Genomic DNA, 72,089 nt, shown 5'->3' on the forward strand with positions numbered 1-72,089 from the left:
ATAAGATTGTACCTTAGTGGCCTTAGCCATGAAGCATGATAAAGATTCAAAGAGAGAAGGCTTCTCATTGATTGCAATGCTTGCAAGAACCTTCTTCTTGGTGGTTTTGTGATCATCACTATCATTATCATCATCACTTGAGGAAGCATCACTATCCCAAGTGACTATATATGAACCACCCTTCTTCTTCTTGAAAGCCATCTTGTCCTTCTTCTCTTTCTTTTCCTTCTTGTCCTTCTTCTTGTTCTTCTTGTTGTCATCATCATTGTCGCTATTGTATGGGCATTGAGTAACAAGATGATCTTTGCTTCCACACTTGAAGCACCTTCTTGACTCTTCTTTGTTCTTGGATGAAGACTTCTTCCTTCTAGCATGGTAGCCCTTCTTCACCATGAACTTGCCAAATCTCTTGACAAAGAGAGCCATCTTCTCATCATCATCATCATCCCATGAATCATCATCTTCACTTGATGTTTCTTGCTTAGCTTTGCCCTTGGATGATGTGGCCTTGAATGCCACACTCTTCTTCTTCTCATCCTTCTTCTCATCTTTCTTCTCCTTCTTTTCTTCCTTCTCATCTTCATCTCTATATGTATCATCGGTCATGATGTCTCCCAACACTTGGTTTAGTGTCATGGTGTCCAAACCACTCCTCACTAGAATTGTGACCAATGTGCCTTGTCCTTCACCTCTTCTCCAAGTGCTTTGAGATCATTGATAAGCACTTGAAGCCTATGAAACATCTCCGGCACACTCTCATCCTCCTTCATCTTGAAGCTTGTAAACTTCTCTTTGAGAATGTAAGCCTTTGCACCCTTCACGGCTTGAGTGCCCTTAAATGATTCTTTCAACTTCTTCCATACCTCATGAGCCATCCCAATATTCTTGATTTGCTCAAATGTTCTCTCATCAATTGCATCATGAATAGCACTTAGAGCAATACCATTGTTTTGGAGAAGCACTTCTTCGACGGCGGTGGGATTCTTCGGATCACCAATCTCAATTTTGGTTTCTACCATCTTCCACACCTTTCTATTGATTGATTTGATGTGTGTGGTCATATTTGACTTCCAATAAGGATAATTTGTACAATCAAATTGGGGTGGCTTCTTAGTGTTGTTGATTTGAGCCATTTTTATACTGAAGGTTGTTAAGCCTCAAATAACGGTGACCTCGGCTCTAATACCACTTGTAAGGTCCTAATAGCTAGAGGGAGGGGTGAATAGCTTAATAAAAATTTCTACAACAACACTTAACAAAATAGTTAGATAATTATGAGGCGAAGCAAGTGTTGCGTTAGCCTACTCAAAATGCAAGCCACCTATCATAATTCTTGTTTAGATAGTCTCTTTTCACACAATTGCTATAACACTACTCTATGCTAGTGTGCTCTCAAAGGCTAACTAAAGAGCCACACTAACCAAGCAAGCAAGCTCTCACAACTAACTACACTAAAGAGCTTGTCAACTAGTTTGCGGTAAAGTAAAGAGAGTGATCAAGAAGGTTATACCGCCGTATAGATGAATAAACCAATCAATCACAAGGATGAATAACAATGAAGACTAATCACCTCGGAATCAATGATGAATACAATGATTTTTACCGAGGTTCACTTGCTTGTCGGTAAGCTAGTCCTCGTTATGGCGATTCACTCACTTAGAGGTTCACGCGCTAATTGGCTTCACACGCCAAACCCTCAATAGGGTGCCGCACAACCAACACAAGATGAGGATCACACAAGCCACGAGCAATCCACTAGAGTACCTTTTGGTGCTCTATCGGGGAAAGGTCAAGAACCCCTCACAATCACCATGATCGGAGCCGGAGACAATCACCACCCTCCGCTCAACGATCCTCGCTGCTCCAAGCCATCTAGGTGGCGGCAACCACTAAGAGTAACAAGTGAAATCCATAGCGAAACACGAACACCAAGTGCCTCTAGATGCAATCACTCAAGCAATGCACTTGGATTACTCCTAATCTCACTATGATGATGAATCAATGATGGTGATGAGTGGGAGGGCTTTGGCTAAGCTCATAAGGTTGCTATGTCAATGAAAATGGCTAAAGATATGAGCCATAGCTGGCTATGGGGCTTAAATAGAAGCCCCCATGAAATAGAGCCATTATACCCCTTCACTGGGCATAACACGGGCCGACCGGACGCTCCGGTCCAACTGATCGGACACTGCTCCTCAGCGTCCGGTCGCCTGATGGCGTCCACATGTCCCCTGCGTTCAAGAGTGAACGTTTGATCTCAACGATCGAGAAGTTGACCGGACGCTCCGACAGAGCTGACCGGACGTTAGACTCTCAGCGTCCGGTCATTTACAGTAAGGGTGCAAAACAAGTTTTTGCCAACCAGACTTGTCCGGTCATGCTTGACCAGACATAGCCCAGCGTTCGGTGCTTAACCCTAATTGTTGTGTCGACCGACAACATGACCGGACGTAGCCCTTCAGCGTCCGGCAGCAAAGCGACCTAGCGTCCGGTCAGTTGACCGACGCCAGCGTCATTGCGACCAACTCTATTTCACTTCTAACTTCTCCACCCTTGCTCAAAAGTGCCAACCATCAAGTGTATCACCTTATGCACATGTGTTAGCATATTTTTACAAACATTTTCAAGGGTGTTAGCATTCCACTAGATCCTAAATGCATATGCAATGAGTTAGAGCATCTAGTGGCACTTTGATAACCGTATTCTGATATGAGTTTCACCCCTCTTAATAGTACGGCTATCAAACCTAAATGTGATCACACTATCTAAGTGTCTTGATCACCAAAACAAAATAGCTCCTACAAATTATACCTTTGCCTTGAGCTTTTTGTTTTTCTCTTTTTTCTTTTCAAGTTTAAGCCCTTGATCATCGCCATGCCATCACCATTGTCATGTTATGATCTTCATTAGCTTCTCCACTTGAAGTGTGCTACCTATCTCATGATCACTTGATAAACTAGGTTAGCACTTAGGGTTTCATCAATTCACCAAAACCAAACAAGAGCTTTTAGGTGGCGCAGATGAGACCAGCGGCGGCGCAGGGCGGGCACAGCCGGCGCAGTCGAGGCATAGCTGAGTGGGGCGGGCGCAGCCGATGGGCGAGCGCGGCGTGGCTAGAAACCAGTGGTTTCTTCCCAATGGTGTTTTCATCAATTCTTCCTACATTGGGTGAAGAGAAGACGTCCTAGGGCAGCCTCGCACAGTGGCACAACACAGCCGGGGAAGAAGGTCGCATGATATGGGATTCTGGGGCCTCAGCCAAATTTTAGTCTTCTGTATCTACCAGAGGGGTACATTGGACATAGGGAGAAAAAACTGACACAGTCAAACCAGTCAACTAACAGATAATCAATGAAAATAGACGGCAGTGCCATTTAAGAAAGAAAATTTTAACTTGATGCCAAATAGGAAAGTTCAAATTTTCGAGTACCAAATACAAAACACTGATTTATTTCAGTGTCAAATAGATAATTCTCCCTAGAATATATGAAGGAAATATCAAAGACAAAGAGGACGTGGAAAAACTCATCATCGTGGGAGGTTGGTTAGGGGGGAATGTGTTGTATATGAGCTCAAAATCAAGATGATGAAGTTATCTAAAAAATCAAGATAAAAAAAATCGACCGGATGCAGAAAATGTCAACTGGATTTTGATTCGGCGGCAAGAGAATTATGCTAGCTTTTTTTCTTCATTGATTGATTATTTTATATAAACAGACTCTACAACCTTTTCCTCGAGAGAAAGACATATAGTACTAATTTCTTCAACGATTCGATTGCTTGGATTTGGAAACAGAAATGCTCTTCTCATAATGTCCGTCCGTCCGGACGCAACCTTTCTAGACCTGAGGACCAGCCCAATATGCCTGTTGCGAGCAGCTAGTCGTAGGCGTAGTTATTTTAAGGCGGCTGTCGCCACTAGGAACTCGTGAAAAGCTTCACCTCTTTTGAGAAGCTCCTGCACCACACCTTGCCCCGCCCGCCCTTCCCTCTCAAGGCCTCCAGACTTCCTTCTAGTCTCCCACTCTCTCGTTCCGCTTGTTGCTGCTACTGTTGGGCTACTGCTAGTGATAGGGGTCCCAGGGCCCTTCAAGTTTCTGGGTGGGCGACAAGCATATGGTGGGCATTGGGTGGGGGAAGGAGGAGGAAGAGGAGCAGCTGTAGATTTGGAAGCGTAGAGGCAGAGGCAAAGGCTGAAGCAAGATGTCCTATGGGCCTGGACGAAAGGAGGTGGAGGAGGATGGCAACGACCGTGTGGGTGCTAATCATGGCGGCCTGCTCTGCAGTGATGCACTGGACCCTACGCTAGGAGAGTACGGACCGCACCAAGGAGCCACCTCCACCGTAGGGGTGCGTCACCGTGGGGGACCGTACCCGCCCACCCTGTCACCAGGAGTCGTGCAGCCGCTCGGGGGGCCATCGCTGCCCACCCGCTGGCATCCCCTCACTGCGCCACTCCATAGCGTCGAGCTCCATGTCTACGAGTCTTCATTTGTCCGAGCAACAAGTATATGTTGTACTTGAAACGCATGTTGTAAACTTATGTTTCTGTGTTTCAAATATTTTAGAGGTATGCTGCAATTGTTTCACGCGAATATTGCAAAAGTAGACTGGGATGTTGAATATATTGCAATGGTTGTACACTTATGTTGCAAGCGTTTGTTCCAAATGTTTCATTCGTTTTTTCAGACATGTTGCAAGTGTGTTTGTTTGGATGCTGCATATGTTCACACATATGTTGCAAGTATTTTATCTGAATGTTGTCTATGTTTTACAATGGTTTTTAAGTGTTTTTCAGGTGTTTTTGCGAGTGTTTCAGATGCATGTTTTAAGTGCTTTTATCTGTACGTATGTTGTATGTGTTGCATCTGGATATTTTTAAAATAGATCGGGTGTTGCATCTTTCTCCTTGCTTTCTACTGTCTCGCTTCGGTGTCTTCTCCCGGTGTTGGCTAGGCATCCGCCACGCACCTCTCTCTCTTCTCGATGCTGCTGGTAACGTTGGGCCCCGCGTGGACATATGAAACGGCGCGAGAACAACCATGGGCCTATGAGGCTGATGCACGGAGGTGACATAAGACGACGTGTACTGGTCTACAATAATAATTTATCGGAAGAGGTCGTGCGGACATGAAAGGTCGTGCGAGTCGTGCGCACTATCAGGTGACGGAGTCGTTTGGCCTAGCAAGGTGGTGTTTGGTTCGTGCGCACTATCAGGTGACGGAGTCGTTTGGCCTAGCAAGGTGGTGTTTGGTTCTTTAGTCGCTCCTAAAATTCATATCACATCGAATATTTAGATACTAATAAAGAGCATTAAATATAGATTAATTACAAAACCAATTACATAGATAGAGGCTAATTTGCGAGATGATTTTTAAAGCCTAATTAATCTGTAATTAGCACATAGTTACTGTAGCACCACGTTGTCAAATCATAAACTAATTAGGCTTAAAAGATTCGTCTCGTAAATTAGTCGTAAGTTGTGTAATTAGTTTCGTAATTAGTCTATATTTAATACTCTATATATGTGTCTAAACATTCAATGTGACAGAAATTTTAGATGACCGATAGAAACCAAACACCCCCTAGCTGCCACTCAGGAAGTATCAGTATCATTTTCTACCTAAAATCCTATATAAAAAAAAGGAGAATAAAGAACGGACACGATCTGGTTGCAAGTGCACGCAACACAACTGGTACATCTTTGTCTCTTTGCAGTCTGCCGCTCCACCGTGGCTGGAGAATGGACCCCACACGACAGCGAGAGGAGCCGGGAACAGCCAAACGGCTCAAGAGCCGGGAGCAGGGTTTTTGGCTGGGAGACCCGGACGGACGGACCCAAGAAGTCCCCAACCGGCAACCGCACCAGGACCAGAGAGGAAGGTCAGCCAAACGCCACCGCCGCCGGGCTCGTGCCGCACGCAGCTCTCAACTCTCTGACGCCTCCTCCTCCGTCGACTCCGGCGAGAGAGACGCAAACCAAGGAGTGAGGCGGGAGCGCGAAGATGGGCGCGGGGGACGGCGAGGTCGCTGCGAGCAAAGAGAAGGGCAGCGGCGGCGTCGAGCGGACGTCGCTGGACGGCGTGCGGGATAAGAACGTGATGCAGCTCAAGAAGCTTAATACGGCGCTCTTCCCTGTCCGCTACAACGAAAAATACTACCAGGACGCCATCGCCTCCAAGGATTTCTCCAAACTAGGTGCGCCATCCACTCCTCTATCCGACCTCCGTCTCCCTCCTCTGTTCTCTGCTCTATGCCACGATTGCACCCCTTGAGTCATTGGATCTATGATTGGCGTCCAAAAGGACGAGCTGTTGCGGCGAGATTGAGAAGACGCCGTTAGGATTCAGACGAATGTGATGTGTAAAAAGGGATGATTTGTTTGGTTAGGCCCGATCTTGGACGGTCATGGTAGCTGTGTTGTTTACGCTGGGTAATGAAGTGTGATTGCCCTGCACGGATGCATTTGGGGGCAGATGTGATTATATTGATTCATCTATTGGGTCAGCTGATTATGTGTGAAATTGGTTGCTGCCCCACTTGATGAGTGATGCCAGACAGCTGAACTGTTGTTTTCCTGCATTTGTCTGCAGCTTACTACAGCGATATTTGTGTTGGCGCGATAGCTTGTCGCTTGGAGAAGAAGGAAGGAGGGGCAGTCCGAGTTTACATCATGACCTTGGGTGTACTGGCACCTTATCGCGGTCTTGGTATTGGTGAGTTTTCCCTCTTCTGATTCACTTTTTGCAGTTATTTGAAGAGACCGACCAACCTGTTTGCCATGATGTTTGCAATGTCTCGGAAGTCAGATACGTGTGCATCATCATTGATTTCAATAGATGTGCTGTGATTATATCTTGAGTCTGCACACATCTATTCCTGATAATTGCGTCAAACTAATATCAATTTTATTGTTGTTGTATATGTATTGCAATGCCCCATTCTCATTTTTTTTACAACCTAACTTCAACTGTATTCACAATGCTCTAACATTATCTTCTTTCAACACAACCTAAAATGGTAGTATGTGCTTACCAACTTCACAAACAGTGCTGATGTGTTGTAGGTCATCGTATAAGCTGTTTAGTTGGCACTATTATTGTTAAAGTGATACCTTCTGTAAGACTATGTGAAAAATTGAACTGCTATTTATTTGCTAGAGCTGTTCCAAATTGATGATGCAATTTATGTTACTAGCAGTGTCTTCTCAGCTTGCTTGCATTTAGCTACTAGGCTTTCATCTCCTAGTAGAGTTGGTGCGTATTGCTGCTGCTTTTCCCAAGTGTCAATGCTTAAGCAATGATCTGCAAGTGTCACTACATAGAAGTTAAAATTAGTTTGCTTATCTTTGGGAGCATTTTTTAGCACAGAAACCTCATGCTAGATAATCGGTGTTATTACTTGTAGATTTTCCATATCAAGGTAAAGGTAACATACATTTTAACTTCACAGGAAAGGTTAAATAATCATTATGAAATAACTGTGTAGCATGATAATAACTTTTTGTAGATTTTGCCAGTAATCGTGTACTTTCTTTTTAAGCCCTGAGTCTGGAGCCCATAAGGTCAGCCTTTACGGCTAGTCTCTTTCCCTAAACATAGTCATTTTTACTCACTTGATTGTTCTAGACTCCACTAAATACTAAGGTACACCACTATTGACCCTGCTATTTATTTTCTTGCTGTCGAGTTTCATAGATTCCAGATGGACTTTTAGGGGCTATGATCAAATCTAACACTACATGGGACCTAATGCGGCAATTTTTGCTGTTTACACTTTTGAGTCAATTGTAGAAGCTAAAAAGTTCAACTTGATGTGTTCTTAGAAATCCTTAATGTGCACAAGAAAACATCAGGAAATCTTGAATCTGGTATTCCTTGGGCAACTTCTGTTAGCTACCTGTACTGTACTTGCTCCTGAAGACGGATGCTAGTTGAAAAAGAATATGAATATTGTGTTTTTTTTGGGTTGACTTCCCATGGCTGAGCTACAAATCACAAAAAAGAAAACACCACTCTGAATTATTTTTGCACTATGTGCATAAAGTTGTACTACATAATAAGATCTATGCCATCTTATATTTGGCCGATTTTATGTTGACAGGGACAAAGCTGTTGAATCATGTGTTCGATCTCTCAGCAAAGCAGAACATCTCCGAGATATACTTGCATGTTCAGACCAACAACGACGATGCAATCGCTTTTTACAAGAAGTTTGGGTTCGAAATAACACAGACAATACATAACTACTACATGAACATAACGCCACCGGATTGCTACGTTCTTACGAAATTTATTGGCCAGGCTGCTACAAAGAAATGAGCAGCCGCCCTGCCACCTTTGGGAGACCACTGCCACCAGAGTTATGCTGGAGATAGTTGAGATCCGGTCACAGTTTGTGCTGTGCTTTCATTTTTGTGATCTCGAACGCCGCAGACATCTGAGTAGCCTTTGCTACAGCACTGAGACATCATTTACATTGAGACTCATCTTGCTTCAGGGCATGGATTCGTGCCTTAACAGTTTCCATTTGCTGCTTTCGTGGGAGAGTTATGATCTTATAGGTCTCTGTTTGCCCATTCGGGCTTTGTATTTTGATGAATCACGATGTCAGGATGTTCTGCATGCTCATTTTGGTTGAGCTGTGACGATTCAGTTGTTCATGCTCGGCCATCATTCTTTTGCATAGACATGCTAAGATAATCCCCGATCTTGAAATACTGCAAGCAGATTAGCCAAAGGTAAGGAAACGTGTGTGCGCCTTCTGAGACTTTCGTCAAAGGATCGGGATGTTGTCTCGAGGGGATAGATAGGTGTTTCTAGAAGAATCTTTCAAAGTTCAAAGCAGCGGATTAGAATAACTACGTAGGTTACACAGATTTGTCCGTAGCTTATGCACGTATGTGTAAGTTATGCAGAAATCTGTGTAGGCTACGCGGTTCAAACGTGTTGGTGCGTTGCAACGGAAGAATAATAAGTAAGTTATCAAACGTTGATGAGAGGACAAAAATATTACATACTTATTTTTTTTATCTTTTCTATAAAATTTAAAAGCTATAATTTATTTTATGACCATAACATCTATAATATAGGTTAATATTGATAATAATATGGCAACGCCCAACTAAGTTTTTTTATTCAATTAAAAATAACCTTGATAGATCTTTTTTCTTCTGCTGTAAGGCACATAAATATTTACCTATAAATATATTCTAACGTTAATGTTTATAGTATCCATGTGTTGGTAGAATTAGATATCAAGTTTCGTGACTTCTTTTGATGATCCATAAAGATATGTGATTTTAATATGAGTAAAGTCGGTAAGGAGTTAGTTGTAGTCGGAGACCTCTTTTCATTTTCATGTGGCATCCCTTGTCGAGAATTATACTGGTATATACATATAGTATGGAGATATATTTATTTTGATTAGATTGAACGATAAATTGTTTAAGATTTTAGTTCACGGTTTAAGGCCCCGTTTGGCAGGGCTTCTCCACCGGCTTTAGGAGCCGTTTGGAGCCGTTTTCTACCAAACGGGGTAAAGTAAAATAGCTTTACTTGTGAAGCCCCTAAAAACATGCTCTCACAGTGATTTGGGGTGGGATGGAGCAAAAAAAAAAAAGGCTTCTCCCGGCTCCTCCTCCAGGCCCCTAAAAACATGCTCTCACAGAGAAGCCATTTTGCCAAACGGTTTACCAAAACTGCTTCAGCTCCACTGGTGGAACTGTTCGTGGAGCTGAAGCAAAAAAAAAAAAAGGCTTTACTAGTGAAGTGAAGCCCTGCCAAACGGGGCCTAAGTTGTCGGACCATCAGCTGATTTAGGCTCTAATAATAATAGGTTTTATTTCTAATAATAACTTAGTGGTAAGAATATTTGTTTATTAGAATTAGATAAGAGTCAAGGGTATGCTCATAATACTATTTTATTATTTATTTTTAATGTTTAAAAAACCAAGAGATACTATTAATTTTAAAAAAGAAAGAACAAATAACGGGAAGAGCAGCATGGACCGGGAGCGGGGAAAACGAACGGAGGGCGGCATGGACTGGAGCCGATCAGCGGGACATGGGAGAAAACTGAGAAAGACATGGAATAGGACACCGGAACGTCGGGAAAAAAGGGAGACACAGGAACACCACGGAATCGGACGCGCGGAACGCTGAAAAAAAGGGGATAACGGTGTTCTTACCTGGTCTAGTAAGTCAATTATGATTTTGTCTCTACTTTTTTAATTTTATGTTTTTACTCTTGTTATTTTAAACTGAATGGTTCGTTTGTCCCTGCTTCTCACGTCCGTCAAATTAACATGGATTAAACGAATTAAAAAAATTCTAAATCTGAAAAGTAAGGGCTAAATGACTATAATGCCCCTTATCCTTATCTCCTCATCCATCCTAGACTGAAGCACGGGCGTCGTCTGTCTGCATCGGGTTCGGGCTGTTCGTGAGTGCGGGTTTCCGGCGGCGGCTGCAGAAGCACCGAAGGGGAGGCCGTGGCTCTAGAGCATGGACGCGGGAAGGGGCTGCCTCCTGGTTGTGGGCGCGGGGCCACGGCTCTAGGTGCGGGCACGACCTTCCTCCAGGCGCTGCGGCCGTGCGAGCTCGCGGCACGGCGGGTGCCGCTGGGCGGGCATCGCGGCATGGCCGGCGGGCTTGAGGGAGAGGGAGGACCTCCTCGCCCAGATCCACGCCGCCGAAGAAGGAGACAGAGGAGCTCCTCGGTCCCCGTGCCGCGCCGTCGCTGGAGGGAGGAGATAGGGGGCTCCCCGTGCCGCCACCGGATCCGACGTCCCCGCGCCGAGCTGCCACCGGATCCGTCGTCCACGCGCCGCACCATCGCCGGAGGGAGGAGAGAGGGTGCTCGATCCCCCGCACCACCACTAGATCTGGCCGGGGGAGTGGCGGCAGCGGCGGAAGAACCAGCAGGGCGGGGCTGCCTCCTGGCCGCGGCGGCTGCATCGGCGGGGCGCGCGGCTTCCTCCAGGCGGCCGCGGGGAGGTCGCGACGACCGCTCGAGGGTCTCGGCGTGCGCGGAACGCATGGACGAGCAGGCCACCACCACCTGTAGCTCGGCGCGCCGTGAGGGCCAAGGCCAGGGATGTTCGAGCGCGCGCTCTCCGTCGTCGGCGCCGCCTTCATCTCAGCTATCATCGTCAACCCTCTAGATGTCGTCAAGGTTGGTTCCCCCGGGCACTCACTCCCTCGCTCACGCAGGACTCTCCTCCTCCCCCGAGAGTGTTTGTGTGCGTCCGCTTCGGCGTCTAACGCGTTTCCCGTGTCTCGATGCAGACGAGGTTGCAGGCCTAGACGACAGGGGTGCTGTACCACCAGCCTGCCCAGATGGCGGCGCTTGGCCTGGATGCGGTGAGGAAGCCGATTCATTCTGTTCTGCGCTGCGCGTGGTTTGAATTTGACAGTGGCTAACTCAGTGGCTGATCTCTGCTTCGAGTGCCTGTGTGGTGGGCTGCTGTCATGGTCCCTGTGGGATTGGCCAAGTCAGTGGTGTGATCCAAATGTTTGTAGCTATGTTCATCTGCCAGTTATTGTCGTTTTGCTTGTTTGGCATGCAAATTTCAGGACATGGTTTTTGTTATTTTCATGCTTGGCCAGGAAGGCGGGTAAGGAATGACATGGATTGGTTTATGTTTGTGCTAGTTATCAGTGGGCTGCTCAACCAACCTGAACCGGGTGCATTGCGTAGACTCTTCTTAGTTCATGTCCTTCAACTGCTTGTTCAACGAGCAGGTTTGGATACTTGGTTAGTTCGTCAGGGGTGTTCAGTTATTGCACAATGCGGGATTTGGCTGCATTTTGTTACTTTTTGGTATATATACAAGTTATAGTTGTATTGGTGTACTTATTTGTTAATGTAATCATTACTAACCAACCTGTTCAATGCTTTTCAGAGGGAGGGGAAGAGGAGGGCGAACAGGAGGAAGGCTAGCTAGTTTGTTAGGTCTCTAGGCCTTAAATGAGATGGATGTAGCTTTTTGTGCTTCATATTATTGTCATGATGCTATATTTATCAATATTAAATTTGAGTTTAAATAATTGCAAGTTGTGCCAAATATGTTTGACCAAATTTAATCAATTGTCAGCATACAATAAAAAAAGTCTAATTCTAAATCAGGGTAAAATCACAATTAGGCATAACAAACAGAGGTAAAATCGCATGGGCATTCATGTCCTTTTGTATAAAGTTTAACACCGTTAGGGGTGGATGACGGAGTAGGGGCAAACTGGTGCTTCGTGAATGACACAGTATGGGTAAATTCACAAAGTCAAAAAAATAGGGGCAAAATCACAATTTTGATACAAAACAAGGGTGCAAACGCAAGAGCCCCAAAAAAATCCGAGAGCCTGTGACCGAGTTATAGCAGGTAATTGGGCTGGACGAAAAAACTGATGCCAGGAATTTTGTCTCTTTAGTATTAGGGATAGATTTGCTATAGAGTTCTAGCTCAAACTGGACTTGGAGATATGCGTGAAGTTACCTGTACTCATAAATAGGCACAACCAAGCATAAATCAAATAAAAGACTCAAGAGTGAAAGCACAAACCAAATTACCAAAGTGAAGACATGATAATTTGCTTTCTTAAGTTCGGCTCCTTCCAAGCAAAGACCTATGTCTCAGTTGAGGAAGCTCCAAACGACCCAAGTATGAAGCTTAAGCAATGTCTGTTCCAACCATCTTCTTTGCTTCACTATTGGACTTTCTTCCCTTATGGAGGTGAAGTCAAAGCCTTCACGATTTCCCGTAGCTTACCACAAGTACGGGAGCTCGTCGGACAACTCCTTGCCGTCTATGAGACTTTTCCTCCAAGAGTAACAAATGCTTCGTGAACAATTAACAAAATTACAAGTGCTTAAGCATTTGGTAGCTTACTTTTGCTTTTGATCACTAAATCTCTCAATCCAACTCATTAGAATTCACACAAAACTCACAAACCACACATATAGAGGTTGGGGAGAGCTAGAGAGGCAATTGGATCAACGATATGGGCACGGGTGAGAAGCAACAACCCCTCCAACTAAAGGGGAGGGAGCACTCACAAAAACTAGCAGTTATGTCACTCAAAGTGCGAGATTCACTTAAAAAGTGCATAACCTACGTACTTGAACAAAAACTAGCCGTTGAAACTGAAAAAACTAGCTGTTGGACCTGAGTATGCTTAACTTATGCACAAGTCAATAACCTATGCAATTGAATAGAACAACCTAGGCCACTTTGCAAAATAATAGCCGAAAGGTTCTAGACCTCTAATTTGGTTTTGGCGATTATTGATGATACAATCATTGGCACTAACGTTTGTTTTGCAGCGGCATTACTTAGTGAGGTCACAATGATGGATGTTGATTGTGCTCTTATATTTTTCATGCCCCTAATTATAGTTTTCAAAGGATACGTGTGACGACTAAGGACAAGCTAGTTCTAAGTATCATTTAGTGTGGAGAGACACTTATAGTAGTTTGGGTTCTTATTTCCTCCTTTATTATAAGTAAAAGCCTAGGTTTAGTTTTGGTAACTGTGACAACACTTGTGCAGGTCTCCTAACAGAATTTTGGCAGGGCAGTCAGTGAAATCGGCTAGACCGATTTTGGCAGACTATTGCAAATTAGTTTTTAATTGCTTACTTATTCACCCCCGCTATAGGCACAAGCTTAGTCTTTCAAAACATATTTCAAATTTTGATTTTTTTCAAACATATTTAGGAAAACCTTTTTAACTCTATTTTAAAAACCGCTTTAAACTATATTTTGAGAAATCATTTAAAATATCTCATCTGACATCTTTTTATGCTCTATTTTTAAATGGCCATTTTGAAACTATTTTCAGTCAAGTCTTGAATTTTGAAAGGTATAACAAATATTTTTTGAAACATTTTGAATCTAACTAAAACATATTTGAGATTATATTTTGGAATATGTTTTAAACTATTTTGGGAAATTAGACCCTTTTGTAAACATATTTTAAAATGTTTTCAAGACTTTCTCAAACTAAATCTTGCACTTTTAGAGCTAGTGTTTGAAACAAAATTGTGAAGTTTTATTCTTGAAAATAGAATAAAACCTATTCGTGGCTTGATCAAATTTTATAAATTCATTTATACACCATAAAGCTAATGCAACGGCATGAATGTAAGCAAAAAAATTACATTAAATATTTTAAAAAATATATAAAAAGCCACGTTTTCATTCTCTGAATTGAAAACAAACTAAATACTTTCAGACAATTTTAGAAAGAATATTAAAATCATCTTGGCGACATTGCTACTAGCTTGGTGGGTGAGGTTATCCGGATCACATTAATTATTATCTTTTGATCTTATGTCAATGCAAAAAAAAACTAGACCACACTATTATTTTTCACTATCTATGCATTGGAAGATTAATGTCGACGTTGTTGAGGTCAAAATTAGATGGATTGGGTGGCTCAAACTCCACAAGGTGATAGTAGCTCCTCATTGTTGCTATAAGGGCCTATTTATAACATCATCATCTTCAAAATTTGTGGAGTTAGAATTAAAATTGGTCCACTGAGAACATTTGGATGCATGTAACAATTTATTTTAGGCTACAAACTCTAAATCTACATGAGCCATGAAGCTTGAGCTCCCCAAATAGTCATTAAGTTATTTCTATGGTGTCAAGAGAAGGGAGGGGTGTAGGAGAAATATGACATAAATACACAGTTCCCTTATGGTTTGTAGGGGTGAGAAGGGGGATCTAAGAATGAGATTTGTAACAGTAATCAAATAGTGTCAACATAGTTTGTGGAAGTCCATCAACTCTTCAAAATTGTTAGTTTGTTGTTGTGATAGCAATCATGACTTGATGAAATATCTTAATGGTGAATGGTGCCAACCAACCTAGTAGGACGGCGAAAGAACTCAACGATATTGACTACTATAACTATAATTATAACGGTACTATCAATTTCAATATAAATTCAGTAAAACTGGAATCCTTTATGTGAAACATTATGGATCTACTATGCACTTGTGGTAGAACACTGCTTGTTTCTCATGTTAACACATTTAGGAATTACTTGTTTGAGCTGCAACTTTTGGGCTTTTGGCTCAAAAGCTGACTTTCTGTCCTTTAGCTTCTGGTTGTTGGCTTTTTGTCCTTGACTTTTATAATAAATTTTTAGTTTCTCAGTAAAAACTGGCTTTCCAACTTTTGAAAAAACAGAACCGATTGTGTCAATTTCTGGCTGGCAAAAGCCAACAAAAAGTTAAAACAAACATTTACTTATACAGTAAGCAATCACTACAAGAAATATCCTTATACATGATGGTTTAGAGATGACGTTAAAAGAAATTGTCATAGAAAGTCCTTATCTGTGGGGGCTACACCCGTGGGTGCGCTCGCGCGCACCCGCCAGCAAGACAAAAAATCCCCCGGATGATTCGGCTCAAATCGCCCGGGGGCTAGGGGGCTCCTGTCGGGTTCATAAACCCGGGGTCCCTCGAGGACCGGCTTCCACGCCCGGGCTCGGCCCAGGAAAACAACATATAGTTCATGGGCCGGCCCAAAAATCTAAAACCCAGCGGGCCGGAAGGATAGTCCGGTCGCCAACCGGAAGGTCTACCCAAAAAGAACAAGCATCCGCTCGTCAACTTCTTCGGCCCACCTCTCCGACCGGAGCACTCGCTTCAGGCACCAGCCGTCTCCAAGCAGTCTCTCCAATCGGAAGGCCTGACCCAAAACACTGCTTCCTACTCTGACCCCGTGACTCCGACCCTGCAACCGGGGCTCGTGGGAACCCTGCTCACCGCTCTTCTCCGACCGGCGCACTGAGAGCCGTCCGACTGGGGACACCACGTTCGGAAGGAACTAGAAGACGTGTGGAGAAAGGCAAGACATGGCTCACAAGTCAAAACCACTGTACCAGGGACCATACCCTGCACGAAATAGTGCTCTGCAGCCACCCTAACACAAAGTATTGTAGGGGCCGCTAAAAACTCCCATACGGTAAGCCCCCCGTGTGTCTCTGGACATCGATCGCAGTATGGGCTCCAGGATTTGCCATACCGGGTGAACATAGCGCGGCTCCTCACATGCCACTAGGCATCCAGAAGTATTTGCAGGTACCGGCGTCCATCCTTCCTGAAGAAGATAGCTCGACCTCCCGTGCGCATCTGACATTCTACAACGACATCAACAATGTTGAGGGCGCCTACCATTATCCAGTCTTCATCAGCGTGGGCAACAAGGCTTAGAAACATCCGTACTCTCTCTCTCTCACCTGTAAAGCCATCCCCTTCATCTATAAAAGGGGATGCACTCCCTCCTACGAAGGAAACAGACTTCTTCAAGACCAGAGTTCCTCAGATCGACATCAACACCCCACAACCGTAGAACCACCAAACTCCGACCGCAACCCTTCCGGTCGGAGCCAACCGAACCTCTTGTACACCCCATCTTTCTCTCTCTCGTTTGTAACCCCACTACCGACATCGAGCACCTGGGCTCAGGAATAAAGTCACCGACCGACCCCGACTGGACGTAGGGCACGTTGCCCGAACCAGTATAAATCTTGTGTCATTGAGTGCTAGGCCACCTCCGATCACAATGTACAACAAAACTATAAATATTCACTAGTTGATCACTTTCTGCACCGACAGTTTGTATATGAGGTGATAGAACGCTCTAAACTGTGACGGTTTGTAATAAAAAAATAAAAAAGAAAACAAAATTTCTAAACCTAATCCACCAGCCTTCCTCCCATAGTCTACACATATCCATCTACCGCGTCCCCCTTCCCATCTGCCGCCACCCGCATCCACCGTACACGCCCCTCCCCATCCACCGCCATCCATAGCCACCGCATGCCCCTGTCCCCGAGACTTTAGGTCTCATGCCTCCCCTGTGCGGGCACCTCCCCTACGTGGGTGGGCCGCGCGGCGATGGCGGCAGCGCGCCCCTCCCCAACGCGGGAGGACATAGCGGCCGCGGCGGCGCGCCCCTCCCGGGCGCGGGTAGGCATAGCAGGGGCGGAGACGTGCCCTTCCCCGGCGCGGGCACGTAGAGCGGCGGCGGGTTCGCGCGCCTCCCCTACGCGGCCGGACCGCATAGCACCAGCAGCGGTGCGCCCCTCCCCGGCACAGGAAGGCACAGTTGGGCCGGCGACGCGCCGTTCCCCGACACGGGCGGGCAAAGCCCCGGGGCGGGCAGGCGCCGCCCAGGTGTGGCCGTCCCAGTCGCGGCGAATCTTAAGGTTCCCTGCTTGATCTGAAATTGACTATTGAAATTTTTTTCTTAGCCTGAGCTTTCTGTTGATTATCATCTATTTTCGATGTGACTGCTATTGTTCACCTTAGCCATTATACTGATGCACTGAAATTGACTATTCTGTTCTGTTTATATGTTATCTCTCCTTTTAGACTCCTGAAAAATGACTCCAGGAAGCTGTCATATTTTGTTGTGTCCTTTCCATTTCCAAAGATCTTACCAGTTTCCTATATGAACCTACTGATTCATTATCTATTTTTCAGCAATAAAGGCCTACATCCACCATGCAGTAGAAGTGGAAATTTCAAAGATCTTTGGTCGAAGTGCTACCTGAAGGCTTTTTGAGAACACCACCTTGCTGAAAGACTGGAAATTGACAAATAAACAAAGGTATATACATGTTAATGGTGGAGATTGGATCTCGCTTAACTGTGTACCTCTTTATTTCATCAAACTAGCATTTTGGTGGAGACTAACTTGAATGTGCAGAGCAGTTGGTCCCATCCTATTTTCAGAATGGTATATCATCTTTAATGTGTGATTACACCTTCATTTACCAGTGTGAAGTAAATAATATTGTATATAATCTTTAGTCTATAATTACACCTACTGAATTATTACTACTTGTGCGCTGGTTTGCATGGGAAATTTGGTATTGACAAAGCTGCATTCTTTTACATGCTAGTGCTATAAAAAATGGTTTTATGTTAAATGCAGAAAAATGGTTTGCCACAGCATTGTCAACTCCATAGAGTAATCAAAGATTTCTTGATCAGGTTGGTCACTTGTTGGTTTTTCTACCACACGCTAGTACCGCAACCATCAGTTTTATTTGTTAGTACAGAGCTTGACTAGTGCAATCCTAGAACAATCGACTTTGATTGTTTCCTGATAAATAGATAGCATTTGTTTTTAGAATCTTTACTCAGAACTAACTTATTTCATATTCACATTGATTTTCAGGTAGCTCTGGGAGGTGCTCGGTAGCACATCATATGGACAGCAAGCCAATTGGATTCTTAGAGATGGAATCTTAGTTCATATGTTTGTTTATTTTAGACTCCCTAGAGATGAAATCTTAGTTCAGACGTACTTGTTAGTTTGGCTGTGAATTGATTGTTCTCAAACTATACGTGACAATAGTGGACATGCCAAGAAATGAAAGAATCAATGTTTGTTTGTATGATTGGTGTATTATGAGATGTGTTGCATGTTAATGCATTGATGATTTCGCACTAATATGTGATGTTCTTTTTCGTCACTATGGTCTAGATCTTGGCTTGGATCTGGGTTGTGTATAATAGACAGACAACTAATCCATAACGAACTCAAATGTCAATCTATGATGGCTCAATTTGGGTCAACAAATGTATGACGCGGGATACATGACTTTTTTTTCGATCGTCATGGTGAGTTAACTGTGACTTATTTTTGCTTGTCCGTGACCAAAGTAAACCGTCATGTATAGGGGTATTTTTTGTAGTGAATCAACCCACATTTTTTTAAAAAAAATAACTCTCAGCTGTCATCAAAGTGGTATTTTAAGTATGTTGTTATTCATCCAACTAGCAGTTTGACAGATCACATCAATTCCAATGATTGAGATATAGTTTTGTAGCAAGAAATGAATTCGAAAAATTGGACTCAAAAGAATTATTAACTAATTATCAATATATACTAAGATATGTTTTGACCAACGTGAAAGGCACGGCATATTGCAATATTTTATATTGGTATAGATAGAATAACCATAGCTGGAGACTAAAAATGGCTGCTAATCAAGACTTGCTTCAATGGTAGTGTGGTAGTTTAAGGATGCTAATAAATACACTATGTGTTTCCAAAAATACTAATCATTGGCAAATAGATATGCATAGTCCAGATCAATTAAAAAGAATTTTCTTTTGTTACACAAATTTTATTTGCAAGCTTTCTAGTGGTTATTGACAACTGGGCCCATTTTGGACGCACAAAAGAATGACCCACTGCTCAGTGACTTGTGGTAAGAAGTTATACACATGTTTTTCACGCCTTCAAAATCTCATGAGATTTCTTTTGTTTTGTGCCTAAATTTCTTCTATATAAGGGGTAGGAGTGGCTGCCTTCGTTCTCACCAAAACACACCTGTTCCCACTCACAAGAAAACATTCCTTATCTTGCTCACATATTGGTTGTAGTAGTTTCGAGTTCTCCATTCCATGATGCCGAGGAGGGATAGGAGGTCAGGAGTGAGATTCATTGAGGATGGTAGGGACCGGAGCCTCACATTCTTCAAGAGGCGCTCTGGGCTGTTCAAGGCGGCATCTGATCTCTCCACCCTCACCGGCGCAAGGGTTGCGATGGTGTTGGAGTCCGAACATGGGAAGTTTTCTTCCTTCGGCACCCCAGAAGCTAGCCCCATACTTGATGCTTTCCTTTTAGGGAGTGCACCAACGGATCTTGATACCAGTGAAGCAGAGAAGGCTTCAATTACCAACTTGCAGAATGAGGTGTTCCAGCTGGAGAAAGACAAGACCATGGAGGATAAGAGGAAGAAGGAGAGCATGGCGCGGACCAACGAGAAGATCCAGGAGGCCTCAAAGATGGCCAAGTATGTTTATGGTAACATAGAGGATCTTGATGCCACTGAGCTCTTTGACATGTATCGCGAGCTCTCACGAGTAAAGCAAGAGATCAATGATCGCTTGCCTACCTTGCTCCACGAGGACAAAGTAGAAGCCGGTGGTCGTCTTAGAGATCCATCACTGCTGCAGCCCACTTGGTGGCGTTCCATGCCTCCTCCACAAGTTGCGACACCACCAAAGTATCCATGGACTCCCTTCCAAGCTTGCTTCCAGCAACATCCATGGTCGTCCTCATCTGCATCAGTGCTAGCAAGGTCAGGCTCCTCGCTTCCAAACTCGGTGATCCTTCCATCACCGCAGGTACCACAAAATCCGCTGCAACATTACTACCCTCTGGCACCACATACTCCTTCCACTTCCAGTGTGCAATTCCAAGCACCCAAGACGCCACCAGCACCTATGGAAGCAGCCCACAACCCTTACAGCTATCACATCCGTGGGATAGACATCAATGGTAACAGCTCACACCCATTCTCATTATCACCTATACTGTCTTCATCGACGACACCCCAGCCATCATCGTTGCAAACAACTCCACCATCAGATGATTCATCTCCTCTATCGTTGTCACCGCAAATTTCATCCCCGCTGCATCTAGGGTCGTCGTCCCAAAAGCTTCCTTTCAGTGTACAGAATTACAACACTGTGCAGCCACCTCAACACTATGCAAATGTTGGCTCAACTTCAATCCGTACTCATCAACTGTTCTATAGCAACTTATCATCACCTGAACTAAATGTTGAGTTGGGAAACATCGATAAGAGTGGAGGCACCCAGGTTGGCGGTGGACACAATGAGAGATTTGGTTTGTCTAGCCCTCAACAAAGTGACGGCGGCTTTGACGGGGTGATGCCGAAGTCCTTTTCTGCTGGAGAAAGCTCTGGTGGTGGTCATGCAAGAGGCAATCTTGGTGGCCTCAAGTTCCCTTGGTACTAGTTCGTGCAAGAATTGTTGTAGTTGGTTTGTCGTGTCGTTTTCAGTAATTTCAATTAGCAAGTTAGCTAGCTTGTCATTAGGCAAGTATATGAGGTTTAGGTCGTCGTCGTCCAGTCAGTCTTCTTTTATTTGAGCACTGGTGCATGTATATGGGTGTACTATTGAGGGCCAACTCTTGAAGTTTGTTTCATGAGTTTGATCCTTATTACATCTCTGCAATGCTTTTGAAATCTTCCATGTTATTAATTATAAATGAATTGTTGGGTTGAGAATGAAACGATATTGTTTGTTTACATAATGTCCGGGTCCATGTGTCCGGGATGGAGTCAGGAGTCTGCATACCAATACGACTCTCAGAGCGCCAAACCAAACCTGTCCTAGAGATGCAAGACACTAGTAGATGCTCAATCGTCTCATCCACCGTTGACTTGTTGTGACAACATTTGGAATCCTCAGAAAAAAAAAACTTTTGGAATCCTCACAGGAGCCGGGTCTAAAATCGGTTGGAAATCTATCTCCGTGTGCAGGTAGATTACGGACAGTACAGATAGATTACGAGTCATGGTTAACACGGACACCCATGTGTTGATAGCATAATTTGGATGCCCCAGGTTTATCGTGAAATTTGTTTTTTTTTTGGCAATGTTCTGTTCATAGGCTACTGCAATATTTCTATTGGCGGATTTAATGTTTGAGATAATAAATCGGTCGCTGACAAGTATTCTGATGAATTTGTTAGCTAGTCTAGCAGCAGCATGCAAGAGGAGCAAAAAGACGTTCTTCTGGATTGGCAAGTGCTGGCTGGTGGCAGTTTGACATCACGCTGTAGGCGCTGGTGAAGGAGTACGATCAGCATATGCATGTGCAATCAGGCGTCATTTTGATGGATATACCGGAGCATACGTATGTTGGAGAAAGCAAGCAAGAGAGATCTCAGAGGAAGGGAACGGAAAAGGATTTTGCATCTATTAGTTATTTGTCCTTGGCTGGGCTAACACGGAAAGTTCCAATCGGACTCTGAGACATATCATATACGTATGACCAGATCAGTTAGGAATAGGAATATTCTATTAGGCTTGTACAAGCGATGATTAATCTTGTACGTATACGTATAGGACTCCTCTATTGCCGTAGACCAGGCACCCTATATATATTTTGTATGGGGCATGGCCGATTGCCTGATCAATCGACATATACACAATATATATTATTTTTTCATCTACGTTTTCTTTTAGCATAGTAGTTAGTAGTTCTTGCCGAGCCCTATCTTCCCTAGGGATTGGTTCATCTTTTCCGTTTTGCGCTGAAAAACGGTCGGCTACCCTCCACGAAAGCGAGAACTTTGCTTGGAAACGGATAGCTGAGTTTTGCGCTGAAAAACTCAGCTCTTTTGTACTGTGATTTGCGATCCGAACCAATCCAAGATTTCTCCAACACGATCCCGATGAACACTGCAGATCGAGAGCCGCTGAAGAAGAGAGCATCCAACTATAGCAGTGGTGGTGGCAGAATCTCCGCCGGCGACCCTTATGCGTCTTCACCGTCCAAGAAGAAACGGATGGCCGATAACAGTGTCGTTGATGCCAAGACCAACGATACCACCGGAGCCTTGGAGGCTCCAGTTCCGCGCCAACTGCGCCCCGTGCCAGCTGCAGCTTCACGGGAACTGGCAGCGGAACTCCCAGCGCCAGCAGCAGCTTCGCCGGAGCCCGCAGCAGGCAACGCCGTGTCCGAGTCCGACGAAGAGAATAAGCGGTTGAGCAAGGGAAAGTGGCTAGCCAGGGAAGAGAGCAGCCGCAGCCTGATTACGGTTACGCCGCAGCCGCCGGTGAAGAAGCTGATGCACGATGGGATCCGTAGCTTCGTCCCCCTCCCCCAGCAGTTGCGTGATGAGCACCGTCATGCCGCCGCCGCTGCCGCCGCCGCCGAGGCGGACGACTACGCGCCGTTGCCGTTGCACGGGTCCCCCGCCCTGAGCTCGGCGCTGAAGCGGCGCCTCGCGGAGCTGGGCGCCACGCGGCCGTGGCTGGTGCACAGCAAGACCCTCCACAAGAGCGACGTAGACGAGAACCAGAACCGGCTGCTGGTGTCGTGCAAGCGCGGGAGCGGGACGGAGGACTGCCCCATCACCCGGTGCTTCTCGCCCGCCGAGCTGGAGCGCGTGAAGAAGAAGCACGCCGGGCTGGCGGTCACGGCCCTGGACCGGGACGGCGTCCCGTACGCGCTCACCTGCAAGTTCCTCGACTCCAACAACGGCTACCGGTTCATCTCCGAGTGGAAGCACTTCCTCATCCGGAACGGCATGAACCTGGACTCCCAGAAGCACAAGCTCTGGACGCGCGACGTCGAGGTGGAGCTGTGGGCGTTCCGGTCGCGCCAGCTGCCGTTCCAGCCTCAGCTCGACGCCGAGGGGAAGGTGGTCACGGTAACAACCAAAGATGAGGACGGCAAGAAGGTCACGGTCGTCCAGCGGATATCCCACCACTTGGAGGAGGACGGCGCCCTCGGCCTTCTCCTGCTGCACCACGAGAACAGGAGACGCGTCGTCAAGAGGGAGGAGGAGGAGGACGACGACGACTGGAAGGGGCCATCGTCGCCGCCGTCGGTGGCCCGTAAGAAGGGCAAGCAAAAAATTGGCAAGCAGGGCGCGTCGGCGTCACCGGTGGCGCTTCCCGCACCTGTTGTGGAGCAGGGAGTGGCGCCGCGGTCCAAGCCGGCGTTCTATGCTGCGGTCGGACTGGCAAAGCTACGGCAGGCCATTTGGGACCGGTGGCAGGAACACGCCAACCGAGGAAATGGCGCTAAGGGCTTATCCAACGACGTGGCTAAATCACCAGTGGACGTGGCTAAATCACCAGCAGACGTGGAGGGAGAGAAGATTGATAAAAATTAAAAAAGCATGGGAACACTCCTTTGTTGTGCATGCCCTTGAGGGCAAGTAGAGACTGTTGATTCGTTGGCAACGTGCGAGCTAATATGGTGTTTAGCTAGCTATTTCGACAAGAAGGGTAAGGGGTGATGGCGTCCCCGTTTGTAAACAGCGAATGGTACAATATGTATATGTTAGAATATTAGAATTAAATTTCATTTCAATTTCAGTCCCATACTCTTTAAAAGTGCCCTTACCAAGCCCAAGCTCTATTACACCACGATGCCAATATTCACTCCATTCTCCATTCACAAATTATGTTTCTTCCTCATCTTTTTGATAACACACATTTGATTCCGTTATTAAAACAGCACTCACCGAGATTTCAGCTTACCAGCAAGCAACGAGCCTATAATAAAGCTCTAAAGTGGATGGTTACTGCCATGTAACCTCAGACGAGTGGAAAACACAGTGATTTCTGATTTATTATATTATTATTCACCTCAAGCAGTGGAACACAGAATAGACTACAAAACAGACGGACTCTTGACACCTATCGGTCTCAGTACTTGTTTGGCTTTTTAGAGGCCCCTCAATTCTACGTGTAAGAAAGATGTATACTTGGAAAAATTACATCAATGTTCAATGAACATGGAAGGGATTCCACATGGAAAATTGTGTGTATTCCTCACTAGTACAAGCATAGTTGTAAATAACCCTATACAGTTATCGTGAAGAAATAGAGTTTCAGCAAAACAGCAAGCCCCAACTGCAACAAGAATATCCCTGCAACGATCAGGAACCATCGCTCACCAGAATTTACAATGTGCGCACGGAGATTTACAGCAACGAAGGTGGCAGACATGAAACCAGCAACACCAGCAATCACCCATCTGAATATTTCTATTGGCACAATAGACAGAAGCTGTCACACAAAAGGAGAAAGAACTTTCAGTCAACTTCAAATGCTAAAGCAGTGTACAAATACTCCAAATCATTTGAACAGGTAATATACTGGTATTTTGTCAACAGAGAATCAGTAAATGACAGATATAGCTTATATGGAAGTAAAAATAGTAACTGTTTTTTTTTTCATTTTGACAGTTGATCCATAGAAAAGTATTTGACCATATGAAACCAGTATCACTAGATTCATACATGAAGCCTACTAACATAGTACACAACTATATGGCTTGTAAAACCATGTAACTACTCCCTCTGTTCTAAATTATAAGACGTTTTGACTTTTCTAGATACATTGCTCTTGCTATGCATCTAGACATAGTGTACATCTAAATGCATAGCAAAAGCTACATATCTAGAAAAGCCAAAACGTCTTATAATTTGGAATGGAGGGAGTAGTAAAAAGGGTACCTAGCAAACAAATTATATTGGTAAATGGTGGTAGTAATGACCCTTGGAATTAATTGGTTTCATTTTTTTATTTTTATACAAAATCAGTGAAAATTCTTTAAACTCAAGCTTGCTGATGCTTTACAGGCGTTAGAATTCAGTGAACATTTCCAGTAGAAAAGGCTAAATTTCAAGCAACTTTAACAATAGGCCATAGTGGCACAATTGTAAACTAATAGAATTGTAGTTCCTAAGTATATGTGCAATTTAGTAAGAACCTTACCGATGCTGGAATGAAGATGAACAGAGAGTATCCATATAGGCACCACAATTGCACCAGACCAGCAGGTGCTGAGAAGTACTTGAGAATAACATATAAAAGAAGAGGAACAAATGTCACGTAGCCATAGAATAAGCCAGCAGACCAGGTAACCAAGTTGATATCATAGTTCCATTCCTTCTTGTGCCATTTGTGGGATAGGTAGGTGACAAAAGTAGCAATAGATGCAGCAACAAAAATCAGGGTGGTGCATGTCCAAAAGGGCCCATACCTACAGAATACAAAATGAAACAGAAGGCATAGCAGATCAGTAGCAAATTACAAAGAATTAATCATTCAGACAAATATAAAATCTTCCAGGTGACTCACATTCACCAAGTTCTCTGTACTGTTATCCCATTGTTAGTTACGAAGTTATTAAACTCTCGTTCATATGTCCTAAATTGAAATGGTTGATAGTCGAATTGTTCTTTTCAGAAAGAAGCATTCAATGCAACTTCACAGGCATATTCTACTTTGATGTAGATCCACTACAGGCAATCATACACAACATTGAGGAACAACAATTTGATTGCAAACGAACATAATTCCTTCAAAAGGATACCATAAATTTGTATTTCAACCCAATAGCAAGTGTAAATACTAATAGCTAGTTGACACTTGTTATTTGCTGAATAAACTCTACAGAAACTCCCGTAGAAAGGGCTCTGACATTGCAGCCATCTTAAAATCTTAAAACAAACTCAAAGAAAAATATCAGCAATCTTCAATGGTAGACAAAAATAATTGTTCTAAGGATCAGTTCAACCAAAAACCAACAGATCCCGCTCAAAGAGAAACTATGTATTTGGAACAACCCAGCTATCAGTGTGCAGAACCAGAGATGTGAATGCGCAAAACTACATAACCAACACCTTCCAGCCAAAGCAAACACACCCACATTCACACCGACGGGCAACATATTAGCTAAAGCTCACAATGATCTATCGTGTCTGCTACCTAAGGCAACATGTTTCAGTAATGCAGCAAAACTGAGCTATACTATGTTCTCTGAGAGGGGAACTGGTTGAAAAGCATACAGGTCAGGGTTCTCGGAGGTCTTCTCGGTAAATGTGCCGCGGAAGGGGAAGACGGACTCCCAGATCCTCTCGACGACGTCGGAAGTGTCAACATCGAAGTAGGGCTTGTACGCCGCCACGGAGAACATGCGGAACCAGCCGCCCTGCGCGGCATCATCCGACCCGGCACTGCCACCGCTTCCGGTTCCTCCCCCCTTGGACAAGAAGGTGTCTGCGCGAAAGAGCCACCGCGGCCAGGTCAGTGAGTCGGATCCGAAGAGAAACGTGAAGAACACGGGAGCAGAGGCCGCGAGATCTGACCGTCGGCGTCGGTGGGCGGGCGGTAGGCGCCAGCGATCTTGCCCCTGGCCTCGGACGGCGGGAAGGTCTGGAGGTTGGAGTCGGCGAACCTGATGGCCGGCGGATCTGTCCCCGTGGCCGCCTGCGTGGTGTGGCAAGAGAGAGAGAGTGAGGCCGGCTGTGTGCCGCGCGAGAGGAGGTAGACTGGCAGAAAGGGCGGTTGCATACCGGGACGGATCCGGAGGCCTTGGGGTCGTCGAGGGCGGAGTACCCACCGCCGGACATCATCTTCGCCGGCCCACGGCAGACGGCGGGGACGGAGCTGTGCTTCGCGGCGAGTCAGGCCGGCCGCGTGGAGAGGGGGAGAGCGGATGATGGTTTATGCGGTATCTGGCTGCGGCTTCCGCTTCTCGTTGGATCGTACCCAACCGGGCCCACTTGGCTCGCTCCGTTTACGTGAACCGTGTCGGCGCGGGCGGTTGCTTACGGCAGATGAAATTGCTCACCGTCATGTTGCTCTAGGGCAGAAATTAGATTAAACTAAGCTAAAAAAGAAATTAGATTAAACTAGATAGACAAAATCATACCTTTTCGTTTCTTTCGTGCAAGCCATGTGTTTTTTCCAAATCAAAACTCATGCATACATACGCGCACCATCTAACTCCTATATATAAATATAGGTACATCTTATGTTGCTCTAAGCAGAAACTAGATTGACAAAATCATACTCTTTCGGTTCTTTCATGCAAGCCAATTTTTTTTATAGAGTTACATCATGTTTCAATAACTTGCATAAGAGCGTCTTCAACAGATAATTCCTAGCTACCCATTTGCATATGTGGAGGAGAGAGAGGTGGCAGAAAACTGACCGCCAGCGAGAAGCTCATCGCTCAGCAGCAACGGATTTCCATAAACTTCACTGTTTCTGCCCTCCTAGTTCACATCCCTGAGCACGTGTTTAGTTCCAACCCAAAATCCCAAAAAGTGCTACAGTACCCATCACATCGAATCTTGCGATACGTGCATGGAGCATTAAATATAGACGAAAAAAACAGCTAATTGCACAGTTTGGTTGGAAATTACGAGACAAACGTTTTGAGCCTAATTAGTCCATGATTGAACACTAATTGCCAAATAAAAACGAAAGTGCTACAGTAGCCCAAATTCTCAAATCCATCCAACTAAACACGCGTTGAACTGTGCGGTTACATATTTGTTTATTCTTTTCAGTCCTACTCCTCGCCTGCCAATTTCACAGGGCCGTTGGGGAAGCCCTAATAAGATGATTTGCTTTCGAAGACTACCAACTCTGTAATTTAAAATTGTTTGTGCAAAATCAAGGGTATTAAATGTGGAAGGACATTGGGTGTTCGGCTAGTATAGTCATGGCTTGTTTCAACTCGTTTCAGCTTATTCTCTCTCACAGAATACTATTTAATCATCCAAAACCAGCCGAATCCACTGTTCATCGGATCAGCCGAACACGCCGTTGTTGGACTGGACGACACCTTTCTGAAAGTTTCAGCCTGTTTGCTTGTTAGTTTCAGCCAGGGCTTATCAGTCAACCAACAGGTGTTTTTCCTCTCACAACAAACCAGTACCAATCGGATTTATCAGCCCAGAAACCAACAAACAAAGAGAGCCTTTATTATCCTGACCTCTTTAAAAATGCCTGCCAAGCCGCATGCTCTGATGGCAAAGCTATATGATGAGGGACTGAAATATGTTTCAGTTTCAGGAGTTTTTGGGGGGCAGTGAAGTAGAGCAACTGAACATTCTAAGAACAACTTTGTATGTTTGGATTAGAGGAATTTCATAGGAATTTCAAAGGAATCAAATTCCTATGTTTTACTTAGATCACGTGCTGTTTGGATTGGAGGAATGAAGTTTTCCTTTCCTATGGAAAGCCTTGCTTTTCTTCATGAAATGGAGGAAATAAAACATCCACTCTGACCTCTTAGAAAATTTTCCTATATGTGAATGGAGAGATGAGCAGCCTTTGTTTACTAGAATGGAGAAATAAACATGCTCTTATATCACTATGTTCCAAACACCCATTCCGATAAAATTTGTGTGTTTTTCAACACTCAATTCTTATTCCTTTGTTTTGTTTATTTTCTCGGTTCCCTTTATATTCTTCCTTTCCAAACAGGCCCCCTTGATGGTTGGAAAGGCAGCAAATTTTGATGCTTATGTGGTGGGGCTGAAAGCAACGATCATATCATTTTTAATTGTGCCATGTCTCAATTTTTGTGGAGCTGCTTATCATCCGACGGCATCATGGCTTCCCAACTTCATCAACTGATCTGTGGGCAAGTTGGTAGTCTCTCGGCCTTTTTGTTTTCTGCAGGCTTTGCTTGGCGTCTGACATTGGCGAGATTTCAGATTTGATTCTCTTGTATAATAGGATATTTTGTTCTTGCTCTCTTTCGTTAGCTGGCATCCCCAGCATATAAAACTTAAATAACCCTTTATTGTTTGTTTTCTAGAAAAGCAGAATTATCGTCTTCTAAAACCATCAAGGGTGCTAATTGTCTTATGCTCAGAACGTTTCCGACTGGATCAACCCTGATGGCAACAGACGCGGTGCTAATTGTCTTATGATCAGAACGTTTCCGACTGAGCCTGTTCGCTTGCTCGTAAACGATCGTAAATTTCCAGCCAGGAACAGTATTTTTCTCTCACACCAAACCAGCCAGCAGTAAATAATCCACGATACGACCTCCCGAACAGGCTGCCAACCCTGAGGGCAACAGACGCCGGTGTATCAGGGCAGCTATGTTCTACCCCATGACTCAAACGAGTCATTGGTACGTTCTAGTACATGACAGGGCGGCAAGTAGAGTGGCAGCACATCAAAATACACTCCACAGGCAATCGAACAGAACGATGCTCTAAAACTGGACCCAAGTGTTTTATCCCTCCAGTACTCATGCACAATTCACAGGGCATGCCGGAAAGAAAGAAAGAAAAGAAATTAACGAGCTCTAAAAGAGCAAAAATTGGTTCAGGATAATAAATGTAGAAATGACAGTTAATCGTCCCGTAGACAGTAGACTATTCTTTCTCCAGAGGTGTGTGTTTGGTCACTAGCTACTATGCAGGTGCCCTCTCGGCCTGATAAATAGGCGTCATTTTGTAAAAGCCAATTCACAGGCAAGGGCAATGTGATCGCTTCCCCATTTCTGTGAAACAAACATAAACTGGCTGGATTAGCATGCATCGATACAGCAATTGGTTGATTTGGTTCATTAAACACAAAAGAATAAAAGAAATATGGATCTGTACCTTGGTCGGGAACCCAATTGTTTGTTTCAAAATCTCTTTCGGAAATGTATCCAAGACTTGAACAGTATGCAGACCTTCCGAGGCCCTAAATTATAACACGATTGCCAAATTAGATTGCTGAATGCTCAGGTGTTACATTGCATTAGCTTCAGAAGGATAGTTGCTTACCATATGTAGTCTACTGTTCCCATGAATTTTCTGTTGTAGCTTGTCACTAGTGGTTCCTTGCTGGCATCTTTTGTTCCTTCAAAATCCTGTTTGAATAGTTACCAATAGGAACCATTTGCGTTCTGTGGGTACTGAAATCTTATCCAGTTCTACAATAACATTAACTAAAAGGAAACTAGTACATGTTCTAATAAATTTAAAAAACAGCACAAACTTAAATGGTTGAAAATAAAATGTTGAAAATGCAGACAAAATAAAAGGAAAAAAGATTGTACTTGCCTCCACGTCAGTATATACACTCCTTAATTTCAAACTGTGTTCCATGAAAGTGCATTCATCCTTCCCAGTGGCAGCTTTTATTTCTTCTGGTGTCCACCTGTACGGATCATGATAGTAATACCCTTCATTCAATGTAACCTGCTGAGAAGATGGTGAACTATCTGAAGTTTCTGGAAGCTGATCTTCCTCTTCAAGTAAGTGACCATTACCACCAGATAACTCTTCAAAGAAGGAAGGGTCAGAGTTCACATCTGTACAGGTAACTTCATCAGTTGCTGTATCATCTTCAAAAGCATGAGCATTGTTTTCAGGCTCATCTCTACAAGAGACTGAATGGCTCTTTACCACTTCAGCAGAACACTGATCGATACATGCATCTGAAACAGCACCATTTGGTTGATGTACTGGTTCTACTCCAGTACTAGTTTCTCCTTCTAGCTTCACATTACTCATCTGGTGAATGGCATCAGTGACATTCTCAGAACCATTGAAATGAGATGACTCTGGTTCATTAGTTGCACAATTCTCTTCAGCAGACAACATGGATTCAATGGTATTTTCCTTTTCATGAGGCTTATCTTGTGAGACAGTAAACAGTTGATCTGTAAGTTCTTCTGAAATCACATCACCAGCCAAGTTGTCTGACGAAAGCAGCTGACTGCTATCAATTATTTCATACGAACCTGACCTAAGGATCTCAGTACAAACTGTAGCTGGAGCAGACGGAGCATCTGCAAAGTCAGGTCCTTCTCCAGATTCAGTTTTGATCCCTCCAGGAGACCCTTCACTGGATTTGTCAGTGGGTTTACACTCTTTGTCAGCATCAAAAGAACAGGCACTCTTTACAGTACCTTCCAAACAGTTCAATAATCCTTGCTCGTCGAGCTTAGAAGAGCCTGAACAAGGTACATTATTGCCACAACAGTAACTTGATTTGGAGTCAAAGAGAGACTCTGAAGAGGTATCAGTTAAAACAGGTTCTCTTCCATCAGGGGAAGAATTCTCCACCAACTTTGTTGTTTCAGTTTGAGGCTTACAATCATTTAGAAGAGTTACGTTTCCCTCTCTATTGTTGGTTGGATAAAAAGGTGGATGGGATCTGTCACAAATAGAAAGCAACCAATGAATTGCACATCTATGTAACATTAGAAAAAGACAGGTTACAAATATGTAGGAAGAGATTGGCCAAAAACAAATACTAAACAATTCCAAGAAGCAGAAGATTCACCGAGATATATTAGGGCCAGTATATAGCCCCTGTGAACTACCACCAGTTTGCTGTCCAGATATAGTATTTTTCGCAAGGTCAGACAAATTCAACTGCACAATTTGGAAGTTTTATGTAAGTTTCAGCTCCATGAAATCAGTGACACTAATGGGTTGAAGAGAGAAAAAAACATTACCTTTTGCTCCAACATAAACTTGTACAGTGGACTCTGAATAAAAAAGAAATGAGATAGACATTAAATACCTCGTTTGTGTTAATCATTATCCCAACAGCATGACAAAAACAGTAAATTACCACATAATCTTGAATAGATAAATAGAGATCCATACAACAACGTTACCTTGGGTGTAGAGTTGAAATCTCCACAAAGTATCACTGGAGCATTATTCCACATCTTAGATAGAGTGTAAGCTTTATCCAGAAGTGTCCTGACCTGTAGGACCATAAAATCAGAAATGCAATATTAAGGTGATTAGTAAATGGTCAAGAATGCAGAGGAAGGAGAAAAGACACTACAAAGAATATAGAAATGATGCCAAGAAAGCATAAACCATCATGTATAAAGGTATACATCATCTCTATTTTGTACTGAATAGCAAATAACAAAATAAATCGACTAGGGGAAGAGACGTCCACCCTAGCATTTTAATAGGTACAAGGTGAGAATAAAGATGTCCACCCTCACTAGCCAACTCATCTCAGGGAGATTCTCAACATGTAAAAAATAATAAATAACAAATAATGTTGTTTTTTGTTTAGCACAGATGATGCTCAACATGCTAAGAAGTAATAATGTCATTTTTTGTTTAGCATATAACAAAATGATATTATTACTTGTTAGCATGTTGGACATATGCAGCAACTCCATTTCTTTTATGCTCAAATTGAGTAAATATATATAGTGTTCTTGATTCTAATACAACAATAACAACATAGCCTTTCAGTCCCAAGCAAGTTGGGGTAGACTAGAGTTGAAACCCACCAAAAACCCCAAGTCACGGTTCAGTCACTTCAATAGGTGCTTTCCAAGTACTCCTATTCAAACATAGATCTGTAGGTATATCCCAAGCTTTCAAATATCTTTTTATTGTCTCCCCCATGTCAATTTTGGTCTTCCCCTACCTTTCCTCATATTATTAGCTTGGCTTAGGACTCCACAATGTACTGGTGCCTCTGGAGGTCTCCTTTGGACATGGCCAAACCACCTCAACCGATGTTGGACAAGCTTTTCTTCAATTGGTGCTACCTCTAGGCGATCACGTATATCATCGTTCCGAACTCGGTCCATTCTTGTGTGACCGTAAATCCATCGCAACATACGCATTTCTGCAATACTCAGTTGTTGAACATGTCGAATCTTTGTAGGCCAACATTCTACTCCATACAACATAGCCGGTCTAATCGCCGTTCCATAGAACTTGCCTTTTAGCTTTTGTGGTACCCTCTTGTCACAGAGAATGCCAGAAGCTTGTCGCCACTTGATCCACCCTGCTTTGATTCTATGGCTAACGTCCGTATCAATATCTCCATCCCAGATACCGAAAGGTATTCTTCTTAGGCACTACTTGACCTTCCATACTCACATCTCCCTCCTCCTGTACAACTCCGCCAAAGTCGCATCTCATGTATTCGGTTTTAGTTCTGCTCAATCTAAAACATTTAGACTCAAGGGTCTGCCGTCATAACTCTAGTTTCATATTTACTCCCGCCTGGCTTTCGTCCACTAGCACTACATCATCAGCAAACAACATACACCAAGGGATATCCCCTTGTATGTTCCTGATAACCTCATCCATTAACAAGACAAAGAGATACGGGCTTAAAGCTGATCCTTGATGAAGTCCAATTTTAATCGCGAAGTAACATGTGTTACCATCGTTTGTTCGAACACTAGTCACAACATTGTTGTACATGTCCTTGATAAGGGCCACGTACTTTGATAGGACTTTTATGTTTGTCCAAAGACCACCACATAACATTTCCTGGTATCTTGTCATAAGTCCTTCTCCAAGTCAATGAAAACCAAGTAGAGGTCCTTGTTCTGCTCTCTAAACCGCTCCATAACCTGTCTTATTAAGAAAATTGCTTCTGTGGTTGATCTTCCGGCATGAAACCAAATTGGTTTGTTGATATCTGCGTCGTTCCTCGGAGGCGCTGCTCGATGACTCTCCCATAACTTCATAGTGTGGCTCATCAACTTAATTCTCCGATAGTTAGTACAACTTTGGATATCTCCCTTGTTCTTGTAGATTGGTACCAATATGCTTCTTCTCCACTCCTCAGGCATCTTGTTCGATCGAAAGATATTGTTGAACATTTTGGTTAGCCATACTATAGCTATATCCCCGAGACATCTCCACACCTTGATTGGGATACCATCAGGGCCCATCGCTTTGCCCCCTTTCATCCTTTTCAAGGCTTCTCTGACCTCCGATTCTTGAATCCTCCGCACAAAGCGCCTGTTAGTGTCATCAAACGAGTCGTCCAGCTGAATGGTGTTCTCGTTCTCACCATTGAACAATTTATCCAAATACTCTTATCATCTATGTCTGATCTCATCCTCCTTCACCAAGAGCTGCTCCCTCTCATCCTTTATGCACTTGACTTGGTTGAAGTCCCTTGTCTTCCTATCGCGAGCCCTAGCCATCCTATAAATGTCCTTCTCTCCTTCCTTCGTACTCAAACGTCGGTAAAGATCCTCATAGGCTCGCCCCTTTGCCTCACTCACCGCTCGTTTTGCAGTCTTCTTTGCCACCTTATACTTCTCTATGTTGTTTGCACACATGTCATGATACAAGCGCTTATAGCACTCCTTTTTCTTAATAGCCTTTTGCACATCTTCATTCCACCACCAAGTGTCCTTTCGAGTCGCATCCGCTCCCTTTGGTCACTTCAAGCACCTCTGAAGCAACCTTCCGAATGTATGTTTCCATCTTCTCCCACATGTTGTTTGCATCCCCTTCATCATTCTAAGGGCCCTCTTCAATGACCTTTTCCTTAAAGACCTTTGATGCCTCCCCTTCTAATTTCCACCACTTCGTTCTAGCAACCCTAGCTTGTTTGTTCCCACGACCTTGCACCAGAAAGCGGAGTGGAGATACCTGGAGACATCAAAGGCGCCCCACTATGCCTGAGGACATCAAAGGCGCCCCACCATAGGCGGAGTTTTCTTGATTCTAATACAAACAATAATAATCAGGCCAAGCAGCTAAGACAGGTAACAATGAGCACGCTATATATATGTTTCAATTAAAACAGGAAGTCAAATGCACGAAAAGAACCACATCAAACAGCAACGTACCTGACCAAGTTTGATGTCCCCTCTCTTCGGATTATATAGAACATGAATATTACATATAACCACTTGTTTAGCTTGTTGCGGATGGTTAGAGCTGTTAGACAAGAAAAAAAGAATAACATGGATAAATAGCATGATAGTGTTTTCTAATATAAAAAAGACTATGACACACATGATACAGTAACTACACACAACTCAGGATCACCGAGGATACAGACAAACGCAGGATAATTGTATCACAACTATAATTGCAATTACATCACCTTTACAGTAAGAACCAGTCATTCTAGAGCGTCAAAACTTCTCGAAGCTGTGAACCAGATTGACTATGATAGCATTGTACCTCCAAACTGAATATTAGGGATAACAGTTATCTAAAAAAGAAACTGATTTCCAAGGGAGCAAATAAGGATGGCAAAATAATCTTTCCATTCAGCTCCAGCATAAGCATAACCCTCATTTGTGATTCAATCCGTTCATAGCAATCATGTTGTATTGGGCCATGCAGATACCACGATGTGCATTGTTGACTTTTTCATCCGTTCATTAGTTCAGAAAAGGCTTCCGTGCAATCTTCAGATCAGAAAGATAGAAGCAGCAGTAGACATGAAGCTCTCGACCTCATGAGGAAGGGCAAGGCTAGATCATTGATGATAGCACCAGCAATTGAAGTTGGATTTATGCTGGTGGATATTAAGCTATTAGCAGCACTTGCATCAGTTTATACTATAATTTGTTTGGGCTAAACTATTGGGTCGATGAGGATGTCCATATTTAACCCTTGAATCGGGAGTTAGTTTTAATCCTTTTTCGTCTCTCAAGGGAGTAAACAGTAGCCTAAAATTTCTTTAAAATAAGGATAAAAGCAGACTGTATACTTTCTGAAGTCCTGAAATTGCAATTACCTTGTAGATAAACTCGTAGAGTCAGTTTGCACATTTTGAGGGGCCACCGACTGAACAATACAAGGAAATAAATAGAAGATTTAGATGTCCTACAAGATTAGCAGCATATAAAAACCAAAATTTTAGTTCAGGGGCTGATAAAGTTGCCCCAATTTTAACAAACCTCTAAAACACAGATCTGCGCAACATTATCACGAAATCCAAGCTTGTTGAACTCAATGTCCTCTTCATAGCGCAACTGGAACCTGATAAGACATGACACAAGCTAAAGTTGGAAATTTTTCATATGTTCAGCATGGTGAAATGTGAAACAAACTTTGGATCACATCAAAATAAGGAATTTTGAACCAATTACCTTGTTGTTCTCCAAAAAATAGCACATCCATCAGCTGCATCTCCAGTCCGTATCTGTCACCCATTCAGCAAAAAAAAGATTGTCATACAGTCAAGAAGATTCAAGAAAAAAAGGTGTTCCTCTTTTGCCAATGGAACCTAATAAAGTTTCAAAATCACATGTTTTATTCAATTAATTAAAATTATTATGTTAATGTAACTACAAAGTAGCCAGTCTCTCTTAACAACATGTTGCTAAAAGTGTCATATAGAAGAGTAAAACAGCATTGAAAACATTACCTTCCATCTGCCATTATATCCTCGGCTTGCCATTTCTTGTTCAAGGTCTGTAAATTTGTCAACCTCCTAAAAGCACAAAGGGATACAATGCAAACATTCATCAAAGGGATTGACAGGTACTCTATATATATATGCTACTCCCTCCATTCCAAATTATAAGACGTTTTGGCTTTTCTAGGTCCAATATTTTTTTCTATGTACATAGATATACATTATGTCTAGGTACATGCTAAAAGTAATGTATCTAAAAAAGCCAAAACATCTTATAATTTGGAATGGAGGGAGTACTAAACAATAGCGGACTCTGACAAAAATCAAAGAAATGTTCATCAAAAGGTTTCATCGAGTATAAAGAACTGGCCCATTATATCCTGTTCATGACATTTAATTGCAAACATCATATGGATCCATAGTCACAAATTTTTATGTTTGATAATAAAAAAGCAGGAGGACCTGCTAAGATAAGTATGCTACAGCACTCTTCTTGTGAACTATCTGAAGACATTCTTGTGAACTACCTGAAGACATAGAATGTCTGGAGACCACAGGCCGAACTCAAACAGTAACTTATCCCTTGCGCCAGTTCCAATCCAGGATGAAAGATGGTATTCGTTCATAAAGAAACTGGTGCTCCTGGGCCAGATAGTCCGCAAGTATATTGTATGATAGAACCTTAAACCTCTCTGTACAATCAAAAGTGCAATGTGTAAAATATTAAAGGTGATATGTAAACTTTACTTGAAATAATGATAATGAGGAGCACATACACATAATGGTCACTCAAGTCAAGACGAAAGGCAAACATTGTCACTAAAATAATGAGAATTTCACATACATAATTGGTCCTAAGTCTGCTTGAGATCGAAATACTGAATAAGTCCATTGGAAAGATAGGACAGGAAGGTAATAACAAGCAACACATTCAATGTCCATAAACACATTGAGTGCAACTATAGCTCAGTAATTAATACGCACAAATCTAATTGCAACCCATTCACAACTTTAGTTAAATGGCTGGTGCCATTCTCATCCAGACAGCTTTTTAAGGAATGAGTTCCATCATTTCTCTGTTGGGATCGCTGCTACTGCTCCTCAGGAAGTAGTCGTGGGTGTAGGCGGGCATGGTCTGTATGCGCGGCGGTGAGGTCGCGACGCCGTCCTGGCGGCCAGGCGTCGAGAATGGAAGTGAGTGCACGAGAGAGACAGAGGGAGCGGGAGAGATTAATCAATCTCCAGCTAAACTTCTCATTAACCAAGTGTTCAGGCTTTATAGCCAAATCCTAACAAACTCACCAATCTGACTAACAACTCCAAATGGACTAACTAAACCAAATCTGAGATCCTATATTCTAGGAACGGCGCCCACACTGGACGCGATCACCACTGCTGAGGCCGCGCGCGTCTTGCTGAGCATCGCTCAGCCACTGGCTGCTGCTTACGGTGCTGATAGACCTGGTCCCACCATAACATCCTCACTCCTCACTTGTTTTGTTTGGTTTGTGGAATGGAATAGGTTGATGCATCATCACCTCATTCCTCACAAGCTAATAATTAGTACTAGTGTGAGCCTGTGAGGAATGAAGTCGTTCCACCAAATTTGAGGAATGGACTCACGATGCATCACCTCTCTCATCTAGAATGGTTTGATTTCTCGAATCCAAACACCCTATAAATGTAAACAACAGAACCAGGGTATCCGGAGGATTAGCTACACAATTCTAGGAGCAGACAAGTGGCAAACATTGAAAAGAGTTACCAGCTTGATGTGGCGGCCTCTGCTTCGCAAAGCGCCACCGTCGGCGGTAATCTGCCAGCCTCAGAGGCAGCTGCGGTGCGCCAGGACGGAACCCTGCACTCGGTGCCCCGCGCCCATGCGGCGGGCGCAGGTGCCCGTGAACGTACGGGTTCGGAGCCCCGTAGCCGTACTGAGGCCCCGGCGGCAGCGACTGCTGCTGCTGCTGCGGGTGGCCGTAGTTGTACGGCACAAACCCATAAGGCGGGCTCGGCTGCTGCGTCTGGCCGTATCCGTAGCCATAGCCGTAGCCATACTGCGGTTGGTGAGGGTGAGGCCCCTGCCTGTAGGGCGGCGGAGGCCCGCGGCCGCCGCCGCCGCCGCCGCGACGCAGGGATTCGTTGGCGGCGCGCACGGCGCTGAGATGGGAATCCCCGCTGACGATCTCGGCGGCCGCGTCCGGGGGCGGCGGCGAGGGCCTTCCTGAGTAGCCGCGGTGAGGGCGGGGGTAGCCTCTGCGCTGCAAGGTAAAGGTAGGAGGAGAGATGGTTTATTAGACGCGAGAGATTGAGAGGGGGATGTCACGAGAGGTGAGGAATCGGGAGGGAGGCATACGCTATAGGAGGCGGGGGAGGACATGGCGGCGGCGCGGCGTAGAAAGGCGGAGGAGGCGAGGCGCATCACTCTCGCTCACGGCGGCGGCGGACTCGGCACGGCTGCATTCGAATCAACCAGTCACCGAGGGGCGACGGCGGCGGTGTCTCGTGGCTGCGGCCTGCGGGCGGTGACGGGACCGGAAGCATGTGCTACGGTACGCGAATACGCGATAATATTTATGTATACACCTTCGCATACGTTGACACGTACAACATGCCCAGTATGACCGTATTCTGGACCCCAAAGCGGACTCCAGATGTACGTATACGGCGATCCTGCAAACCAGCCACAGCTACCAAACGTCCAAACGGAAGTACGATTTGTGAGCATTTCAATCGGCACGTCAATTCGTCCTACAACTGCCTGATATAAGACGATTTTCGCTTGAGTCACGGTGCTCCCTCCACCCCAAAATAGAATTGTGTCGTTGTCGCTTTTCGTGGAATTAAACGTTTTAAATTTGGAACCAAATATATTAGAGATAAACATATTACTAATATTTTTCTACAAATCCTGCAACATGAATACCATAGCGATAATTATTCTGAGACAGGAAGCAATATTTGGTTTGGTGAATGTACCAATACAGAATGATTTGATTCAAAATACAAACCTGACGGCGGTATTTGTATTGTGTTGTACTCCCTCAGTCCCAAGATAAGTATCGTTTTGAGTTTCGTACATGTCGAACTTTCTTAAGTTTGACAAGATTTATAAAAAATAATAGCAATTTTTTTATCTCAGAATAAATTTATTATAAAATATTCAATAATAATTCTAATGATACTTATTATGCATTATAAATATTAACGATTTTGTGTGTATATTTAGTCAAATGGTAATACTGGGTTAAGGCGTTCGTCCATTCGGACGCTTGCTTGTTGAACCTATGGACCGGCCCAAACAACCTGACTGTTGCAAATATCACACATAGCCTTGTCTCCACCGCGCACTGCTCCTCTCTCACAGCCTCACAGTCACAGGCTCCCAGCCTACCGCTGTCCAGACCCGCACTCGAGGCCTCCCGTGTGGTCCTAACTCCGGCAACAATGCCTATCGCAGTGCGCCCACATCCACCAACCTTCTCCTACTCGTCCTGCTTCCTTCTCCTCCCCGCACCGCTCCATCCTGCCTGCTGCAGGCGCTCTACCATGAGTCGGCGAGCCTCCACGACAGATGCTCCAACAAGTAGGCGAGGGGAGGAGCTTCGTGTGACATCGCCTCGCCGGTGATCGAGTTGCCCGCACCGCTGTCGCACAAGCGAGCTTCGCGCCGCCGTCGACCTCCGCGTCGGCCTTGAGCTCCGCAACGACCAGCCCCCATTCGTCCAAGCAACAAGGTGACATTGCGTTGAGAGCGCATGTTACAAATGTATGTTTTCAAGTGTTTCAGAAGTTTCAAAGGTATGTTGCAATGGTTATACATGTATGTTTCAAGTGTATGTTCTAAATGTTTTATCTGTTTCAGACAGCATGTTGCAAGTGTTTTATTTGGAAGTTGCAAAACTAGATCGAGATGTTGCATGTATGCAAGTATTTCAAGGCGTTTTCATACATATGTTGCAAGTGTTTCATCTTAATGTTTTCGTATGTTTGCAATGGATACACACATGTTTTCCAGTTTTTTCTGTTGCTTTTGCAAGTGTTTCAGGCGTATGTTTAGTAAGTGTTTCAGCTGTTTCAGACGTATGTTGCAAGTATTTCATCTAGATATTACAAAAGTAAATCGGATATTACACATGTTGCAATAGGACCCACCTACCGCAGGCGGTGTTACACCATAAATCACTTACTAAAATATGTCATAAGCATCATGTTTAAATGTTATTGCATGTGATAATATGAACTAGTGAAGCGGTGTAATTTAAACGAACCGTAAAAACTTAAAACGAAAGGTTGTTCGTGACTTATGAAATTATCAAATAAGGATGTTCGCGAATTTTTATTGAACGAAAACGCTATAGAACATACATGAGAGGCCTAAATAAAGTTGGAAGTCTAAGGATTGTAGTTGACAGTGAAATACTTGGTGTAGAGAAATAATTGGGTTAAGTACAAATTTCAATAGCTTAAAAATGCGACTAGAAATAGAAATCCGATTATAACTTAGAAAATTTCTTGAACTTTGGAAAGGGTAGACATTGCTTTGTTCATCAATTTTTGTAGAAAAATTTAGTTAAGATGTAGAGTAGTGTCATGGCCTATTTTAGTAGCCTAATGTACCCTCTAAAGTATGGTGAAGATGGTTTGGGTGTTTGGCCAACCGATTAGTTGATTTAGACGCTTTAAAAAGCGTGCATGGCACGGCCTCGATCGGTTTCCTCGTGTAGGCACGGTCACCACGCCCCTGAGCCACGACGTCGACACGCCGTCCGCCCGCACGCGCTTGGCCACGCTCGGCTGGCCACTGTGGCCAGCAGCCCTGGCGCGCAGTTGCCCCACCTCACTATCGCGCTGTTGTCGTCGTAGTCCCAGTTGCGCGTTGCGCGCTGCCGCTGGCACCGCTGCAGGTGCCACTGGGTACGCACGTGTTCGCTCTGCTGCACTGCCCTGTTCCATGTTGCGTCGTCGTCGTGTCCGTGTTGATCTGCCGCACCTCTACGCTGTCGCCGGCCATGTGCGTGTCGCCCTACCGCGAGCACGTGGGTGCACCATCGTCGCTATGCCATTTATGGCACTGTGGCTGCGCAGGCCACGACTAATCGGGCGCTGCACGCCCGTCGGCCAGCGCCGGCGTGTGGGCCTTCTGGTCCCGCCGCTCGCGTCCCACCAAGGTATGGACGAGCCGAGCCCATTGACGCGCCGTCTCTCACTTTTCCTCTTTCCCCCTCTGTTTCTCTCTGCTGCCACCGTCGCCTTGCGCCCACGAGTGTGCCAGAGATAGGTCACCTCTATTCAATTTGGCTCGTCCGCACCTCCGCCCTCACGTCTCCTCGTCGTCTGACCCCTCACCGTCTTGATGACGGCCCGACCAGGCGCCAATTTAGCGTCTTCCTGTCGGTATGCCGTTAAGGCCGCGCCACTGGCCATGACTGAGGGTAGACTTCCCATCTTTCCAACCGAGCCCAATTGCCCACGCCTATAGGTGTGCCTTGCCGTCCTCTTTGTCATGCGTGCCTCGGCTTAGTCGCTGTTGACACCAATTTTGGCATACCAAAAAATGTGTGAAAACATTTATACCATATTAAATAAAATGGTATAGATGACCAAGTTTTATATGAATATGATATAGACAAATAAAGAATAATATAACATCGCTAAAGAGGAAAAGAAGGTGGAGCAAAAAGAAAAAGGAGACACACATGTACATATATGCATGAGCGTATTCACGCCTGGAAAGAAAATGAAACTAATGTACGTGTATATATATATGAGGTTGGCTATAAAATATAGTGCATACAAATATGCACGATGAGTGAAGGTGTATACCTATGTAGGGTTCTGAATTCTAAAGGGGTTGAGAGCAGGGTCTATCATATAAGTGATGTGGTGATTATTCAAAAGGAGAAAGAAAAAGATAATGACTTATGCAAATGTATATGCACATACGGGACAAGTCGGACCATGGATACTCTCATACGGCGCTGCGGGAGTAAATAAGTATTATCACATTTCCTTAATTACTGCAAGTAAAAAATAGAAAAGCAATAATAAATAAATAGTAGACCGTCCAAACGCCAGGCAAGGAAGAAACTGTTGTGCGCGCTTGGCATATTCAAACATGGTCAAAAGGCTCCAAATCGCTGCCGCAAGACCAAGTCATACAACTCCCATGGACGAACGCACGTTCAACGAGCGCTTGCGCTCTCGTTCAAAGATCAAACGCGACGGCCTCATTAGCTCCTGAAAATCAAATAAAAAGAGAGCCATTTTGCCTGGCAACTCCTGTTGGCTTCTGCTCTATAAATAGAGAATGACCACAGATGCTCGAGACGACCCCGCTCCCTGATCAGAAAAGCAAGCACCGCTAGGCTGTCGCGTTGCTCTCCCACACATACACACATACAGACCACCACCCCGGCTCTCTGATCCAAAACACCGTTAGGCTGCCGGTTCACCGCTCTGCCGTGCGGAAGGCACCAGAAGCTCGCTGCAAGAAGCGACGTTGGCTCTAGGGTCCCTAAGAAGGTGAGAGGCCTCAGGGCACGTCTCTGATCCTACCTCCCATCCTGCTTCTTATCTCCAGTCGTTTCATCCACAAGCGTTATCATCGGCAACTTCATCGATGAGCCTTGCGTCCTCTATTCTGGTATAAACAGGGTCAGTGAGGATGGTGCTATGCGCATGGGCTGCAAGCCTAATTTTTTACAATTTAATCCTTTTTTTGAAGAAAATTTACATTTGGCCCCCTAGGAGACTTAAACTCATCTTTGGACCATGTGATCGGTGCCACGACTCATGGCGCCGAGGTAACACGTCTCGGCGCCACAGATCTTGGCGCTGAAGTGCCTGGCCAAAATCCTAGTGGCGTTGACATGGCCGGTACCTCGACGCCATAATACATGGCGCCGAGGTCAGCGCCACGGATCTTGGCGTCGACCTCGGCGCCACGAACTCTGGCACCGAGCTGGACCATGCTGCTTTTGCACAGGCGGCCACTGTGGCTTGTCGCCTCTGCCTCCTACGCTGCCATTGTGATCGGCTACTGAGAAAAGACTACTGGTGCAACCTTTTTCTCATCTCTCAAATCACTGGAGTGCATCAGTGCATGGCTACAGAAAAAAAGACTGTTGCTGCTTGTGATGGCTGGTTTGGTGTCAACAAACGCAAGTCTACTGCAGCACATTATCCTGCACTTATTGCGTGATGTTTGAGTTTCCCAAATCTTAAATTCTAATTTTCAAGCAAATACTCTACGTACTATTAGGAGCGATTCCAAAAGGTCTTATAGTTGTAATATGCAAATAGGCTATATCAATGTATCATACTCGGACATGGAATATATTTGCGTGATTGTAAAGCATCTAAGAATGGTAATGAATGTCAGCAAAGAAGCATTTCTCAAAAGCAAGTACAGTAAAACTTAAGAAACAAGATATGAAGTGTAAATTAACATGCTATGGATGGACTGCTAGCTGCGGTTCACAACATCCACAAGATTAGAACATAGAGCTGTAGTGGAGAAGATATTGTTTACCTTCAAAGGAACACTGACCAACTCCATCTGCTACATCCATACACCAAACCTGTAACACCTCGGGTGTTTAAATACTAAAACCTGTCATGTCATCATATGTATTGCACCTCATTTTAGTGTTAGTAAATTTTTTTGATATGCATACATTAAAACAAGTTTACATTTATGTTATATGTGTTGACTTGTATGGTTTGAATCAAGTTCAAAATCTTTGTATTGAATTGAATTTCCGAAAACCCTGATTTTTAGTATTTAAATTCTACCCGTGAAAACCTAATTCAAAATCTAAGCACATTTTGGGGATGAGCCTAAAAGCAAAAGTGTAGAGCTTGTCAAGATGTACAAAGTTGGTTTCTGGAGTTTTCAAAGTTGTTATATAAAATTTGAAGTAATTTGAAAAGGCGAAATGTACTTAAAGTGTCCCTTTTTTATTTTAAACTTGCATTTCAAAATGTAGACATAATTTGTGTGTGGTTATTAAAGAAAAGTTGTAGAACTTTCAATTTGGAACAACTTTTATTTTTGGAGATTTTTGAGTTACTATACAAATTTGGGAGTAATTTGGGAAATTAGGTGAGTGGCAATTCTGTAATTTCGGTGAACAATACCCACGGGCGAACACCTCACCGCCGGCGACCTTCTCCTGGCTTCCAGTCGCGCCCGTGGCCTTCTTCGGCTTCGCGCTGGCTTGAGCAAGCTGCTGTGTGTTATCTCCTCGCTTCCTGGCCACTCTACAAAGCTTGTGCCGTCACCGTTCTTCTCTTTTCCTCTCCTCTGTTTTTCCCTAACGCCACCGCCATAGCTCTGTTGAGCTCACGCCGTTGTCGAAGCGCCGTTCCAGTCGCAGCAAAGCTATCACAGCTCCGCTTGCTCCTCGCGCACCCAGCTGACCCACCCTTGCAGCTTGACTTCATCGGGAAACATCGCTCGTTGCCTTTCTTCCTCACGGCCGGTAGCATCGCCGTCACGTGCGCTTCACCGTGGCCATAGCTCTACGGTGAGCCTCTGCTCTTGCGAAGCCTGGTTCCAGCTTCACCGGGTTGCCGTGATGCTCTGTGATTGCTTGATTTCTCCGTTTATCCTTTACAGTCGCCGGAACACCGCCATCGACGACCGTTTGCTCCACCGTGGCTGCTGTGCTCGTCGACCCACTTCCTCGTTGATCCTCCGGCTCGACCATCGACTCCAGCGTGTTCAGGGTGAGCTCTTGAGTCTTCCTGGGCCATTTATTTAACCGCTACCAGTTCTGTTTCGCTGACGTAGCGTAGCCGCACCATCGTGTCTGCCATGGCCGGCATCGAGCTCGAATTGTGGAGTGATTAGTGCAATTAGTGCTACCTCTAGGTGCGCCTTGTCGTTGTGATCACGTTGGTACCCTTGCTATCGCCGTTGATCTCACCGGCGGCGAGAAATCACCGGTCAGGCAAGCGTCGTCGTCGTAGTTAGCGTGGGGAACAGTGCCGACAGGTGGGGTCAAGATGTCAGTAGCCATGGGTTTTGAAAATGAATTTTCTATTTTTTTAGAAATGGATGAATAGTGTAAGTTTTTGTTATTTTTGTGTAGAATTAATTAGAGCTCTAAAAATTATGAAACTTTTTGTGTGACCTCTCTGTGATATAAACATTTTAGGAAAAATATGAATTGTTGATTTTCAGTAATTTTTGAATATGATAAAAATTGCTCTAATTAATTAATAAATGAGCTTCCATGATTTTTCTAGGCTTTATTATTTATCCAAAAATTATAAAAATTGTTTTGCCACTTAGTTATCATGGGATAAGTCTTCATAAAAATTTTGAGCTCATTTGGAGAAAGTTGATTTATTTCATAGCTTTTAATTAAATAATTAATTCATAAAAGCAAATAGTAGACCTTAATGATTTAGGTTTTTGTTTGAATTTTGGATTGAGTGATGACCTTAGGTTATTAGTATAAAATAATTCTTGATACTTAAAGTAAGTGTTTGAGTTTTTAGAAATGTTTAGTAGTTGTTGGTTTGCAACTATGCCGCGAAGGAAATTTTTTTCAAGTTGTTAATTTTTGCATCCATTGTCAAGCATCATATTTCGTATCACGCATCATATTAAACATGGCATTGTTACTACGTGTAGTGAACGAAAGCAAGAATGTGGTAGTGAATCAGGTTGAGGAGGAGGTTAATCCGCCTGTTGAGGTCGGGTTTGATAATTGTGGAACGTCTTCGGAACCCGACTTTTCCGACAACCAAGGCAAGCCCCGGATGCATTTAAACCTACCTTGTGTTTTACAAATTTATATCGCTTTTGCTTTTAAATACTACATTAAGTGATTAGGAGTTGAGTGAAAACCTAATTGGTGCATTACCAACCTTGTTCTTTTCATATCAACCTTATTACCCGTTAATCCGAGAATAGTTTATTTATGCTTAGCCATGCTTAGAACGATAAAAGTCAGATGATTTCCGGTCACCTGCGAGATATAAATGGTTTTTCTTGGATACAATTGGTTATTTATGCTATCATGAGATATAATCTTGTGGAGTAATAAATCTAGACCGAGCAGACTCGATGTATGGGAGCCACAAGACATGGAGGTCTTAGTGAGCGGGTTCTTTCCGCCTATGTCGATTAAGACACGTCTGTTGTTGAATTGCATGAGGTGAGACTTTGTAGTACTAGCCACATACTTCGGTAAGCCTTAACTTGACTATTCTATTACAAGAATGGCTACTCAGCGCACTGGGAGTGGAGAGATGGCGAGAATAGCGTGTACCCACATGGCAATGGGCTTGGATTGGTGGAGTACTGTATTCTCGGGTGGTGTAGACCCGTTCTTGTTTTAGAGGATCTGAGGGCCGGTTGGTATATGTAGGTCAGGGACCTACATATGTCGTGTGGTTGGGAATCCCCTAGCTAAGTTATAATCGGTTTCGAATCATCGTTGCTCCTCGGTTATGGAGACTCAACTCACTATTCATCATCGTAGTTAATAAATGAAACTTGAGGAAGATTTGAGAAAGAGTTTTGATATGAAGTTCATGATCTCATTACGGATCATGGCAGATTCATATATGGTCTTTATGAAGAATTAAATGTTGAATGAATCTCTTTAAAGAGCTTTTACGCAAATGAACTTTGAGTCTTGCTAAAGCCCTACCTTGAATCCCTGAGCCTGCATTCTTAAGCATACTCTATTTATATTTCGGTTAAGTCTTGTTGAGTACTATTGTACTCAGGGTTCGTTAACCCTTGTTGTAGGTGAGCCTCATGGGTAGGTCTGTCTTGGACCGTGCTGCATGACTGTTGTTCAGGTCGATGATGATAAGTGAATGTGTGGCCCTTAGGCAGGGCACTTTCTTTGTGTGTTATGTTTATGTTAATTATGCCACTCCAGTACTATGGTTTGTAATAATAATCGTACTTAGTTTATGAAACAACTATTTTGTAAATTAAGTTATTATAAGACTTCCGCTATTTTACTCTGATGTAGATATTTGAATAAATGTTGTATTACTGCAATGACTCTATAATGGGATCCTGCTCGGAAAATCGTGGATGATTCGAGGTTCCCTAGGGACACCTGGCAGTCTTCTTAAGTTACCGGGAACATATGCATAGTCGTTCAGAGGTCATTGGACAGTGACAGGTGCATGTGGGCCCTATAATTTAGGAGGTTCTGCCACAGAGTGGTATCATAGCGACCATTACAAAGTTTTTGTAGTATGGTTTTTCAAAACTTCAAAACTGATTTGGGACGAATAAATTTAAACTGATAATTTGGTCGAAATTGCTTCTGGATTATCTTATTTCATTCTTGCCATTCCTTATTTGATTAAAAAGGCTTTGTGTGGTGGAGTAGTAATCTTATTATGCCCTATATAATAACAACTATTGTTTATGATCTTTGATGTTTTTGTTTGTAAGAACGATTCATGCATCATGATTAATCCACTTGTTACTTCCTTTACCTCTGAGTCTGGGTTGGGTAGTGAGTCTAGGGTTGAGTTGTATAATCCATCCTTGCTGCTCTTGAGACTGTTATTAGATCTGACTTACTGTTTTGAAATCTTGCTTCCTACAGTATGGCTCGTACCAAGGTAACACCCCATAAGTCCATTGGACCCAAAGGAGTTCCTCATCACCAGCTTGCCCCTAGGAGTGATGGTGCTAGTAGTAGCAGCTTTAGGCCTTGATCCCCAGGCAGAGATACAGAGGCTTTTAGTAGAGTTAGCATAGGCTACTAGAGATAGGGCCTTGGATGCCATCCAGGTGGGCAAGTTAAAGGATCAACTGAAGTGTCGCACCACCGCTCATAAGAACTACGAGCGTATGTTAGTTCGTATGGTGGAAGGAAGGATTGAAGCTTGGCATAGAGAAGATGTAGCTAGAGCCCGAGATCATGAGTTATAGTTCTATGTAGAAGTACTTAGAATGAATATTCTACTAATCTACATGAAGAAGTCCACAAGTTGAACAATCTTTTGGATCCAAATCATGAGCCTCAAGCAGATGCAATAGACCCAGGTGTCATTATTGCAGATGATGATGAAGTGGAGGAGGAAGAAGAAGAAGATCTAGAAGAAGTAGTGATGGTCAATGAAAGTGATGAGGAAGGTGGAAATGTTTTAAGAATGGATACCGATCACGAGGTTTGAGGTGATCGAGGAGAAGAGTAGAGTTGTAATATAGTGAGTTTTAGTTTAGTTGGGTAGTCTAGCTTAAGTGCAGACTTGTGTATAAATAAGTGAGCCCTATGTAATGCGTTTGTAGCAAGCTCTTTTAACAGTTCAATAATGGTTATGAATAAAGTTTGGTTTATTATGAACAGATGCATCGTACTCGGGGATCGAATGTTCTTGGTTCTTCGCAAGATGAGGATGGTATTCCTGATCTGCCACCAGTTCCACCAAGTTTGGCTGATGCTATCGCAGCACTGGTCAATGTGACTATGGAGAATGCTCGATTGCTTCGGGAGTTAGCTCAAAGTAATTAGAACATGATGCAAGGGAACTGTGGTCGCAATCATCACAGGCAAGAAGTTGCGTATGTTTATTTCACTGATACAAGACCACCAGTGTTCACCAAGGCCAATGAACCACTGGAAGCTGATGATTGGCTTTATACTATGGAGCAAAAGTTTGATCTCATTCCATGCACTGAGTTCCAGAAGCCTGTGTTTGCTACCCAACAACTCAGAGGTGCAGCAGGTGCTTGGTGGGCAAACCTTGTGGCTATGCAACCACAGGTGTTTAGTTAACTTGGGCTAAGTTCCGCACTGCTTTCCATGCCCATTATATTCCAGAAGGAGTTATGGCCATGAAGCTTGATGAGTTTCTTGCTTTGAAGCAAGGTGATCAAACAGTCATGTAGTATATGGGCAAGTTCAATCACCTTTCATAGTACGCACCTGAACATGTTAACACAGATGCCAATAAGAAGAAGTGGTTCATGCGGGGTCTAAATACCAAACTTTAGACAATGATGACTACCTGCACCAATGTCACATATCATGAGGTAGTCAACATTGCTATTGCATCCGAGGAGAAATATCGGTAGCATAAGGAGATTAAAAAGAAAAAGGGTGTGCCATCTGGATCTTTCAGTGGTAATCAAAAGAGACAGAAAATAATCTACCATCCAGTGAATCACTATCGCCCTCCTTATCATCCACCATAGTTCCAAGCCAGTCAATAACCAAATGTTTGTCATGCTATAACTTATCCGAACTCCCAACAGTCAAATGTTCCTGGTGTTCGTGCTCTAGCACCCCAAGGCCACAATTACCCATGTTTCAATTGTGGGAAGTCCGGTCATTTCTCTAGGGAATGTCCGTATCCTAAGCAATATAATCCAAATTTCTAGAAGGCTCCTGGAAATCAACAACAGGGTCAAGCTTAGAACAAGAACAATAACCAAAATGCTCAGAAGGGCAAAGATGAAAAGAAGATGGGGCGGGTTTTCTATATTCAGGCTGGGGAGATTCTAGAAGGGGAGCCCATGATGCTGGGTATGTTTCCTGTAGCCGATCACCCTACAGTTATGCTTTTTGATTCTGGTGCATCTCATACATTCATCAATAGAACCTTTGTCATAAAGCATGAAATTCCAATTGGGGAAACAAAGGAGAATTTTTTATACAGTCGCCCGGGGGACGTCTATGTACTAAGGAAATGGTGTACCAAGTACCCATAAACCTGGGTGGGCACATTTTTCCCACTACCATGATTATTCTAAAGGATCAGGATATAGATGTGATCTTGGGAATGAATTGGATGTATCAGCATAAAGCTGTTGTAGATACTCTGAATAGGACTATAAGAGTGAGTTTGCCAGATAGTAATTCTCAGCTTCTTATCCAACTTCCAACCTTAAGGAGGTCAGTGGAAAAAGTTTGTGCAACTTCTGTCAAGGAGATTAGAGATATCCTGGTAGTTTGTGAATTCCCAGATATTTTTCTGAAGAATTACCCGGTCTACCACCTGATAGGGATGTTCAGGTCAATATAGATCTAAAATCTAGAATAGCTCTGATCTCTAGGAGAGCTTATAGGATGCCTCCCAAGGAATTAGCTAAATTGAAGACTCAGTTGCAAGATTAATAAAGGGTTTATCCAACCTAGTTCATCACCTTGGGTATGTCCTGCAATTTTTGTGAAGAAGAAAGATGAGACCCTGAGATTGTGTGTGAACTATAGTCCATTGAATGAAGTAACTGTTAAGAATAAGTATCCCTTACCTCGGATAGATTTACTTTTTGATCAACTAGCTGGAGCCAAAGTTTTCTCCAAGATTGATTTGAGGTCAGGTTACCACCAAATCAAAATTAAGCCTGAAGATATTCCCAAAATGGCATTTACCACCAGATATGGATTATATGAATACCTGATAATGTCTTTTGGTTTGACGAAGGCCCCAGCTCATTTCATGTATCTGATGAATTCAGTATTTATGCCTGAACTAGATAAGTTTATATTGGTGTTTATTGATGACATCTTAGTATATTCCAAGAACAAGAAAGAACATGCGGAACATCTCAAAATTGTTCTGACCTGCCTAAGAGAACATCAGTTGTATGCCAAGTTCAGTAAGTGTGACTTTTGGCTAAAGGAAGTATAGTTCTTAGGGCATGTCTTGTCCACTGAAGGAGTTGCTATGGATCCAAGCAAAGTTAAGGATGTACTAGATTGGAAACCGCCAACCACTGTTCATCAGGTTCGGAGTTTTCTGGGAATGGTGGGGTATTACCGTTGATTCATTCTAGATTTCTCTAGAATATCCAAGTCCATCACTGGGTTGTTGAAGAACCAAGCCAAGTTTGTCTAGTCATCTGATTATGAAGAAGCTTTCTAGACTTTGAAGAGATTGTTAACCACTGCACCCGTGTTAGCATAGCCAGATATCAAGAAGCCGTTTGACGTGTATTGTGATGCTTCAGGTATTGGTATTGGGTGTGTATTGATGCAAGAAGGCCGAGTCATTGCCTATGCTTCTAGACAACTTAAGCAACATGAAGAACATTATCCAACTCATGATCTAGAGTTAGTAGCAGTTGTCCATGCTTTGAAGATTTGGCGGCATTACCTGCTTGGTAATACTTGCCATATTTATAAAGATCATTAAGAGTTTAAAGTATATCTTTACTCAATTAGAATTGAATATGCGGCAAAGAAGATGGTTAGAATTGATTAAAGATTATGACTTGGAGGTGCATTACCATACTAGTAAGGCAAATGTGGTTGCAGATGCACTTAGTCATAAGAGTTGTTGCAATTAGTCTGGCAGTAAAAACAATGGATCTGAATTTATGTCAAGAGATGGAGAAGTTGAAAATAGAGATAATTCAACAAGGTAGTTTGACCAATATAACTATTGAATCAACTATTCGAGACCAGATTATTGCCGCTCAAAAAGAAAACAAGGGTATAGCCCATATCAAAGAAAGAGTCAGGAAGGGAAAAGCAGCATGCTTTAGGATAGATGATGCAGGTGTGCTATGGTTTAAGAATCGCCTAGTGGTACCAAAGGTTTCGGAGTTGCGACAGTCAATTCTTGAAGAGGCACATACCACTAGGTTATCTATTCATCCTGGAAGTAATAAAATGTACCATGACTTGAAACAGAGATTTTGGTGGACCAAAATGAAGATAGAGATTGCTCGATATATAGCCAAGTGTGATACTTGTCAAAAAGTAAAAGCTATATATTTGAGATCTGCTGGAGAGTTACAGCCATTGCCTATTCCAACTTGGAAGTGGGAGGATATTAGTATGGATTTTATAGTTGGTCTACCCAAGACATCAAAAGGTTTTGACTCAATATGGGTTATTGTAGATCGATTAACTAAGTCAGCATATTTTCTTCTAGTCAAGAGTATATATCCTACTATCCAATATGCCAAGATGTATTTAGCAAGAATCATGAGCTTACACGGTATACCGAAAGACCATTGTGTCGGATAGAGGTACACAGTTTGTCTCCAACTTTTGGAAACAATTGCATGCTTCAGTTGGGTACCAAACTTCTGTACAGTACAGCTTATCATCCATAGACTGATGGTCAGACTGAAAGAGTAAATCAAGTACTTGAAGATTTGTTAAGGTGTTGTGTCCTTAACTATTCCAATAAGTGGGATGAATGTTTGCCTTTGGCTGAATTCTCATATAATAATAGTTATCAAGAGAGCATTAGAATGACTCCGTTTGAAGCACTTTATGGTTGTAGATGCAAAACATCACTAAATTGGTCTGAACCCGGGGAAAGATGGTTCTTTGGAGTTGACCTGGTGAAAGAAACAGAAGAGAAGGTTAGGCAGATACAAAGTAATTTGAAGATAGCTTAGTCCCGACAAAAGAGTTATGCAGATAGACGACATAGACCATTGGTGTTTAACAAGGGAGATTTTGTATATCTGAAGGTATCACCAATGAAGGGAGTTACCCGTTTTGGTGTTAAAGGCAAGTTGGCACCTCATTATATTGGACCATTTCAAATATTGGAAAGGTATGGAAAGGTGGCATATCACTTGAAGTTACCAGAACATCTCTCAGCTGTGCATGATGTGTTCCATGTTTCACAATTAAAGAAGTGTCTTCGAGTGCCTGAGCAGAATGTTGAGGTTGAAGGAGTTGAACTTGAACTTGATTTGACCTATTCCGAATATCTTATCTGAGTTCTAGATCAGAAAGATCATGTCACTCAAAGGAGGACAATCAAGTTCTACAAGATACAATGGAATCAACATTCCGAAGAAGAAGCTTACTTGCTAGAAAAATTTCTAGAGTTTCTTGCGTCGATATAGAATAACGTTAGTTTTGCTTTGTTGATACGAATCATGTTTGTAAAGGGACCTCAGCTGTTCTATGAACAAGTTTTGGATGTTTTGGATTGACACATTTCCTTTTCCATTACTTACCCTTGGACTTTAAATCTTGGGACAAGATTTCTTTTTAGGGGCAAGGATTGTAACACCTCGGGTGTTTTAAATACTAAAACCTGCCATGTCATCATATGCATTGTACATCATTTCATATTAGTGAAAATTTTGATATGCATACACTAAAACAAGTTTACCTTTATGTTATATGTGGTTGACTTGTATAGCTTGAATTGAGTTAAAAATCTTTGTATTGAATTGAATTTCCGAAAACCCTGATTTTCAGTATTTAGATCCTACCCTGAAAACCAAATTAAAAATCTAAGCACATTTTGGGGTTGAGCCTAAAAGCAAAAGTGTAGAGCTTGTCAAGATGTACAAAGTTGGTTTTTGGAGTTTTCAAAGTTGTTATATAAAATTTGAAGTAATTTGAAAAGGCGAAATGTACTTAAAGTGTCCCTTTTTGATTTTAAATTGGCATTTCAAAATGTAGACATAATTTGGGTATGGTTATTAAAGAAAAGTTGTAGAACTTTGAATTTGGAACAATGTTTATTTTTGGAGATTTTTGAGTTACTATACAAATTTGGGAGTAATTTGGGAAATTAGGCGAGTGGCAATTCTGTAATTTCGGTGAACAGTACCCGCTTGCAACACCTCACCGCCGGCGACCTTCTCCTGGCTTCCAGTCACGCCCGTGGCCTTCTTTCGGCTTCGCGCTGGCACGAGCAAGCTGCTGCGTGTCATCTCCTCGCTTCTTGGCCACTCTACAAAGCTTGTGCCGTCGCCGTTCTTCTCTTTTCCTCTCTATTTTTCCCGACGCCGCCGCCATAGCTCTGTCGAGCTCGCACCGTCGCCGAAGCACTGTTCCTAGTCACAGCAAAGCCGTCATAGCTCTGCTTGCTCCTTGCTGCACCTAGCTGACCCACCCTTGCAGCTTGACTTTGCCTAGGAAACGTCGCTCAGTTGCCTTTCTTCCTCGCGGCCGGCAGCATCGTCGTCACGTGCGCTTCACCGTGGCCGTAGCTCTATGGTGAGCCTCTGCTCTTGCGAAGCCTGGTTCTAGCTTCACCTGGGTTGCTGTGATGCTCTGTGACCGCTTGATTTCTCCGTTTATCCTTTACAGTCACCTGGAACACAGCCATCGACGACCGCTTGCTCCGCCATGGCTGTTGTGCATTGTCGACCCACTTCCCCGTTGATCCTCCGGCTCGGCCATCGACTCCAGCGTGTTCGGGGTGAGCTCTTGAGTCTTCCTAGGCCATTTATTTAACCGCTATCAGTTCCATTTCACCAGCGTAGCGATAGCCACACCGCCGTGTCCGCCATGGCCGGCGTCGAGCTCGGATTGTGCAGCGATCACTGCAATTAGTGCTACCTCTAGGTGCGCCTTGTCGTCGTGATCACGTTGGTAGCCTTGCCATCGCCGTTGATCTCACCGGCGGTGAGAAATCGCCGGTCAGTGAGCATTGTCGCCGTAGTCAGTGCGGGGAACAGTGCCGACAGGTGGGGTCAAGATGTCAGTAGCCGTGGGTTTTGCAAATGTATTTTCTTTTTTTCAGAAATGGATGAATAGTGTAAGTTTTTGTTATTTTTGCGTAGAATTAATTAGAGCTCCAAAAATTATGAAAATTTTTGTGTGACCTCTATGTGGTATAAACTTTTTAGGAAAAATATGAATTGTTGATTTTCAGTACTTTTTGAATGTAATAAAAATTGCTCTAATTAATTAATAAATGAGCTTCCATGATTTTTCTAGGCTTTATTGTTTATCCAAAAATTATGAAAATTGTTTTGTCACTTAGTGATCATGGGATAAGTCTTCATAAAAATTTTGAGCTCATTTGGAGATAGTTGATTTATTTCATATCTTTTAATTAAATAATTAATTCATAAAAGCAAATAGTAAACCTTAATGATTTAGGTTTTTGTTTGAATTTTGGATTGAGTGATGACCTTGTGTTGACACCGTTTTTTGCACGTGTCAAAATGATCAGAGTGGGCTAATCGGCAGAAGGAAAGTTACTGTATACGCTGATAGCCGATGAAAATCAGCTTGTAAAGATGGTTGCCGATGAATGGTGGTGATCGATGGAAAGGTTGATTTAGACTCGGGCGTTGCCGATAAGGTTGGAGATGTTATTGTCGATGCCGATGAAGGAAGGCTTGAAGACTACTACCGATGAAACAGGAAGTATGCCGATGGAAAGGAGGTCGGTGAGATTTCCATCGTAATTGAGGCAGGACAGGGAAATAGATAGGAGTTGATTTCCTTTTCTATATTTGTTAGAGTATGATTCATGTAAGAGTCACAGTAGTTTCCTTAGATATGGACTTGGTGTCCTAGTTGTATTTGGTTATGTCTCTTTAGATCAGGGTATAAATATAGATTGAGGGGCAATGTAATAATAAATCAATCAATATCAAAACCAATTTTTACTCCTATTTGCATCTACTTACTTTTCGGCGACTTCGTCAATTTGCATATTTTTCCTTTTTACGAGTTCTCATTGATTCGGCGAGTTGCATAGCTTCAGTGCGACCTTCGGCGATTCTCGAGTTTCAGTGTGAGTACCTCTTGGCCGTGACTTCCGGGCGTATCGCTGTTGTCAGGACCAAAGTGCTCGTATCTTCATCCTTGTCGATTAACAGGTCAAATCGACTGGCACGCTTTGGATATCGATTCGGGTATTAGCCCTTTGTGTTTGCAGATCCACTTTTGCATCAACACATCTTTTGGCACGCCCAGTGGGACCAATCAATCCGATCAATATGTTCAATTCCGAGATCGATTCAGGGAACATTATCGCGGTATCAGAAGAAGATCTTAAGGAAGAGCAGAGGCAGGCTATGGAAAAGGCTGTAGAAGAATACAGGTAGCTTTGTCTGAAATCGTTTAGCCTGAACAAGAGTGGACAAGTCATCCAGAAGCAAGATTTGCCATTGCCTCGGCATGTTACCTTTGACTCCAATCCTGGTAAACTTCAAGAGATGGTTAATTCTACAGTAAATCATGCTTTGATTAATCATTCCAATGTGCTGTCCAATACTGTTCATAATGCTATGGTTCGAACTCTCAAAGAAGGACAAGCGTCACCTGCATTACGTTGGGCCTGCCTATCACCAACCAGAGCCGGCATCTGTCAAAACTCCATCAGCTCCATCGGCCAGTTGTGGGTACAGAAGTTACTTCTCCTCCTAGTATCGGTAGGCTTACCTAATATTCAATCTACACCGATACGATCAGATTCGGTACTACCAGGAGGACGAGTTCAGCTTAATACAGATCTATCGGACATCAGCTATGTCAGGCCCTGTGTCTCAGAATAGCTAGATTCCTGCTAATTGGTGGGGATATGGTATGCCTCCGGAGTCATCTGCTTTCAATCCTGGGTTACCTCAAGTGTTTGATGCAGTAGGAAAAAGCTCCTATACCATCGGCTGTTTCGCCGATGGCTCAAGTGCCTCAATATGCCACAGCAACTACTGTGCAACCAACTCCAGGAGGTTTCCAGATGCCTTTGGTTCAAACACCCAATTCAAGTCCATCGGCAAGCTTACTGCTGATGCAGCAGAAAGCCCCTGCTATGAGTCAAACTGGGGTTCAGTTCATGCCTCAAGCTGGTTATAATTATCCAACAATGTCAGCAAATTACTAGCCATCGGTAAGTTTTGTACCGATGAGTTCTAATAATGGTTGGTCAGGACAGTTACCTGTTCAACATACAGTTCAGCAAAATCAGCAGGTTGCAGGGATTCAACAAGGTCATATGCAAGCTGGTTTCCAGAATCAAGCATCGGCAGCTCAGCCTGATGAATCCTTTCCAATAGGTTAATGGACCACAAGTAACGACAAATATGCCGATTGCTGGAGATCGTGGGCCACAAAGATATGTGGAGGGATATCAGCAGGCACCTCCTGTAGAAATTCAGCCAGTTCATCAGCAGGAAGGCTTGATGCTTTTTGGGCCGATAAGATAGCAGAAATTATGAAGGATCAGTTTAGGATAAAGCCCAAGGTCAATACTTATTCTTATCGGACTCCATACCCTCCTGCATATGATTTAATTCCTCTCCCAAATCGGTACAAGGTACCAGATTTCACTAAATTCTCTGGGCAAGATGATACATCAACAATGGAACACGTCAATCGCTTCATTATTCAATGTGGAGAGGCAGCTAGCAGAGATGAGTTAAGAGTTCGATTATTTTCATCATCTTTGTCTGGATCGGCATTTACATGGTTCATTTCATTACCACCAAATTCTATTATTACTTGGGCTGATCTAGAAAAACAATTTCATAAGTATTTCTTTGCTGGAATCCATGAAAAGAAGCTTACCGATTTAGTAAAATTGAGACAGCGTAATGATGAATCGGTAGAAAGCTTTGTGCAAAGGCTACGAGATGTAAAAAATAAGTGCTACAGTCTGGTGCTGGATGATCGGCAGCTTGCCGATCTAGCTTTCCAAGGGTTATTGCCACATCTTAAAGACAGATATGCTTCTCAGGAGTTTGAAAGCCTCAGTCATCTTGTGCAAAGGATCTCTGATCAAGATACTAGGGTTTTTGAACCTAAAAAGAATTGGAGTAAAAAAGTATCATTTGTTGAAGAAGTAGGAGATTCTGATTCTGATGAAGAACCAGTTATCGGCTTAGCTGAGTGGGTTAAGAATAAAAAGCCGATATCTTGTCCCTTTGGTCAGAAAGAACCAGAAAAGTTTACCTTTGATATCACCAAGGCCGACAAGATATTCGATCTTCTGCTTCAAGAGGGCCAAATTAAGCTGTCACCTAATCATGTGATCCCATCGGTAGAAGAGTTGAAGAAGATCTTGTACTGCAAATGGCACAATGCAACTTCACACAGTACAAATGAGTGCAAGGTGTTCAGGCAACAGTTACAATCGGCTATTGAATCTGGGAGAATTAAGTTTGGTACTTCCAAGGCCCAGAAGCCGATGAAAATTGATCAACACCCTTTTCTAGCAAATATGTTGGAGGCCAAAGGGAAGACCAAGGTTTTGACGTCAGAGGCTGCTGAGAAAAATGCATCAGTGGATCCCCAACATCGGATAACTACCGATGATGCAAAAAGTAAGGGTTTGCTGGGAGAAAGCAGTAGTTCCAAAAACCCTCCTCGACCTAGGCATTGTGATTATCCCACCGAAGGCAGCAGGAGGGTTGGCGTCAGCGTAAGTACCGATATCAACAATAGCAAGAAGAGAGACGTCGGGAAGAATGGTATCGGCATAAAAATCATTGGAGGTGCCCGTTTTTCATCCATTGCTGGGAAGAAGGTATTAAATTGCCAACTGTTGAAAATTGCCCTGAGTGCAATGGTTATTATGGGGTCAATCGGTCAGAAAGGAGGTTTCAACCTGGCAATCAGGGTTTATTTATCAATGAGCCGATCAGAGGCAGAGCATCAGTGCATGATCGGCTGGGGGGTAGACTTAGTGTACATGAAAGGCTTGGTAAACGCGCTGGATATTTTCCATAGGAATCAAGAGGAGCTTGAGGAGATGGCAAACGCAAGAGTTCCCGATGAAGAAATATTCTACAGGGACCCTAATATACGCCATGTAGAATCAACTGGGACCTGTTATCAGCCGGTTTGGAAGACCAAGTTTCCTCGATGGTGCCCGGAAGGTCTGACAAAGACACAGAAAAGAAGGATGCAACGTGAGCATCAGGAGGATTTATATCGAGAGGAAAATTCCTCCAATGAGAGGTCCGGTCATCAGCAGTGGCAGGTAAAACACAAAAATAAGGGTCCATCGGCAGATGTTAATATGGTATTCATGTTGCCGATGGAGTTTTTGGCACTATCTGATAATGAGGAAGAAGTTGTTCTCTCTGATCAAGTAGCTCAGTTGACACTAGATCCAATGATGACTGTTTTTGAGAAACCTACTATGACGAGAGACAACATCTTAAGGCTTTGTTTGTGAAAGGCAGAGTTGATGGGCAGCCTGTATCTAAGATACTTATCGACGGAGGGGCTGCGATTAATATTATGCCTTATGTGATGTATCAGGAAACTTGGTAAGGGAGATCAAGACTTGGCCAAAACCGATATGATGCTGAAGGATTTTGAAGGCAATGTGTCACCGGCTAAAGGGGCAGTATGCGTCGAATTGACTATCGGCAGCAAAACCTTGCCGACGACGTTCTTTGTTATTAATGGCAAGGGTGCATATAATCTGCTTCTAGGGAGGGATTGGATTCATGCTAATTGTTGTGTTCCTTCTACAATGCATCAATGCCTCGTACAGTGGATTGGGGATAAGATTGAGTTTGTCCCTGGTGATTCTTCTTATATCATCGCATCGGCAGAATCAGATACTTATGAGCGAACTAAATGCATATCAGGAGAAGTTTGGGAAAAAGAATTCCTTAGAGTGGCTGATTATGAAATTCCACCGATCCAAGCAGTCGGTTCCGAAGAAGAGTTTTAATGGATAGGTTTGCCGATGATGGAAAATTAGGTCAAGGGTTCACATCGGTAGATGATTTAGTAGAAGTAGATATTGGTGATGGCGATAGGCCAAGACCTACTCTTATTAGTGCTAAGTTAGATTCCAAGTGTAAGCAGCAAATAACTGATTTGTTGAAAGAGTATAAAGATTGTTTTGCTTGGGATTATACTGAGATGCCTGGATTAGACCGATCGATAGTTGAACATCGGTTACCTATCAAATCTAGATTTCGGCCACATCAGCAGCCAGCGCACCGATGCAACCCTAATATACTTCCTGACATTAAGGCCGAAATAACTAAATTAATTGAGGCGAAGTTTATTCGGCAGTGTCGATATGCAGAGTGGATCTCTAATGTGGTTCCTGTTTATAAGAAAAATGGAAAACTTCGTGTTTGTATTGATTTCAGGAATCTTAACAAAGCCACACCGATGGATGGCTATCCAATGCCGATTGCTGATTTGTTGATTGATGCTGCAGCCGGACATAAAATTATCAGCTTCATGGATGGTAATGCAGGTTACAATCAAATATTCATGGCTAAAGAAGATATTCCCAAGACTGCTTTCAGATGTCCAGGTCATGTAGGGTTGTTTGAGTGGATAGTCATGACGTTTGGTTTGAAAAATGCCGGCGCTACTTATCAAAGAGCTATGAACTTTATTTTTCATGAATACATCGGCACATTAGTGGAGATCTACATTGATGATGTAGTGATTAAGTCTGGAGATATCACAAAACATCTAGCCGATCTACGAAAGATACTGGAGTGCACAAGGAAGCATGGATTGAAGATGAATCCTAATAAATGTGCATTTGGTGTATCAGCAGGTCAATTCTTGGGTTTTATGGTGCATCAGCGGGGCATCGAAATCAGTAGGAAGTCTATTGATGCAATTAACAAGGTGGTTGCTCCTGCCAATAAAACTGAATTGCAATCTTTGATCGGTAAGATTAATTTCATTAGAAGATTATATCTAATCTGTCGGGTAAGATCAAGGCTTTCAGTCCATTACTTAAATTGAAAGCCGATCAGGAATTTGTATGGGGAGCTGAGCAGCAGTTAGCCCTAGATGAAATTAAGAAATATTTAACAAATCCTCCAGTGCTAGTTCCACCTCAACACGGGAAACCTTTCAGGTTGTATTTGTCAACTGATGATACCGTTATCGGTTCAGCTCTTATTCAAGAATTTGAAGGGAAAGAACAGTGTTATTTATTATTTGAGCAGAAGATTAGTGGATGCTGAGACAAGGTATTCGGCCATCGAAAAATTATGTCTGTGTTTATACTTTTCTTGTGTCAAATTAAGACATTATTTGTTATCTGCCGAATGTAAGGTCATATGCAAAGACGACGTAGTCAAGTATATGCTGTCGATGCCGATATTAAGTGGTAGAATCGGCAAGTGGATTTTAGCATTATCAGAATTTGAACTACGTTACGAATCGACTAAGGCAGTTAAGGGGCAGGTTATGGCTGATTTTGTCACTCAGCATTGTAATACAGTGGACTCTCTGGAGGTTGCTCCTTGGACACTTTTCTTCGATGGATCCACATGTGGTGAAGGAGCAGGTATCGGCATTGTGTTGATTTCACCTCAAGGAAGGAAGTATGAGTTTTCATTGCCGATTGTTGCTACATCAGACAATCAATCAGGCTGAATACCAAGCCTTGATAAAAGGGTTAGAATTGCTGAAGGAGATACGTGCCGATGCTGTTGAAATCTTTGGTGATTCTATGCTAGTTATAAATCAATTGGCTAGGATTTATGAATGCCGAAGTGAAGTTTTAATTTCGTATTATGAAAGATGTTTGCAATTGTTGAAAGGGTTTAGAGATTTTCGTCTTGAACATATTTCTCGACTGCATAATGAAGAGGCTAATCGACTAGCTCAGCATGCTTCAGGGTATCAGCCTATTCAGGAAGTGCTAACATCGGCGGTCGATACCGATGACTGGAGAAAGGAGATTATCGATTATTTAAAGGATCCATATAAAAAGGTTGAAAGACGTATAAGGTTCCAAGCTACCAAGTATGTGCTCCTCGATGATGAATTATATTATCGAAACTATAGATGGAGTTTTACTCAGATGTGTTAGCAGTGATGAATCGAAAAGCTTGATGGGTGAAATTCATGAAGGAGTGTGTGGAGCGCATCAATCGGCTTTCAAGATGAAGTGGATGATCAGAAGGAATGGATACTATTGGCCGACTATTCTTGAAAGATTGTTTTAAGTATTTTAAAGGATGTCAGGGGTGTCAAAAGTTTGGTAATGTTCAAAGAGCGCCTGCATCGGCTATGAACCCTATAATTAAACCTTGGCCGTTCCGAGGGATGGGCTATCGATCTCATCGGTCAGATTTATCCGCCATCGAGCAAAGGACATAAATTTATTCTGGTTGCTACCGATTATTTCACAAAATGGGTTGAGGCAATTCCTTTAAAAAAGGTGACATTAGCTAATATGATCGATTTTGTGAAAGAGCATATTGTTTACCGATTTGGTATTCCTCAAACTATCACTACCGATCAGGGTACTATGTTTACATCAGGAGAATTTGATGAGTTTGCTGTAGGTATGGGAATTAAAGTTTTAAATTCTTCTCCGTATTATGCTCAAGCTAATGGTCAGGCTGAGGCTTCTAACAAAGGGATCATCAAACTCATTAAGCGCAAAATTAAAGAAAATCCTAAGAGGTGGCATACAGTATTAAATGAAGCCTTGTGGTCATATCGGATGTCATGTCATGGTGCAACCAAAGTAATGCCTTATCAGTTAGTATATGGACACGACGCAGTATTACCTTGGGAAATTAAAATTGGCTCTAGGCGAATACGTTCTCAAAATCAGCTGATAGCCGATGATTATGATACTCTTATGAAGGATGAGTTGGAAGATGTGGCGGGTCATCGATTAAGGGCTTTAGTTAGCATCGAAGAAAATAAGAAAAGAGTAGCCAGATGGTATGACAAGAAGGTGAAGGTAAAGGAGTTTGCCGATGGAGATCTGGTCTGGAAATTGATTTTACCGATTGGAACTAAAAGTTCAAAGTTTGGAAAGTGGTCTCCTAATTGGGAAGGTCCATATCGGATAAATCAGTCTGTTCCTGGTAATGCATATATTCTAGAAACCCTCGAAGGGGTTGTGTTTCCCAGAGCATTAAATGGAAAATATTTAAAGAAATATTACCCTAGTATCTAGATGGATGCATAAAAGTATAAGTGCCGATAACAGTCCTATCGGCTAGAATTATACAAGGATGTCAATGTCTCATAAAGTGCCGATGCAATAGACAAGATTTACAAGTTTAACAAGGATTGGATAGCCAATATCGCACGCAGGCGAATCTGGTCGGCTTCCTTCATTTCTTTGATGTCTTCATCGGCAGCACCCTCCACAGGCTTGAGTTTTTTCTTCATGGCCAAGGCTTTGCGAGCCTAGATGTCTCTTTCTTGCTGAAGGGCTTTGATGGCATTAGGGTAGCCGGCTTTCTTCTTGTTGGGCATGAGTTAAGGCTGCCTCGACTTCTTTCAATTCAGCCAATAGAGCCATCTTCTTTGTCGATAAGTCTAAGATTTTCTGCTTAAGTTCAGCGCCCGAAGTTTGCAAGTTGCCGATGCCCTTGTGCTTCTCATCGGCAATCTGTTTCAATTGTAGCATCTCTTCTTTGAGTTGAGCCTGAGCTGCTCTATCGGCAATGCGTTGAGCAGCCCGTTGATATTGCAGTTGACGGCTTTCTAAATGGGCTGCTGGGAAGAGTATTTCTTCAACATCGGCAGGGACCTGGCCATGGATTGTTTTGAAAATTGCCTTTGCGGGGTCCGAGTCATCTACCAGTTGGGCGATATCCTGCTGTAACAAGTTCAGGAGAGCTTCCAACTTGGACTTAATTTCTGCCGATATTGTTCCCAGTGCAAGGGAAGAACTTGTTTCCTCTCCATCATCGTCAGAAACGTCAATGGCAAAGGAAAATAGGCTGTTTAGGGAGTCTTGTTCCTGAGAAAAAGAAAAAGAGGTCAGTTAAGGATAAGTATGAAATATTATAAATCGACTAGGTCAATCGGCTTACCTGTTTCAAGGCAATTTCCTGTACTTAGCTGGAGGAAGCAGCCTAGAGTATGCCGTGTGGAGGATCGGTTGAGCTTGCCGATGGGATATCCTCTGTGGCCTCATCGGTGGTTGGCTCTTGGGGTATGATGACCGATGGTATGTCCTGTACAGGAGGATTAACTGCTTGCTTAGTTACATCGACTGATTCTGGCTGGATTGCAGACATTGGGGTAGATGTGGGGATCGGCATGGACTTCTATCGTTTTGGCTGTGCCTCGGCATCTGTTAAGGCTTTGCGCTTTGCTTGGGCCTCAGCAATGGTTGGCTGGGGGGCATCGGCACTTGTTGGTTGTGGAGCTTGGACATCTGGTACGCTTGCCTGATGTACCCATTTGTTGCTGCAAAACAAGTGTAAGGTATGATATTTAACAGATAAAATGTAAAATCAAAGGAATACCTCTGAGGGTTTGTCAGAAGTAGTGGTGCTTGATGTCAGAGGAATTGCCGATGATGATCCAGCAGCGGCTCTTACACCCTGATGATTAATGTTAATACAGTTTGTGATCGGCATGAGTAGAAATAAATAGGGTTGTTACCTTGAATGCCTTGATCAGGGTTGTAGCAGCAGCCAATGGAGTGGCCCTAGCTGTAGCCAATTTGGACTTGGAGGTGATGGTCTTGGCACGGGTCTTCTGGTGAGTCAAAGCAGCTAAGGTGGGGGCGTTGTAGCCGATCGGTGATATCAGGGAAACAGGCCGAAGATCGAAGGGTTTTCCACTTTTGCTCATAGATGGTGCTGGGTTGTTAACCTATCATGAGAAAGTTAGTTACCGATATATGAAAGGAAAAAGCAGAAGGGAGTTAAAAGAAACTTACTGCGTCATCAGGAATGGCGTATTCAGGGTCGATCATGTGCCGATATGTGTGAGCAGATGTTGCAAACAGTTGTTCCCTCCACTCTCGCCACCATTGCTTATATGATTCGGTGATGAAAGATACTGGCGTCCAGACGGATATATCGACATCTGTAGTATCGGCATCGGGGGAGAGTCGCACTACCCTGATCCAATCTGTTCCGCAGGTGATTGTTTCTCTGGGTTTGATCACATCGGCAAAACAAAGTTTGATTGGCAGTTGCCCAAAAGCCAATTGACGGGATACTGCCGATGGGTTGTAAAATTCATATGTGATATTGGTGTTTTTCCCGCTACCGAATGTGTTTACTGGGATTGCCCTGGGAGTAATGATGGCCATCATGAGTTCATTATCCTGATTCAGAGTGTCATCGACAAAGTTGAAAAGAAGGGGGAATCTATTTTCTTCGTCAATATAAGGTACCCAGGCCCTATGATCACGAGAAAGACCATTGTAGAAGCTTTGAAAGAATCTGTCGATCTGGTCTTCATTGGCCTCTGTTCCAGGGAGGACAATTATGGCTTCACCAAAATTGAGGGGTGAGCGTGTTGCCGATTCCTCGTCCCTAAGCACGTGGTCTTCAGCAATTTCTCGTGGGAATTGTTGGGCAAAGAAGTCCCATTGCAAATGTTTGTGCATATGGGCATTCAGCCACATGTTGATGAAGCACCACGGGCCTCCTAAGTTGCCGATGGGTTCGCCAAGCAAAAGTTTCTGAGACACTTGATGAAGAAGATGATAAGTGGAGCTCAGAAGGTATCGGCTAAGAGGGAACCTTACACCATTAGCCAAGAGTTCAGCCACGGGGAGGAAGGCGTTGGTTGGTCCTACTGATCGACCATAGAAGATAAATTTTTCTAGCCACATATTCAAGAATGTGGCATGTTCCCTCTGGTTAACTGTCCTGGTTCTTTGGCATTCTTGAATGTATCCCGTCCAACCACCGATGTTGCGGGTATTCACCCTATATTCAGATTTTCTACCATAGATGGAGCCTTCATCGGCAGTTGAAATATCCAAGCCAGTGAGCATGTAGACATCTGCAAGTGTGGGAGTGGCTGGGCCATGTCCAAACATAAAAGTGTTTGTTGTGTCTGACCAGAAGTAAGCAGCTGCAATCATCATTGACTCGTTCTTTTGCATATCGGCAATGGATAGCCTAATGCATTGGTCTAGCTTCCGTTCTGCCCAGTGTACTTGCATCGACCTATTGACCCTCAAGTACCTAATCTTTCCACCCTTTGGTGGTTTTGGGCCAAGATCGGAATGTATCTTTCCATAAATTCAGAGAGAAATTTTTGGCTCTAAAAGAGGATTCTGTTAACCTCTGCATTAATCAGATCAGTTGGATCTAGGTTGCCCATTGGTCCTAGGCATTGGACATGCGGCTGATTGGTTGGAATAACTAATTTGTTGCGTAGTTCCTAAGTTTAGAGGATCCGAAGAACAAAAGAAAAGAGAAAAAATTACCAACTATATGAACTCACAAAGACCAGGGAATCGAGGTAAAAGGTAACGGAAGTGGAACGAACCGCAGGGACGTCGAAGTTGATTGCCATTATCTTGAGGTAGATGGGGGCATGAGCCGGAGACTCGAGGTTGACGCTGGAGAAAAGTTCTTGTTGGTTGAGGTCGCGCAGTTGTTCGTCGGAGTCGCCGCCGGAAAGAGAGAATGTCAAAGATTGGAGTCTGAGGGTAGAAGACGAGCGTTCTGGAGAAATCTATTTATAAGCCGCTTGGAGTAGGGGTATTCTGGACTTATCTCTATGCCGCACGCATGTAGGTCGAGGTGGTTTAGATGGATATGGTAACTGTTCGCACGATAATCAAGGGATTATACAGATGATTTGATGGCAAGTAATCATGACTTGGAAGAGATCTCGGTACAGGATATTTTAATTCTAAAAATGGCGACATTATTATGTTAGGATCTTGCTGATGGATTATTGTTTCGGTATCTTAACCATAATTAGGGCAAGAGTGGTTGGCAATTGTGCGATATTTACTGAGGTGCGTGAATCAGGATTAGATTTGATAACAGATCAAGTTTTGGCTTGAAGGATGAGTTACGGTAATTGGGCGAAGGCAGACATTATCTGGAGTAAATTTCGGAGCATTAATGGTTTTATACTCCAAAATTGGGGGGCATGTGTTGACACCGTTTTTTGCACGTGTCAAAATGATCAGAGTGGGCTAATCGGCAGGAGGAAAGTTACTGTATACGCTGACAGCCGATGAAAATCAGCTTGTAAAGATGGTTGCCGATGAATGGTGGTGATCGATGGAAAGGTTGATTTAGACTCGGGCGTTGCCGATAAGGTTGGAGATGTTATTGTCGATGCCGATGAAGGAAGGCTTGAAGACTACTGCCGATGAAACAGGAAGTATGCCGATGGAAAGGAGGTCGGTGAGATTTCCATCGTAATTGAGGCGGACAGGGAAATAGATAGGAGTTGATTTCCTTTTCTATATTTGTTAGAGTATGATTCATGTAAGAGTCACGTGTTTCCTTAGATATGGACTTGGTGTCCTAGTTGTATTTGGTTATGTCTCTTTAGATCAGGGTATAAATATAGATTGAGGGGCAATGTAATAATAAATCAATCAATATCAAAACCAATTTTTACTCCTATTTGCATCTACTTACTTTTTCGGCGACTTCATCAATTTGCATATTTTTCCTTTTTACGAGTTCTCATTGATTCGGCGAGTTGCATAGCTTCAGTGCGACCTTCGGCGATTCTCGAGTTCCGTGTGAGTACCTCTTGGACGTGACTTCCGGGCGTATCGCTGTTGTCAGGACCTAAAGTGCTCGTATCTTCATCCTTGTCGATTAACAGGTCAAATCGACTGGCACGCTTTGGATATCGATTCGGGTATTAGCCCTTTGTGTTTGCAGATCCACTTTTGCATCAACACCTTGGGTCATTAGTATAAAATAATTCTTGATACTTAAAGTAAGTGTTTGAGTTTTTGGAAATGTTTAGTAGTTGTTGGTTTGCAACTGTGTCGTGAAGGAAAGTTGTATTCAAGTTGTTAATTTTTGCATCCATTATCAAGCATCATATTTCGTACTGCGCATCATATTAAACATGGCATTGTTACTACGTGTAGTGAACGAAAGCGAGAACGTGGTAGTGAATCAGGTTGAGGAGGAGGTTAATCCGCCTGTTGAGGTCGGGTTTGATAATTGTGGAACGTCTTCGGAACCTGACTTTTCCGACAACCAAGGCAAGCCCCGGATGCATTTAAACCTACCTTGTGTTTTACAAATTTATATCACTTTTGCTTTTAAATACTGCATTAAGTGATTAGGAGTTGAGTGAAAACCTAATTGGTGCATTACCAACCTTGTTCTTTTCATATCAACCTTGTTACCCGTTTTAATCCGAGAATGTCTATTTATGCTTAGCCATGCTTAGAACGATAAAAGTCGGGTGATTTCCAGCCACCTGCGAGATATAAATGGTTTTTCTTGGATACGATTGGTTATTTATGCTATCATGAGGTATAATCTTGTGGAGTAATAAATCTAGACCGGGCGGACTCGGTGTATGGGAGCCACAAGACATGGAGGTCTTGTGAGTGGGTTCTTTCTGCCTATGTCAATTAAGACACGTCCGTTGTTGAATTGCATGAGGTGAGACTTTGTAGTACTAGCCACATACTCTGGTAAGCCTTAACTTGGCTATTCTATTACGAGAATGGCTACTCACGCACTGTGAGTGGAGAGATGGCGAGAATAGCGTGTACCCACGTGGCAATGGGCTGGATTGGTGGAGTACTGTATTCTTGGGTGGCACGGACCCGTTCTTATTTTAGAGGATCTGAGGGCCGATTGGTATATGTAGGTCAGGGACCTGCATATGTCATGTGGTTGGGAATCCCTAGCTGGGTTATAATCGGTTTGAATCGTCGTTGCTCCTCGGTTATGGAGACTCAATTCACTATTCATCATCGTAGTTAATAAATGAAACTTGAGGAAGATTTGAGAAAGAGTTTTGATATAAAGTTCATGATCTCATTACTGAATCATGGCAGATTCATATATGGTCTTTATGAAGAATTAAATGTTGAATGAATCTTTTTAAAGAGCTTTTACGCAAATGAACATTGAGTCTTGCTAAAGCCGTACCTTGAATCCCTGAGTCCTGCATTCTTAAGCATACTCTGTTTATATTTTAGGTTAAGTCTTGTTGAGTACTTTTGTACTTAGGGTTCGTTAACCCTTGTTGCAGGTGAGCCTCATAGGCAGGTCTATCTTGGACCGTGCTGCATGACTGTTGTTCAGGTCGATGATGATAAGTGAATGTGTGGCCCTTGGGCAGGGCACTTTCTTTGTGTGTTATGTTTATGTTAATTATGCCACTCCACTACTATGGTTTGTAATAATAATCGTACTTAGTTTGTGAAACAACTGTTTTGTAAATTAAGTTATTGTAAGACTTCCGCTATTTTACTCTGATGTAGATATTTGAATAAATGTTGTATTACTGCAATGACTCTGTAATGGGATCCTGCTCGAAAAATCGTGGATGATTCAGGGTTTCCTGGGGACACCCGACAGTCTTCTTAAGTTACCGGGAACGTATGCATAGTCGTCAGAGGTCATTGGACAGTGACAGGTGCATGTGGGCCCTATAATTTAGGAGGTTCTGCCACAAAACCAGCCGTCACAAGCAGCAATAGTCTTTTTTCTGTAGCCATGCCATCACTAGAGAGGTGAGATTGGCTTCCACCTACTACTAGTTTGCACACGTACTACAGCTCAAATAATTATTATTTTAATCAAATTTCTACAGAAAATAGACCTCTCTAGTTGCAGCCAACTGGCCGATCTCAGAACCAACACATAGCAGCAGCGCAGTGGAGTGCAGTGCGGAGCCAATCTCTCTCCCCTCATGTCACTTGAGAGTGGATTTTCTCATACTTTCAAAATGCAATATCACACAAATTGCAAGTTCGTTTGACTGAGCCGTTTGAAGATTATTATTGGAAATAATGTGCCCAACAGAACGAGACCCAACAAGGCTACGTTTTAACAAAGTTTTCAAATGCGGGGCCCATGTGGCACTTATTTTTTAGTATGAAAATATAGTCAATTTGGGTCTTGTTTGATAGATTTAATTACATGGAATATTCTAGTGCAAATAAATTACAGAAACAATACACTGTTTAGAAGCTATGGCCATTCAAAATTTCATAAATCAGACGACATAGGGACGGGAGAAGCGGAGCGCTGGCAGTGCCAGAGCCAGACAGCAGGCCACATGCGTGCCTCTCGCGTGTCTTTGGGCACCGCGGTTACCGAGGACCAGCCATCACAAGCAGCAACAGTACTTTTTTTCTGTAGCCATGCACTAATGCACTCCAGTGATTTGAGAGATGAGGAAAAGGCCATAGCAGCAGTCTTTTCTTTGTAGCCGATCACAGCGGTAGCAGCGGAGGCAGAGGCGATAAGCCACAGTAGCCGCCTGCGCAAAAGCAGCATGGGCCAGCTCGGCGCCAGAGTTCGTTGGCGCCGAGTCGGCGCCAAGATCTGTGGCGGCAACCTCGGCGCCATGTATTATGGCGCCGAGGATACCGGCCACGTCAACATCACCTAGGATTTTGGCTAGGCACTTCGATGCCAAGATCTGTGGCGCCAAGACGTGTTACCTCGGCGCCATGAGTCCTGGCGCCGACCCCAGGGTCCAAAGATGAGTTTAAGTCTCCCAAGGGGCCAAACGTAAATTTTCATTGAAAAAGGGTTAAATTGTAAAAAATAGGGGCTGCAAGCCCCGGTGAAAAGTCGGCCAACAGTGCCACGACCGTGCTTTGCGCACAGGCAATATGCCCTATTAAAGGTGTGAAAGGCCAACAAATATGGCTCGGTGAAATTCGGTTGGACGCGATCTTGGCTTCAACCCGGTTAAAGGTTCATGACACAAAATTGGCGGATGCGCTCCACCCGGTTCATGGTAAATTTGATATGGACGCGAATTGGCTCCATATCTACATGTGTTTTAGCCACGGCAACACCGGCTAGTTCGTACCATGCATCAAAGAAAATAAAGAACTCGCATACTACTGCCATAAAGAAAGATCATGCCTAGGTTTCTATCAAATCAAAGAAACAATCATATGTGCAAATGAAATTATATCAAAGACAAGACATTAGCTACGTACTGCATATTTCGGTCCTACAGCTCATTTTACGTCCATGCATCAGCATCCCTCCATGAAAAACGGTCATGTACAAGTACACAAATCTTGCATACAGCACGACCGTCATGTATCCTGTGCCAAAGTATTGTCCACGGTTTATATCTTAACCAAATTACCAAATAAAACAAAGGGTTGCGCAGGTTACGTCCTGGTAGGCACCCTTGCATTTTACAACTCCCTTGCTGAATTTTGGTGTCTAAATCAGACAACATGTATGAAAATAAATAGAGTTGCTAAATTAATGCTACATGCTAATGGTCCTGCATATAGGCCCCTTAGTAGCGTGAATAAATAAACAAAACTTTGCCATATTGCATTTCTCCACGTAATGAATATGTTATGGTTATTAGTGCATTTCAATCAAATAAATAAACTGTGATATTGGGTCTCAGGTGTACTCATCCACGGCACCATGTTTCGGCCATCGGCATGTAAATAGAAGTATATAGTTAAAACAAAAGAAATTATACTATACATGCATAAAAACAAGTCGGTTCACCACATACTGCCTGCTAGTGCATTCATGCTGCCGTGGAATCAAGTATTATGCATCATGCATTAGATAAAATTACACCATTTTAAATTACGGCCAGACCATATTAAATAAACTAAATGGTTTCTTCATATTATATTAAGTCCCATGTTATGATTGCCTATGCTAATCAACCTGCTGCACTCTCCGGTTAAATAAAATAACCAAAATGTCACAAATATGTAGACTTAGCTAGTTCAAATAAGCTCGGTCATATTCATCCATCATCATAATTTCTAATTAAGTTGGATTATGCCTCATGTAGGCCCTCCAAATGCTATGCATCACAACTAACTTAAATCTAGCTCCTTAGTTAGACTGCACTCATATAAGGTTATGTCTAGCTTTAACAAACCAAACCAAATCAAATTAAATAGCATAGTGCATGGGAACCCTTGGTCAAATACCATGTCAGGAGCATGTACGCCAACTTTGATAAAACAAATCAACTCCATACGTCACACCTAGGTTTGGTGCAACAACATATCTTCCTGAACCTTGACAAGTGCCCATATAAAATATTGCGCCATATGTTGAGTACATTTATAAATGTCAAACCATTCC

The 72,089-nt window shown here is 43.3% G+C and overlaps 3 protein-coding genes, 1 long non-coding RNA gene and 1 pseudogene across 5 annotated transcripts; 3 read left to right on the forward strand and 2 right to left on the reverse strand.

Moving 5' to 3' along the window:
• The first annotated feature begins 5,839 nt into the window (after positions 1-5,839).
• LOC136452377 (uncharacterized) lies at positions 5,840-8,648 on the forward strand. The gene is made up of 3 exons (XM_066452992.1): positions 5,840-6,198; positions 6,594-6,716; positions 8,104-8,648. Exons 1-3 carry the CDS (start codon positions 6,006-6,008, stop codon positions 8,319-8,321), a joined length of 534 nt encoding a protein of 177 aa, XP_066309089.1. The 5' UTR covers positions 5,840-6,005; the 3' UTR covers positions 8,322-8,648.
• An 8,262-nt stretch (positions 8,649-16,910) lies between these two features.
• On the forward strand, positions 16,911-18,388 carry LOC136452378 (uncharacterized). Of its 2 annotated transcripts, XR_010758813.1 has the most exons (4): positions 16,911-17,224; positions 17,502-17,628; positions 17,956-18,014; positions 18,202-18,388. It is a non-coding gene; the product is annotated as an uncharacterized lncRNA (long non-coding RNA). The 2 variants fall into 2 exon arrangements; XR_010758814.1 differs by lacking the exon at positions 17,956-18,014.
• Positions 18,389-19,436: 1,048 nt separating this feature from the next.
• On the forward strand, positions 19,437-20,798 carry LOC136454791 (uncharacterized). Its single transcript, XM_066455075.1, has one exon. It carries the CDS (start codon positions 19,437-19,439, stop codon positions 20,796-20,798), a length of 1,362 nt encoding a protein of 453 aa, XP_066311172.1.
• A 3,327-nt stretch (positions 20,799-24,125) lies between these two features.
• On the reverse strand, positions 24,126-27,070 carry LOC136452380 (uncharacterized). The gene is made up of 5 exons (XM_066452993.1): positions 26,887-27,070; positions 26,680-26,800; positions 26,380-26,590; positions 25,304-25,571; positions 24,126-24,592 (listed from the first exon to the last, which is right to left on the reverse strand). The coding sequence occupies exons 1-5, from the start codon at positions 26,944-26,946 to the stop codon at positions 24,386-24,388; spliced, it is 867 nt and encodes a 288-aa protein (XP_066309090.1). The 5' UTR covers positions 26,947-27,070; the 3' UTR covers positions 24,126-24,385.
• Positions 27,071-29,376: 2,306 nt separating this feature from the next.
• LOC136450094 (carbon catabolite repressor protein 4 homolog 6-like) lies at positions 29,377-38,991 on the reverse strand (annotated as a pseudogene).
• Positions 38,992-72,089: the final 33,098 nt, after the last annotated feature.

This window comes from Miscanthus floridulus, chromosome 5, assembly GCF_019320115.1.
Source record: "Miscanthus floridulus cultivar M001 chromosome 5, ASM1932011v1, whole genome shotgun sequence".
Lineage (NCBI taxonomy): Eukaryota > Viridiplantae > Streptophyta > Magnoliopsida > Poales > Poaceae > Miscanthus > Miscanthus floridulus.

Bases quoted from the DNA above. Each gene is read 5' to 3' on its own strand.
- LOC136452377 (XM_066452992.1), top strand. From the start codon at position 6,006: ATGGGCGCGGGGGACGGCGAGGTCGCTGCGAGCAAAGAGAAGGGCAGC. The intron at 6,199-6,593 runs GTGCGCCATCCA...ATTTGTCTGCAG, and splicing joins CAAGGATTTCTCCAAACTAG to CTTACTACAGCGATATTTGT. The intron at 6,717-8,103 runs GTGAGTTTTCCC...TTATGTTGACAG, and splicing joins TTATCGCGGTCTTGGTATTG to GGACAAAGCTGTTGAATCAT.
- LOC136452380 (XM_066452993.1), bottom strand. From the start codon at position 26,946: ATGATGTCCGGCGGTGGGTACTCCGCCCTCGACGACCCCAAGGCCTCC. The intron at 26,801-26,886 runs GTATGCAACCGC...CACACCACGCAG, and splicing joins AGGCCTCCGGATCCGTCCCG to GCGGCCACGGGGACAGATCC. The intron at 24,593-25,303 runs GTAAGGTTCTTA...TTTGTGTGACAG, and splicing joins TCATCTTCATTCCAGCATCG to CTTCTGTCTATTGTGCCAAT.
- LOC136454791 (XM_066455075.1), top strand. From the start codon at position 19,437: ATGATGCCGAGGAGGGATAGGAGGTCAGGAGTGAGATTCATTGAGGAT.